This window comes from Rhinoderma darwinii, unplaced genomic scaffold (genome assembly GCF_050947455.1).
Source record: "Rhinoderma darwinii isolate aRhiDar2 unplaced genomic scaffold, aRhiDar2.hap1 Scaffold_711, whole genome shotgun sequence".
NCBI classification, from domain to species: domain Eukaryota; kingdom Metazoa; phylum Chordata; class Amphibia; order Anura; family Rhinodermatidae; genus Rhinoderma; species Rhinoderma darwinii.
This window is the reverse complement of record NW_027464272.1, coordinates 5,893-77,981: the sequence shown is the minus strand read 5'-3', so window position 1 is coordinate 77,981 and position 72,089 is coordinate 5,893.

Here is a 72,089-nt window from a genome sequence, read left to right as displayed (position 1 = left end):
AAACCGTTTTTAGAAAACAAGGGCCTTGGGCATATTTGAAAAGGGTCTGAAGTCTCACCATCATGAAGGTCACCACTGCTGTTGGGACCAGTGTCTTGTTGTCCTTCGCAGACCTGCTCTTCCAATGATCCTTCTTCCACCTTAGAACTCGCTGACACTCCAGTGTCATCCTCATCCATGTTGGAAGACTGTTTGCCTGGAGAGTCAATACTGACTGTAACATCCCCATAATCATTGGACTCAGACAAATCAGACCTCAAGGTAACAATACAGTTGGGTTCCTCAACCTCTTGGAAATCCTGGGGTGAAGGGAATGCAGGAAACACATTGCCAGGAGAAGCACAAACATCATTGCTCACTAGTGGGGCTGTATCATGTGACTTAACCTCAGTTGGGCTTTCAGAACTGGCACTGGTGATCTCAGTGCCAAAGATTTCAGGAGGTCTAGTGCTAGTTATATCGCCTGTGTCCTCATCATCCACACCAGTGCTAGTTATATCTCCTGTATCTTCATCATCCACACGAATGCTAGCCACATCTCCTGCATCTTCATCATCCACAGGACCCGTTTCTGCAGATACACTGACATTCTTTGTATGCACTCCTTCCGGTCCTGAATCAAGCCCAGAATCCTTTACTTCCTCCTGGTTCTCCCATGTCTTATGGTATAAGCTGCCCACAGACGTCACATCACTCACCTCAGGACACTCTGGAGCTTTCTCTGGAGATCTGTAGCGATCAGAGCCTGGAGCAGCAGCACAATCCTTATAACACTGTGCTGGCCGTTCACACCATGTTTGCGGCACCTCTCGCTCCGCTGTTGCCAGACACCAATTCCAGTCCCAGTCCCAGAACTTATCATCGTTGGAGGCCAAACATCCCAGAGCATCCATGGTCTCCTGGTGCAACTCCCGAGCTCGCACAAGAACTTGTTCCTTCCTTGCCATAGTCAGAGACTTATCCCAAGCCCAACATTCAATGTCTTCTGTAAACTTTGGTCCAAGGCAGTCCATTGCCTCCTGGTAAAACACAATTGCTCTCCTCACGATAGACATCCTGGTGTGCAGACCTCTGTCCATCTCTCCTGCACTCTGTTGATCCCACTTCTGACACCAGTTGTCATGGGGTTCGTTACATTAATACACGATCAACAGAGCCAGAGACGACAGGGCAACTCCAACAGGGTTTATTGCATCCAATGTTGACAGAACAAGTCACGTTCAATGCAGGAACAACACACAGTCCACAAAATAAGGTAGTCACAGGAACATCTTCAGAGTGCTGGCCTCAGCTTCAACTCTCCTTCAGGTCTAAATCCAGAAGATCTCCATCCTCCCCAAGACAAGCCCTTATATCTCGCCAGGGGGAGGAACATCTTTTCAGTTTCACGGTCTGTATTTGAGTTGTGGTCCTTTGTGCTATTATGTGGATTGACACAGCCAGGATGAGGACACAATGGGGAAGATAATTGGATCACCTTTGTTTGCTGGTCTGCACCTGAGCTGAATATAACTGTGGTGCCTCCTGATGACCCCCTGTGGGGACTGGACAATAACAACACTTTAGGTCTTGTGGACTTCATCTCTGACTCGTCTGATTGTCCATAGGCTGGAGACATGACATGTGGTACTTGATTAGAGAGTCATCCCTCTCTGCTGAGGACTCACAATAAACCACACATAATGCACCATCACACACACAGCATACAATCACCATACACACACACCATACAATCACCATAAACACAGCATGCAATCAACATACACACACACAACATACAATCAACATACATTCACCATACATTCACCATACACACCATACAATCACCATACACACCATACACAGCAAACATTCACCATACACACCATACAATCACCATACACACCATACACAGCAAACATTCACCATACACACCATACATTCACCATACACATCATACATTCCCCATACATAACATGCAATCAATATACATACCATACATAACATACTATCACCATATGCACCATACATTCACCATACAATCAACATACACACCATACAATCACAATACACACCATTCACCATACACGCAATCACCATACACACCATACATTCACCATACACATTATACAATCACCATATACATCATACAATTACCATACAACCACCATAAAAACCATACAATCACCATACACACCATACATTCACCATACACACCATGCATTCACCATACAATCACCATACACACATCATACAATCACCATACACCCGATACAATCACCATACACACCATACAATCATTATGCACACACACACACCATACAATCACCATAAACACCATTCACCATACAATCAATCATCGTGCACAACATACATTCACCATATACACCATGCAATTACCATACAACCACCATACAATCACCATACACACCATACAATCACCATGCAACCACCATACAATCACCATGCACACCATATAATCACCATAAAACCACCATACAATCACCATACACACCAAACACACCATACAATTACCATACAATCACCATATAATCACCATACACACCATACATTCACCATACAAACCATACATTCACCATACAATTACCATACAAACCATACATTCACCATACAATCACCATACACACAGCATGCAATCACCATACACACACCATGCAATCACCATACACACACACACACCATACAATCACCATACACACACACCATACAATCACCATACACACAGCATGCAATCAACATACACACACACAACATACAATCAACATACATTCACCATACATTCACCATACAATCACCATACACACCATACATCCACCATACAATCACCATACACACCATACATTCACCATACACAGCATGCATTCACCATACAATCACCATACACACATCATACAATCACCATACACACACACACACACACACACCATACAATCATCATACACACAGCATACAATCACCATACACACAGCATGCAATCAACATACACACACACAACATACAATCAACATACATTCACCATACATTCAACATACAATCACCATACATTCAACATACAATCACCATACACACACCATACAATCACCATACACACACACACAGCATACAATCATCATACACACAGCATACAATCACCATACACACACACCATACAATCACCATACACACAGCATGCAATCAACATACACACACACAACATACAATCAACATACATTCACCATACATTCACCATACAATCACCATACACACCATACATCCACCATACAATCACCATACACACCATACATTCACCATACACAGCATGCATTCACCATACAATCACCATACACACATCATACAATCACCATACACACACACACACACACACCATACAATCATCATACACACAGCATACAATCACCATACACACACCATACACACAGCATGCAATCAACATACACACACACAACATACAATCAACATACATTCACCATACATTCACCATACAATCACCATACACACAGCATGCAATCACCATACACACACCATACAATCACCATACACACACACCATACAATCATCATACACACAGCATACAATCACCATACACACACACACCATACAATCACCATACACACAGCATGCAATCAACATACACACACAACATACAATCAACATACATTCACCATACATTCACCATACAATCACCATACACACCATACATCCACCATACAATCACCATACACACCATACATTCACCATACACAGCATGCATTCACCTTACAATCACCATACACACATCATACAATCACCATACACACACACACACACACACACACCATACAATCATCATACACACAGCATACAATCACCATACACACACCATACACACAGCATGCAATCAACATACACACACAACATACAATCAACATACATTCACCATACATTCACCATACAATCACCATACACACCATACATCCACCATACAATGACCATACACACCATGCATTCACCATACACAGCATACATTCACCATACACACCATACATTCACCATACACATCATACATTCCCCATACACACCATACACACCATACATTCACCATACAATCACCATACACACCATACATTCACCATACACACCATGCATTCACTATACAAACACCATACAATCACCATACACACCATTCACCATACACGCAATCACCATATACACCATACAATTACCATACACCATAAAAACCATACAATCACCATACACACCATACAATTACCATACAATCAACATATAATCACCATACAATCACCATACACACAATACAATCACCATACACACCATACAATTACCATACAATCACCATATAAACCATACATTCCCCATACACACCATACATTCACCATAAAATCACCATACAAACCATACATTCACCATACAATCACCATACAAACCATACATTCACCATACAATCACCATACACACAGCATGCAATCACCATACACACACACACACACACACACACACACACACACCATACAATCACCATACACACACCATACAATCACCATACACACACCATACAATCACCATACACACACACCATACAATCTGTAATGACAGGGGGGTAGGGGAACAGACAGTGAGCCCTAATCTACCCACCACTCAGTCTCTGCCTACTTGCAACGACCCGCCCTAGGCGACGGGGAACAACTGGGCGACGGTCCCTACGCTCAGTAGGTGCACGACAGACAAACGGACAAGGGGACACAAGCAAAGGGAAATGGGGCAGTTGCCCACGGCAACACCGTGAGCAACAAGAGAGGTGAACGAGCCGAGTCAAACCAGGAATGTACGAGGTACCAAACGCAGAGCAGGAGAGTAGTCAGAAAGCCGGGGTCAGTATGAAGCAAGGTCAAATAGCTAAGAGCTGCAGCAAGGCCAGGAAACCACACGAGAAGAATCACAAGCAAAGGAGGAACAGGAAAGGCAGGTATAAATAGACAGAGGGCGGGAGCTAGCTCCGTCTGGCCAGGCTGCGATAGGCTCTCCCACTCCTAAGCCTGCCATCCTGAGTGGTGGAAGATGGAGTCAGTCTCAGAGACAAAGAACCAGGTGCAGACTGATTACCCATGGGCCTATACACAGAAGTGCCTGGCAGATCCTTTACACAATCATCATACACACAGCATACAATCACCATACACACACCATACAATCACCATACACACAGCATGCAATCAACATACACACACACAACATACAGTCAACATACATTCACCATACAATAACCATACACACCATACATCCACCATACAATCACCATACACAGCATACATTCACCATACACACCATACATTCATCATACACATCATACATTCCCCATACATAACATGCAATCAACATACATACCATACATAACATACTATCACCATACGCACCATACATTCACCATACAATCAACATACACACCATACAATCACAATACACACCATTTACCATACACGCAATCACCACACACACCATACATTCACCATACACATTATACAATCACCATATACACCATACAATTACCATACAACCACCATAAAAACCATACAATCACCATACACACCATACATTCACCATACACACCATGCATTCACCATACAATCACCATACACACATCATACAATCACCATACACCCGATACAATCACCATACACACCATACAATCATTATACACACACACACACACACACACACACACACACACACACACACACACACCATACAATCACCATAAACACCATTTACCATACAATCAATCATTGTGCACAACATACATTCACCATATACACCATGCAATTACCATACAACCACCATACAATCACCATACACACCATACAATCACCATACAACCACCATACAATCACTATACACACCATACAATCACCATATAATCACCATAAAACCACCATACATTCCCCATACACACCATACACACCATACAATTACCATACAATCACCATATAATCACCATACATTCCCCATACACACCATACATTCACCATACAATCACCATACAAACCATACATTCACCATACAATCACCATACAAACCATACATTCACCATACAATCACCATACACACAGCATGCAATCACCATACACACACCATACAATCATCATACACACACACACCATACAATCATCATACACACAGCATACAATCACCATACACACACCATACAATCACCATACACACAGCATGCAATCAACATACACACACACAACATACAATCAACATACATTCACCATACAATCACCATACACACCATACATCCACCATACAATCACCATACACACCATACATTCACCATACACAGCATACATTCACCATACACACCATACACATCATACAATCAACATACATACCATACATAACATACTATCACCATACACACCGTACATTCACCATACAATAAACATACACACCATACAATCACAATACACACCATTCACCAATCACGCAATCACCATACACACCATACATTCACCATACACATTATACAATCACCATATACACCATACAATTACCATACAACAACATAAAAAACCATACAATCACCATACACACCATACAATTACCATACAATCACCATATAATCACCATACACACCATACATTCCCCATACACACCATACATTGACCATACAATCACCATACAAACCATACATTCACCATACAATCACCATACAAACCATACATTCACCATACAATCACCATACACACAGCATGCAATCACCACACACACACACACACACACACACACACACACACATACAGACACCATACAATCACCATACACACACCATACAATCACCATACACACACCATACAATCACCATACACACACACAATACAATCTGTAATGACAGGGGGGTAGGGGAACAGACAGTGAGCCCTAATCTACCCACCACTCAGTCCCTGCCTACTTGCAACGACCCGCCCTAGGCGACGGGGTACAACTGGACGACGGTCCCTACGCTCAGTAGGTGCACGACAGACAAACGGACAAGGGGACACAAGCAAAGGGAAATGGGGCAGTTGCCCACGGCAACACCGTGAGCAACAAGAGAGGTGAACGAGCCGAGTCAAACCAGGAATGTACGAGGTACCAAACGCAGAGCAGGAGAGTAGTCAGAAAGCCGGGGTCAGTATGAAGCAAGGTCAAATAGCTAGGAGCTGCAGCAAGGCCAGGAAACCACACGAGAAGAATCACAAGCAAAGGAGGAACAGGAAAGGCAGGTATAAATAGACAGAGGGCGGGAGCTAGCTCCGTCTGGCAAGGCTGCGATAGGCTCTCCCACTCCTAAGCCTGCCATCCTGAGTGGTGGAAGATGGAGTCAGTCTCAGAGACATAGAACCAGGTGCAGACTGATTACCTATGGGCCTATACACAGAAGTGCCTGGCAGATCCTTTACACAATCATCATACACACAGCATACAATCACCATACACACACCATACAATCACCATACACACAGCATGCAATCAACATACATACACACAACATACAGTCAACATACATTCACCATACATTCACCATACAATTACCAAACACACCATACATCCACCATACAATCACCATACACACCATACATTCACCATACAGACCATGCATTCACCATACAATCACCATACACACACCATACAATCACCATACACACATCATACAATCACCATACACCCGATACAAACACCATACACACCCTACAATCATTATACACACACACACACACACCATACAATCACCATAAACACCATTCACCATACAATCAATCATCGTGCACAACATACATTCACCATATACACCATGCAATTACCATACAATCACCATACACACCATACAATCACCATACAACCACAATACAATCACCATACACACCATACAATTACCATACAATCACCATACAATCACCATAAAACCACCATACAATCACCATACACACCATACAATTACCATACAATCACCATATAATCCCCATACACAGCATACATTCCCCATACACACCATACATTCACCATACAATCACCATACAAACCATACATTCACCATACAATCACCATACAAACCATACATTCACCATACAATCACCATACACACAGCATGCAATCACCATACACGCACACCATACAATCACCATACACACACACACACACACACACACACCATACAATCATCATACACACAGCATACAATCACCATACACACACCATACAATCACCATACACACAGCATGCAATCAACATACACACACACACAACATACAATCAACATACATTCACCATACATTCACCATACAATCACCATACACACCATACATTCACCATACACAGCATATATTCACCATACACACCATACATTCACCATACACATCATACATTCCCCATACATAACATGCAATCAACATACATACCATACATAACATACTATCACCATACGCACCATACATTCACCATACAATCAACATACACACCATACAATCACAATACACACCATTCACCATACACGCAATCACCATACACACCATACATTCACCATACACATTATACAATCACCATATACACCATACAATTACCATACAACCACCATAAAAACCATACAATCACCATACACACCATACAATTACCATACAAGCAACATATAATCACCATACAACCACCATACAATCACCATACACACAATACAATCATCATACACAACATACACACCATACAATTACTATACAATCACCATATAATCACCATACACACCATACATTCCTCATACACACCATACATTCACCATACAATCACCATACAAACCATACATTCACCATACAATCACCATACAAACAATACATTCACCATACAATCACCATACACACAGCATGCAATCACCACACACACACACACACACCATACAATCACCATACACACACCATACAATCACCATACACACACCATACAATCACCATACACGCACACACCATACAATCATCATACACACAGCATACAATCACCATACACACACCATACAATCACCATACACACAGCATGCAATCAAATACACACACACAACATACAGTCAACATACATTCACCATATATTCACCATACAATCACCATACACACCATACACACCATACATCCACCATACAATCACCATAAACACCATTCACCATACAATCAATCATCGTGCACAACATACATTCACCATATACACCATACAATTACCATACAACCACCATACAATCACCATACACACCATACAATCACCATACAACCACCATACAATCACCATACAATTACCATACAATCATCATATCATCACCATACAACCACCATACAATTACCATACACACCATACACACCATACAATTACCATACAATCACCATATAATCACCATACACACCATACATTTCCCATACACACCATACATTGACAATTCAATCACCATACAATCACCATACATTCACCATACAATCACCATACAAACCATACATTCACCATACAATCACCATACACACAGCATGCAATCACCATACACACACCATACAATCACCATACACACACACCATACAATCACCATACACACACCATACAATCACCATACACACACACAACATACAATCAACATACATTCACCATACAATAACCATACACACCATACATCCACCATACAATCACCATACACACCATACATTCACCATACACACCATGCATTCACCATACAATCACTATACACACACACACACACCATGCAATCACCATACACACATCATACAATCACCATACACCTGATACAATCACCATACACACCATACAATCATTATACACACACACACACACACACACACAAACACACACACACAATCACCATAAACACCATTCACCATACAATCAATCATCGTGCACAACATACAATCACCATAAACACCATACAATCACCATACAAACCATACAATCATCATACACAACATACAATCACCATACACACCATAAATTCACCATACAATCCATCATTATACAAACCATACATTTACCATACACATGATACAATCACCATACACACCATACAATTGCCATACAATCACCATACACATTTTAAAATCACCATACAACCACCATACAATCACCATACACACCATACAATCACCATACAACCACCATACAATCACCATACACACTATGCAATTACCATACAATCACCATACAACCACCATACAATCACCATACAATCACCATACACACCATACAATTACCATATAATCACCATACGCACCATACATTCCCCATACACACCATACATTCACCATACAATCACAATACACACCATACACACACACACACACCATACAATCACCATACACACCATACATTTACCATACATTTACCATACACACTATAAATTCACCAAACAATCACCATACACACCATACACACACCATACAATCACCATACATTCACCATACATTCACCATACATTCACAATACAATCACCATACACACCACACAATCACAATACACACCATTCACCATACACGCAATCACCATACACACCATACATTCACCATACACATTATGCAATCACCATATACACCATACAATCACCATACACATCATACAATCACCATACAATCACCATACATACCATACAGTCACCCTGCACACTATATATTCACCATACATTCACCATACATTCACCATACAATCACCATACACACCATACAATCACAATGCACACCATTCACCATACACGCAATCACCATACACACCATACATTCACCATACACATTATGCAATCACCATATACACCATACAATCACCATACACATCATACAATCACCATACAATCACCATACATACCATACAGTCACCCTGCACACTATATATTCACCATACATTCACCATACATTCACCATACAATCACCATACACACCATACAATCACAATCCACACCATTCACCATACACGCAATCACCATACACACCATACATTCACCATACACATTATGCAATCACCATACACACCATACAATCACCATACATTCACCATACAATCAATCAACATACACACCATACATTCACCATACAATCACCATACACACCATACAATCACAATACACACCATTCACCATACACGCAATCACCATACACACCATACATTCACCATACACATTATGCAATCACCATACACACCATACAATCACCATACATTCACCATACAATCAATCAACATACACACCATACATTTACCATACAATCATCATACTCACCATACAATCCCCATACACACCATACATTCACCATACAATCAATCAACATACACACCATACATTCACCATGCAATCACCATACACACCATACATTCACCATACACACTACACATTCACCATACATTTACCATACACATCATACAATCCCCATACATGTCAGGGATTTTAGTAATTTTTATTTGTTTTTGTATTAATCAAGTATTTACAGAACCTGATAAGTGAGATTCTCACAGTGTTCTGGATTATCAGATGAGTGTGGAGAAGTGTATAACATTTGTTTTTATTTTTGAGAATGAAGACGCCCCCCTTTGAAATGTTCTATCTATATGTGACATGGGTTTTTAATGTCAATTTGTAATGTAGAAATACTTCATCATATACAGTATGTACAAGACAGGATACGAGGCACCAGGTAAATAATCCAGAAACCGCTCTCACCTTCTCATTCATCTCAAGGAGCAGAGCTGGAGGTGCTCGCTGAGGCTGTAACCTGGCACAAGGTAAGACAGCCGACATTTACACTGACTCTAGGTACGCTTTTGGCATCGCCCACAATTATGGGTCCATTGGTAGTAGGAACTTTATTGGATCATGGGGTAAGCCAATTGAGAACGTAAGAGAAGTCAGAACTGACAACAAGGGTATGTGCAGCCAGGTGTCAGTAAATTGGCTTGTCCCTGGTTACAATAATGCCACCGCTAGGTTTGTAGCAGCCGGCATGATGTGCGCACGGCATGACATAGGTAAAACAGCAAAGGTACCTGTGAAAAGTGCAGCCCGGCCAGATTACCCATCCCAGCGACTGCAGAACATACACCTACCCGAGGTAGAAGTGTATAACAATGTGCTCGCGTGAGTAGACCTGTTCTCAGGGTGGCCTGAAGCCCGGCCGGTATCTTTCCCACTGCAGAACATACACCTACCCGAGGTAGAAGTGTATAACAATGTGCTCGTGTGTGTAGCCCTGTTCTCAGGGTGGCCTGAAGCCCGGCCGGTATCTTTCCCACTGCAGAACATACAACTACCCGAGGTAGAAGTGTATAACAATGTGATCGTATGTGTAGACCTGTTCTCAGGGTGGCCTGAAGCCCGGCCGGTATCTTCCCCACTGCAGAACATACAACTACCCGAGGTAGAAGTGTATGACAATGTGCTCGTGTGTGTAGCCCTGTTCTCAGGGTGGCCTGAAGCCCGGCCGGTATCTTCCCCACTGCAGAACATACAACTACCCGAGGTAGAAGTGTATGACAATGTGCTCGTATGTGTAGACCTGTTCTCATGGTGGCCTGAAGCCCGGCCGGTATCTTCCCCACTGCAGAACATACAACTACCCGAGGTAGAAGTGTATGACAATGTGCTCGTATGTGTAGACCTGTTCTCAGGGTGGCCTGAAGCCCGGCCGGTATCTTCCCCACTGCAGAACATACAACTACCCGAGGTAGAAGTGTATGACAATGTGCTCGTGTGTGTAGCCCTGTTCTCAGGGTGGCCTGAAGCCCGGCCTGTATCTTCCCCACTGCAGAACATACAACTACCCGAGGTAGAAGTGTATGACAATGTGCTCGTGTGTGTAGACCTGTTCTCATGGTGGCCTGAAGCCCGGCCGGTATCTTCCCCACTGCAGAACATACAACTACCCGAGGTAGAAGTGTATGACAATGTGCTCGTATGTGTAGACCTGTTCTCAGGGTGGCCTGAAGCCCGGCCGGTATCTTCCCCACTGCAGAACATACAACTACCCGAGGTAGAAGTGTATGACAATGTGCTCGTGTGTGTAGCCCTGTTCTCAGGGTGGCCTGAAGCCCGGCCTGTATCTTCCCCACTGCAGAACATACAACTACCCGAGGTAGAAGTGTATGACAATGTGCTCGTGTGTGTAGCCCTGTTCTCAGGGTGGCCTGAAGCCCGGCCGGTATCTTTCCCACTGCAGAACATACAACTACCCGAGGTAGAAGTGTATAACAATGTGCTTGTATGTGTAGACCTGTTCTCAGGGTGGCCTGAAGCCCGGCTGGTATCTTCCCCGCTGCAGAACATACAACTACCCAAGGTAGAAGTGTATGACAATGTGCTCGTGTGTGTAGCCCTGTTCTCAGGGTGGCCTGAAGCCCGGCCTGTATTTTCCCCACTGCAGAACATACAACTACCCGAGGTAGAAGTGTATAACAATGTGCTTGTATGTGTAGACCTGTTCTCAGGGTGGCCTGAAGCCCGGCTGGTATCTTCCCCGCTGCAGAACATACAACTACCCAAGGTAGAAGTGTATGACAATGTGCTCGTGTGTGTAGACCTGTTCTCAGGGTGGCCTGAAGCCCGGCCGGTATCTTCCCCACTGCAGAACATACAACTACCCGAGGTAGAAGTGTATAACAATGTGCTCATATGTGTAGCCCTGTTCTCAGGGTGGCCTGAAGCTCGGCCGGTATCTTTCCCACTGCAGAACATACAACTACCCGAGTTAGAATAGTATAACAATGTGCTTGTATGTGTAGACCTGTTCTCAGGGTGGCCTGAAGCCCGGCTGGTATCTTCCCCGCTGCAGAACATACAACTACCCAAGGTAGAAGTGTATGACAATGTGCTCGTATGTGTAGACCTGTTCTCAGGGTGGCCTGAAGCCCGGCCGGTATCTTCCCCACTGCAGAACATACAACTACCCAAGGTAGAAGTGTATGACAATGTGCTCGTGTGTGTAGCCCTGTTCTCAGGGTGGCCTGAAGCCCGGCCTCTATCTTCCCCACTGCAGAACATACAACTACCCGAGGTAGAAGTGTATGACAATGTGCTCGTGTGTGCAGCCCTGTTCTCAGGGTGGCCTGAAGCCCGGCCTGTATCTTCCCCACTGCAGAACATACAACTACCCGAGGTAGAAGTGTATGACAATGTGCTCGTGTGTGCAGCCCTGTTCTCAGGGTGGCCTGAAGCCCGGCCTGTATCTTCCCCACTGCAGAACATACAACTACCCGAGGTAGAAGTGTATGACAATGTGCTCGTGTGTGTAGCCCTGTTCTCAGGGTGGCCTGAAGCCCAGCCGGTATCTTTCCCACTGCAGAACATACAACTACCCGAGGTAGAAGTGTATAACAATGTGCTTGTATGTGTAGACCTGTTCTCAGGGTGGCCTGAAGCCCGGCCGGTATCTTTCCCACTGCAGAACATACAACTACCCGAGGTAGAAGTGTATAACAATGTGCTCGTATGTGTAGACCTGTTCTCAGGGTGGCCTGAAGCCCGGCCGGTATCTTCCCCACTGCAGAACATACAACTACCCAAGGTAGAAGTGTATTACAATGTGCTCGTGTGTGTAGCCCTGTTCTCAGGGTGGCCTGAAGCCCGGCCTCTATCTTCCCCACTGCAGAACATACAACTACCCGAGGTAGAAGTGTATGACAATGTGCTCGTGTGTGCAGCCCTGTTCTCAGGGTGGCCTGAAGCCCGGCCTGTATCTTCCCCACTGCAGAACATACAACTACCCGAGGTAGAAGTGTATGACAATGTGCTCGTGTGTGTAGCCCTGTTCTCAGGGTGGCCTGAAGCCCAGCCGGTATCTTTCCCACTGCAGAACATACAACTACCCGAGGTAGAAGTGTATAACAATGTGCTCGTATGTGTAGACCTGTTCTCATGGTGGCCTGAAGCCCGGCCGGTATCTTCCCCACTGCAGAACATACAACTACCCGAGGTAGAAGTGTATAACAATGTGCTTGTGTGTGTAGACCTGTTCTCAGGGTGGCCTGAAGCCCGGCCGGTATCTTCCCCACTGCAGAACATACAACTACCCGAGGTAGAAGTGTATGACAATGTGCTCGTATGTAAGTTGCCCTGTTCTCAGGGTGGCCTGAAGCCCGGCCTGTATCTTCCCCACTGCAAAACATACAACTACCCGAGGTAGAAGTGTATGACAATGTGCTCGTGTGTGTAGACCTGTTCCCAGGGGGCCTGAAGCCCGGCCGGTATCTTCCCCACTGCAGAACATACAACTACCCGAGGTAGAAGTGTATGACAATGTGCTCGTGTGTGTAGCCCTGTTCTCAGGGTGGCCTGAAGCCCGGCCTGTATCTTCCCCACTGCAGAACATACAACTACCCGAGGTAGAAGTGTATGATAATGTGCTCGTGTGTGTAGACCTGTTCTTAGGTTGGCCTGAAGCCCGGCCGTTATCTTCCCCACTGCAGAACATACAACTACCCAAGGTAGAAGTGTATGACAATGTGCTCGTGTGTGTAGCCCTGTTCTCAGGGTGGCCTGAAGCCCAGCCGGTATCTTCCCCACTGCAGAACATACAACTACCCGAGGTAGAAGTGTATAACAATGTGCTCGTATGTGTAGACCTGTTCTCAGGGTGGCCTGAAGCCCGGCCGGTATCTTCCCCACTGCAGAACATACAACTACCCGAGGTAGAAGTGTATGACAATGTGCTCGTGTGTGCAGCCCTGTTCTCAGGGTGGCCTGAAGCCCGGCCGGTATCTTTGCCACTGCAGAACATACAACTACCCGAGGTAGAAGTGTATAACAATGTGCTTGTATGTGTAGCCCTGTTCTCAGGGTGGCCTGAAGCCCAGCCGGTATCTTCCCCACTGCAGAACATACAACTACCCGAGGTAGAAGTGTATAACAATGTGCTCGTATGTGTAGACCTGTTCTCAGGGTGGCCTGAAGCCCGGCCGGTATCTTCCCCACTGCAGAACATACAACTACCCGAGGTAGAAGTGTATGACAATGTGCTCGTGTGTGTAGCCCTGTTCTCAGGGTGGCCTGAAGCCCGGCCGGTATCTTTCCCACTGCAGAACATACAACTACCCGAGGTAGAAGTGTATAACAATGTGCTCGTATGTGTAGACCTGTTCTCAGGGTGGCCTGAAGCCCGGCCGGTATCTTCCCCACTGCAGAACATACAACTACCCAAGGTAGAAGTGTATGACAATGTGCTCGTGTGTGTAGCCCTGTTCTCAGGGTGGCCTGAAGCCCGGCCTCTATCTTCCCCACTGCAGAACATACAACTACCCGAGGTAGAAGTGTATGACAATGTGCTCGTGTGTGCAGCCCTGTTCTCAGGGTGGCCTGAAGCCCGGCCTGTATCTTCCCCACTGCAGAACATACAACTACCCGAGGTAGAAGTGTATGACAATGTGCTCGTGTGTGTAGCCCTGTTCTCAGGGTGGCCTGAAGCCCAGCCGGTATCTTTCCCACTGCAGAACATACAACTACCCGAGGTAGAAGTGTATAACAATGTGCTCGTATGTGTAGACCTGTTCTCATGGTGGCCTGAAGCCCGGCCAGTATCTTCCCCACTGCAGAACATACAACTACCCGAGGTAGAAGTGTATAACAATGTGCTTGTGTGTGTAGACCTGTTCTCAGGGTGGCCTGAAGCCCGGCCGGTATCTTCCCCACTGCAGAACATACAACTACCCGAGGTAGAAGTGTATGACAATGTGCTCGTGTGTAAGTTGCCCTGTTCTCAGGGTGGCCTGAAGCCCGGCCTGTATCTTCCCCACTGCAAAACATACAACTACCCGAGGTAGAAGTGTATGACAATGTGCTCGTGTGTGTAGACCTGTTCTCAGGGGGCCTGAAGCCCGGCCGGTATCTTCCCCACTGCAGAACATACAACTACCCGAGGTAGAAGTGTATGACAATGTGCTCGTGTGTGTAGCCCTGTTCTCAGGGTGGCCTGAAGCCCGGCCTGTATCTTCCCCACTGCAGAACATACAACTACCCGAGGTAGAAGTGTATGATAATGTGCTCGTGTGTGTAGACCTGTTCTTAGGTTGGCCTGAAGCCCGGCCGTTATCTTCCCCACTGCAGAACATACAACTACCCAAGGTAGAAGTGTATGACAATGTGCTCGTGTGTGTAGCCCTGTTCTCAGGGTGGCCTGAAGCCCAGCCGGTATCTTCCCCACTGCAGAACATACAACTACCCGAGGTAGAAGTGTATAACAATGTGCTCGTATGTGTAGACCTGTTCTCAGGGTGGCCTGAAGCCCGGCCGGTATCTTCCCCACTGCAGAACATACAACTACCCGAGGTAGAAGTGTATGACAATGTGCTCGTGTGTGCAGCCCTGTTCTCAGGGTGGCCTGAAGCCCGGCCGGTATCTTTGCCACTGCAGAACATACAACTACCCGAGGTAGAAGTGTATAACAATGTGCTTGTATGTGTAGCCCTGTTCTCAGGGTGGCCTGAAGCCCAGCCGGTATCTTCCCCACTGCAGAACATACAACTACCCGAGATAGAAGTGTATAACAATGTGCTCGTATGTGTAGACCTGTTCTCAGGGTGGCCTGAAGCCCGGCCGGTATCTTCCCCACTGCAGAACATACAACTACCCGAGGTAGAAGTGTATGACAATGTGCTCGTGTGTGTATCCCTGTTCTCAGGGTGGCCTGAAGCCCGGCCGGTATCTTCCCCACTGCAGAACATACAACTACCCAAGGTAGAAGTGTATGACAATGTGCTCGTGTGTGTAGCCCTGTTCTCAGGGTGGCCTGAAGCCCGGCCGGTATCTTTGCCACTGCAGAACATACAACTACCCGAGGTAGAAGTGTATAACAATGTGCTTGTATGTGTAGACCTGTTCTCAGGGTGGCCTGAAGCCCGGCCGGTATCTTCCCCACTGCAGTACATACAACTACCCGAGGTAGAAGTGTATGACAATGTGCTCGTGTGTGCAGCCCTGTTCTCAGGGTGGCCTGAAGCCCGGCCTGTATCTTCCCCACTGCAGAACATACAACTACCCGAGGTAGAAGTGTATGACAATGTGCTTGTGTGTGTTGCCCTGTTCTCAGGGTGGCCTGAAGCCCGGCCTGTATCTTCCCCGCTGCAGAACATACAACTACCCGAGGTAGAAGTGTATGACAATGTGCTCGTGTGTGTAGACCTGTTCTCAGGGTGGCCTGAAGCCCGCCCGGTATCTTCCCCGCTGCAGAACATACAACTACCCAAGGTAGAAGTGTATGACAATGTGCTCGTGTGTGTAGCCCTGTTCTCAGGGTGGCCTGAAGCCCGGCCTGTATCTTCCCCACTGCAGAACATACAACTACCCGAGGTAGAAGTGTATGACAATGTGCTCGTGTGTGTAGACCTGTTCTCAGGGTGGCCTGAAGCCCGGCCGGTATCTTTCCCACTGCAGAACATACAACTACCCGAGGTAGAAGTGTATAATAATGTGCTCGTATGTGTAGACCTGTTCTCAGGGTGGCCTAAAGCCCGGCCGGTATCTTCCCCACTGCAGAACATACAACTACCCAAGGTAGAAGTGTATGACAATGTGCTCGTGTGTGTAGCCCTGTTCTCAGGGTGGCCTGATGCCCGGCCTCTATCTTCCCCACTGCAGAACATACAACTACCCGAGGTAGAAGTGTATGACAATGTGCTTGTGTGTGTAGACCTGTTCTCAGGGTGGCCTGAAGCCCGGCCGGTATCTTTGCCACTGCAGAACATACAACTACCCGAGGTAGAAGTGTATAACAATGTGCTTGTATGTGTAGACCTGTTCTCAGGGTGGCCTGAAGCCCGGCTGGTATCTTCCCCACTGCAGAACATACAACTACCCGAGGTAGAAGTGTATGACAATGTGCTCGTGTGTGCAGCCCTGTTCTCAGGGTGGCCTGAAGCCCGGCCTGTATCTTCCCCACTGCAGAACATACAACTACCCGAGGTAGAAGTGTATGACAGTGTGCTCGTGTGTGTAGCCCTGTTCTCAGGGTGGCCTGAAGCCCGGCCGGTATCTTTCCCACTGCAGAACATACAACTACCCGAGGTAGAAGTGTATAACAATGTGCTCATATGTGTAGACCTGTTCTCAGGGTGGCCTGAAGCCCGGCCGGTATCTTTCCCACTGCAGAACATACAACTACCCGAGGTAGAAGTGTATAACAATGTGCTCATATGTGTAGACCTGTTCTCAGGGTGGCCTGAAGCCCGGCCGGTATCTTCCCCACTGCAGAACATACAACTACCCGAGGTAGAAGTGTATGACAATGTGCTCGTGTGTGCAGCCCTGTTCTCAGGGTGGCCTGAAGCCCGGCCTGTATCTTCCCCACTGCAGAACATACAACTACCCGAGGTAGAAGTGTATGACAATGTGCTCGTGTGTGTGTAGCCCTGTTCTCAGGGTGGCCTGAAGCCCGGCCGGTATCTTCCCCACTGCAGAACATACAACTACCTGAGGTAGAAGTGTATGACAATGTGCTCGTGTGTGTAGCCCTGTTCTCAGGGTGGCCTGAAGCCCGGCCTGTATCTTCCCCACTGCAGAACATACAACTACCCGAGGTAGAAGTGTATGACAATGTGCTCATGTGTGTGTAGCCCTGTTCTCAGGGTGGCCTGAAGCCCGGCCGTTATCTTCCCCACTTCAGAACATACAACTACCCGAGGTAGAAGTGTATGACAATGTGCTCGTGTGTGTAGCTCTGTTCTCAGGGTGGCCTGACGCCCGGCCTCTATCTTTCCCACTGAAGAACATACAACTACCCGAGGTAGAAGTGTATAACAATGTGCTTGTATGTGTAGACCTGTTCTCAGGGTGGCCTGAAGCCCGGCTGGTATCTTCCCCGCTGCAGAACATACAACTACCCAAGGTAGAAGTGTATGACAATGTGCTCGTGTGTGTAGCCCTGTTCTCAGGGTGGCCTGAAGCCCGGCCTGTATCTTCCCCACTGCAGAACATACAACTACCCGAGGTAGAAGTGTATGACAATGTGCTCGTGTGTGCAGCCCTGTTCTCAGGGTGGCCTGAAACCCGGTCTGTATCTTCCCCACTGCAGAACATACAACTACCCGAGGTAGAAGTGTATGACAATGTGCTTGTGTGTGTAGACCTGTTCTCAGGGTGGCCTGAAGCCCGGCCGGTATCTTTCCCACTGCAGAACATACAACTACCCGAGGTAGAAGTGTATAACAATGTGCTCGTATGTGTAGACCTGTTCTCAGGGTGGCCTGAAGCCCGGCCGGTATCTTCCCCACTGCAGAACATACAACTACCCGAGGTAGAAGTGTATGACAATGTGCTTGTATGTGTAGACCTGTTCTGAGGGGGTTCTGAAGCCCGGGCCTGTATCTTTCCCACTGCAAAACATACAACTACCCGAGGTAGAAGTGTATGACAATGTGCTCGTGTGTGTAGACCTTTTCTCAGGGGGTCTGAAGCCCAGCCGGTATCTTCCCCACTGCAGATGTTGTGTGTAGTGACAGGGGAACAGTGCTTATCCCAAGTATTGACCTGGTATTTGTACAATGATAAGATGTCAGCAGTTCTCCAGATGTTATTCCAAAGTTAGTTTGTTTAATAAGGATATTCAAAAAGTGTTGTGGGAATATTAAATACTCAGGTTAAGTTTTATGTAAAGTTCTTGATCAGCCTTAGCATTGGACTATTGGAGGCATGCGTAAGCATTATGTTTGTGTAATTGATAACTTCTCAGTGCAAGTAGATTCCCATTTGAAAATATTTTTGTTGTGAAAGTAAAATTTGAGAGCAGAGAATTCTGTGCAGTGTATATGTGTATGTATAGATATATATAAAGAGAAGAAGAATCAGTTTGTAGGTATCAGTTTTAGTTACTGCCCAGTGTGAATGTTTAAGATAAATCTGTCATTGTTAAGGTTTTTCTTCAAATTAATTATCTGATTAAGATCAATTACTGATTATGCAATGAAAAGCTTGTTCTTCACAGGAAGTGTCCAACTGGGAGCGAAAGGCGTGAGAACCAGAGTCTAACAGAATGTGGACGGATAAAGGAAGGTAAACCGGTAGCACCCAAGGCACTCTTGATGGCACTTGCATTGATGGTGTATGACCTCACATATGCCCCAAGACTGCAAGGATCGACGTGGTAAGATCTAATTGGTATGTCCCAGGCTTTACAGCTGTTGCTGCTAAATTCTGTTAGAGCTGTTTGATTTGCCTACAGAACAGTCCTGGCAGACCGGTGCCAACCTTATCATACCCGCCTCCCACGAAGAGAACAGACCTTAAGAGACCTTCCCAGGTAAAACAAACCAGAGTAGGGGGAGAAAAATTGGTTTGAGACACTTGTCAGATAAACATGTGGAATCTGTGTATATTTCTGTGAATAGGAGCTGTTCCAGGTAATCAGCTGAGAATAAGGTATAAATCCTGATGGAAAGTTTAATACCAAGTGCAAATACAATGTACCCAGTAACTACACATTGTCTAGGTGCCCAGTCCAGTGGAATAGATTCGTTTTTCTTACATAAAGGTGTTTGTTTGATGTCGTTTAAGGGCCTGTCATTATTATTGTATGTACTTAGAACAACGTTTATAGTGTATGCGGATGATGTTATCACCAGATTAGTATTTATTTTAACAATTGACAAGGGTTGGGGGTCTCCAGCAAGTGCCAGTAAACATGAACTAGAAAACTTTTAATATGAAGAACTCCATCACTGAGATGTGGCAGGCGCAGCCTGAGCCAGTACAACGCGTTTGTCATGAACTGACGGCAGTGTCACAATTCTAAGCTGCCGTGCAGACAAGTAACTTTCCAGAGAAGGAGGACAGATGCGGAGGGTTTGTGGTAGTCACAATAAAACTCCACTAATCCGCCTTCGTGGGAACTCACCCCGGGCTCACAGCATGAGGTGCTATGTACAGCCCGGTGACGTATACTAAAAGAGACAGTGTCTGACAGATGAGAAGGACCAAACCAAGTCCTGATGACATCAGCAAAGTAAAGTAAAGACCAAAGACCTGAGTGAATCCGTCAGCAGTATCAAGTGTTTTAATAAGTAAGTGACCAGGTGGAGGATAATAATAAATCCCCCACTGGACACCACTGTGCAGTCTGACTCCACAATTGTGTGGGTTACCCTGAGGGTGACAGTCAGTGAAAAGCAGAAGACAGAAGAAGAAGAGGATGATGATATACAGGACTTGTCAATGCACTGATGGGACCCATTCAGCAAATAACCCAAGCACTCAAACGTATGAATGAATAAGATTAGTTTAATTCTTGTATTATTTAATTTTCAGTTTATTCTTCACTGAAATAAATCTTCACAAAATTTCAGTAATTGCTAACAAGCAATTGTAATCTTCAGTAATTGCTGACAAGCGATTGTAAATTTGATGTTTCGGCCGACTCTGGCCTTTTTCAAAATCGCTTAAACTGAATGGAGCTGTGGAACTGTGTAATGAGGCGTCTACCAGACGCTCTGCATGTGTGTCTGCTCGGGTCGGCACATTTACAATCGCTTGTCAGCAATTACTGAAAATTTACAATCGCTTGTCAGCAATTACTGAAGATTACAATTGCTTGTTAGCAATTACTGAAATTTTGTGAAGATTTATTTCAGTGAAGAATAAACTGAAAATTAAATAATACAAGAATTAAACGAATCTTATTCATTCATACGTTTGAGTGCTTGAGTTATTTGCTGAATGACTATTGTGGGTTTGCCAAACCCGAACCCTCACAGCACCTCAACATCTCTACCAGGAGTGCTATCCAATTATTTTTTTTATATATATACTGATGGGACCCAAACCTGAGGGGTGATAGTATTATTTTCTTAGTTGAGACCCTATTGTCTGAGGTTTATAATTATAATGTGTGTAAACATGCCACGATATTGTGAATAACAACTTGAGGTGTTTTATATGGAGGTGTGAGGTGAAGGTCACTGGTTGTTGTCACTCATATCTAAGAAGCACATGGCAGCAATGACAGCCCGGAGGTTATGTTACCCAGGTGTCTTTCGGTTTGAGGAAGATGCTGCCCATGACCTGTTATATCTGCAGGGGTAAAAGTCCCATTAGGACAGTAAGTGACAGTGCGACAATTATTACCATTAATAAAAATGTAGACTGGATTAATTATATATATTACAACCAGCAGCGGTTTGTAGATTATACCAAGACAACCATCCTGTATCCTGAGGAGAATAGGGACAGTTAGGACCACTCCGAAACCTTGGAAGTCCAGGTACAAAGGGGGGTTACTCATAAGGAGTAGCTCGTCTCAAGCTGGTGAAGAAATCCAAAACCCCTACCCGCCTGGTTCGAGTGGTCAGTAGTAGGTTGCTAGGCAAGACTCAGGGATAGAGTAATAATGTTTTTAGGGGGGACTGTCAGGGATCATTACTATGTATATTGTTTGCAAAAACATCTTTGCTTTATATCAGTATATTCCACAAAGATTTGTAAATGAAACAAGATGGAGTCTGTATGAGAAACACGCCTATGGAGACACCGCCCCAGGAATGCAAGAGGAGTGTACAGAAGAACTTACAGCTGGGGAGCCAATGGGGCTTAAGCACGTCCCACATCTCTAGGGAGGATATTTTTGTGTTTCTTTGTTCAATAAAGTTTAGTCTTCACTTCCTACTTCACTGAGGGAGGATGTGTACCAACATTTGTCTGCCTGGTATATTTCTTACACGCATGCCCTCAGTTTCCAATTTACAGAGGTGGCTATTCAGGTGTAAAATAACAGGGAAAAGGAAGTATACCCTGACATACTGTACATACCATACAATCACCATACAATCACCATACACACCACACAATCACCATAAACACCATACTATCACTATACACTCACCATACAAAGCATACAATCACCATACAAACCATACAATCACCATACACATCATACAATCACCATACACACCATATATTCACCATACAATCACTATACACACACACACACACACACACACACACTCACACACACACACACCATACTATCACCATGCACGCTATACATTCACCATACAATCAATCACCATATTCACCATACATCCACCATACACATCATACAATCACCATATATACCATACAATCACCAAACACACCATACACACCATACATTCACCTTACAATCACCATACACACCATACAATCAACATACACACCATATATTCACCATACAATTACCATACACATCATACAATCACCATATTCACCATACATTTACCATACACACCATATAGTCATCATACAATCACCATACACACCATTCAATCACCATAAACACTATATATTCACCATTAAAGCACCATATATTCACCATAAAAGCACCATACAATCACCACACAAACCATATAATCACCATACACACCATACATTCACCATAAAATCACCATACAAACCACACAATCACAATACACATCAAGCAATCACCATACAGACCATACAATCACCATACACACCATATATTCACCATACACATCAAATAATCACCATACAATCACCACACAATCACCATACAGACCATACAATTCCAATACACATCATACAATCACCATACAAAATATACAATCACCATATACATCAGGGGTCTCAAGCACGCGGCCCGTGAGCCGCATGCGGCCCCTGGGGCTGTCATCTGCAGCCCGCGGGACACAGAGCCGCTAGTATCGGCTCTGCTCTGAGACCCTGGAATTCGCTGACATCGCTGTCCACATATGAACAGCGATGTCTGGGGCTTCCCCAGAGCCGGAGTCCCGGCCAGAGCGCTGGTGTCGGCTCTGCTCCGGGACTCTGTGGAATTCCCTGACATCGCTGCCCATATATGGACAGTGTGTCAGGGTCTTGCCCAGAGCGGAGCAGAGCGCTGGTGTCGGCTCTGCTCCTGGACTCTGTGGAATTCCCTGACATCGCTGTCCACATATGAACAGCGATGTCTGGGGCTTCCCCAAAGCCGGAGTCCCGAGCAGAGCACTGGTGTCGGCTCTGCTCCGGGTGTCTGTGGAATTCCCTGACATCGCTGTCCACATATGAACAGCGATGTCTGGGGCTTCCCCAGAGCCGGAGTCCCGGGCAGAGTGCTAGTACAGGCTCTGCTCCGGGACTCTGTGGAATTCCCTGACATCGCTGCCCATATGTGGACAGTGTGTCAGGGTCTTCCCCATAGCGGAGTCCCGGGCAGAGCGCTAGTATAGGCTCTGCTCCGGGACGCTGTGGAATTCCCTGACATCGCTGCCCATATATGGACAGTGTGTCAGGGTCTTCCCCAGAGCGGAGTCCCGGGCAGAGCGCTATTATCGGCTCTGCTCCGGGACTCTGGGGAAGCCTCTGACATCGCTGTTCATACATCGACAATGATGTCAGGGGCTTCCCCAGAGCAGGAGTCCCAGTGATGTCAGGAGCACAGCTGGAGTCCCAGGAAGAGCCTACTAGCGCTCTGCCTGGGACTCCAGCTCTGGGGTTGCTCCTGACATCTCTGTCCATATATGGACAGTGATGTCAGGAGCAGAGCTGGAATCCCAGGCAGAGTGCCAGAAGCGGCTCTGCTCCGGGACTCCAGCTCTGGGCAAGCCCCTGACATCACTGGGGCAGCCTCTACAGATTGCACTGTGGCATTATCTGAAGAGGACACTGGCATTATCTAGGGGTGTGTTGCATTATCTACAGAGGGCACTGTGGCCTTATCTACAGAGGGCACTGTGGCCTTATCTACAGAGGGCACTGTGGCCTTATCTACAGAGGGCACTGTGGCCTTATCTACAGAGGGCACTGTGGCCTTATCTACAGAGGGCACTGTGGCCTTATCTACAGAGGGCACTGTGGCCTTATCTACAGAGGGCACTGTGGCCTTATCTACAGAGGGCACTGTGGCCTTATCTACAGAGGGCACTGTGGCCTTATCAAGGGGTGTGTTGCATTATCCACAGAGGGCACTGCGGCAGCATCCACAGAGGGCACTGCGGCAGCATCCACAGAGGGCACTGCGGCAGCATCCACAGAGGGCACTGCGGCACTATCTAAAAAGGGGCTGCCCAATCTTGACATGTGTGCTAACTGAGCCTCCGGACTGCATTTAGCGACACTTAAACTGGAAAGCTGGATTGTTGAAATAAGCACGTGGAGAAATATCTCAAATTTTAAACCTAGCGCTATTATTCTAGTAATGTAGTGTTATTATTCTAGTAATATAGTGTTATAGTAGTTCAAATAACTAATTGATTAACAATAATTTTGTATTGTATCAAATTTGAAAGTAATGCGGCCCGTCAACTTCCCATTTTTTCTATATGCGGCCCACTTACCCGGCCGAGTTTGAGACCCCTGATGTACATCATAAATTCTCCATGCAATCTCCAAACACATCATACAATCACCGTACATACAATACATTCACCATACTATTACCATACACACCATACAATCTCCATACAATTACCATACACACCATAGAATCACCATACACACCATACATTCACCGTACAAACCAATCAATCACCATACACACCATACACACCATACATTCAGCATACAATCACCATACATTCACCATACACACTATACATTCACCAAACACACCATACATTCACTATAAAATCACCATACACATAATGCAATCACCATACACACCATTCATTCACCATACAATCACCATACACACACACACCATACAATCACCATACACACATCATACAATCAACATACACACACCATACAATCATCATACACACCATACGTACATTTACCATACACATCATACAATCACCATACACACCATTCATTCACCATACAATCACCATACAGACACACACCATACAATCATCATACACACAGCATACAATCACCATACACACACACACCATACAATCACCATACACACATCATACAATCAACATACACACACCATACAATCATCATACACACCATACGTACATTTACCATACACATCATACAATCACCATACATACCATAAAATCACTATACACCATACATTCACCATACACACCATACAATCACCGTACAATCACCAAACACACCATACAAACATCGTACACACCATACAAACACCGTACACATCATACAATCACTATACACACACCATACAATCACCACACACACCATACATCCAACATACAATCGCCATACATTCACCAGACACACTATACATTCACCATACACACCATACAATCACCATACACACCATATATTCACCATACAATCACCATAAATACCATATATTCACCATACATTCAACATACAATCAACATACAAACCATAAAATAACCTTACAGATCATACAATCACCATACACACCATATATTTACCATACAATTACTATACACACACACACCATACAATCACCATACATACCATAAAATCACTATACACACACCATACATTCACCATACACACCATACAATCACCGTACAATCACCATACACACAATACAATCACCATACAAACCATACAACCACCATATACATCAAGCAATCACCATACAGACCATACAATCAACAAAACACAACATATATTCACCATACAATCAATCACCATACACACCATACATTTACCATACACATCATACAATCAACATACAATCACCACACAATCATCATACACACCATACAATTACCATACACACCATACAATCACCATTCAAACTATACAATCACCATTCACATCATAAATTCATCATACAATCTCCATACACACCATACAATCACCATACATACCTTACATTCACCATACAATCGCAATACACACCATACAATCACCATACACACCATACATTCACCATACAATCACCATAAATACCATATATTCACCATACATTCAACATACAATCACCATACAAACCATAAAATAACCATACAGATCATACAATCACCATACACACCATATATTTACCATACAATCACTATACACACACACACACACACACACACACACACACACACACACCATACAATCACCATACATACCATAAAATCACTATACACACCATACATTCACCATACACACCATACAATCACCGTACACACAATACAATCACCATACAATCACCATACACACAATACATTCACTATACAATCACCATACACACAATAGAATCACCATACAAACCATACAACCACCATATACATCAAGCAATCACCATACAGACCATACAATCAACAAAACACAACATATATTCACCATACACTCAATCACCATACACACCATACAATCACCATACACACCATACAATCACCATTCAAACTATACAATCACCATTCACATCATAAATTCATCATACAATCGCCATACACACCATACAATCACCATACACACCATACATTCACCATACAATCACCATACAATTACTAAACACACCATACAAACACCGTACAAACCATATAAACACTGTACGCACAATACAAACACCGTACAACCCAAACACCATACACACTATATGATCACCATACACACAATACATCCACCATACATACTATAAAATTCACCATACACACCATACAATCACCATACACACCATACAATCACCATACACACCAGACATTCACTATACACACCATACATTCACCATACAATCACCATACACATCATATATTCACCATACAATCACTACACACACACACACACACACACACAACACACACTATACATTCACCATACAATCAATAACCATATTAACCATACACATCATACAATCACCATATACACCATACAATAACCATACACACCATACAATCACCATACAAGCCATACAATCACCATATGTTCACCATACAATCAGCATACACACCGTGCAACCACCATACAAAACATACAATTACCATACACATCATGCAATCACCATACACACCATTCACCATACAATCAATCACCATGCATGCCATACATTCACCATACACATCATACAATCAACATACACACAATACAATCACCATACAGACCATACCATCACTATAAAAACAACATACAATCACCATACACACCATATATTTACCATACAATCACTATACACACACACACACACACACACACACACACACACCATACAATCACCATATATACCATAAAATCACTATACACATTATACATTCACAATACACACCATACAATCACCGTACAATCACCATACACACAATACAATCACCATACAATCACCATACACAAAATACATTCACTGTACAATAACCATACACACAATACAATCACCATACAAACCATACAACCACCATATACATCAAGCAATCACCATACAATCACCATACAAACCATACAATCAACAAAACACACCATATATTCACCATACAATCAATCACCATACACACCATACATTTACCATACACATCATACAATCACCACACAATCACCATACAAACCATACAATCACCATACACACCATGCACTCACCACACAAACCATACAATCACCATACACATCATACATTCAACATGCAATCACCATACACACCATACATTCACAATACATTCACCATACAATCACCATACACATCATATATTCACCATACAATCACTACACACACACACACACACACACACACACACACACAACACACACTATACATTCACCATACAATCAATAACCATATTAACCATACACATCATACAATCACCATATACACCATACAATAACCATACACACATACAATCACCATACAAGCCATACAATCACCATATGTTCACCATACAATCAGCATACACACCGTGCAACCACCATACAAAACATACAATTACCATACACATCATGCAATCACCATACACACCATTCACCATACAATCAATCACCATGCATGCCATACATTCACCATACACATCATACAATCAACATACACACAATACAATCACCATACAGACCATACCATCACTATAAACACAACATACAATCACCATACACACCATATATTTACCATACAATCACTATACACACACACACACACACACACACACACCATACAATCACCATATATACCATAAAATCACTATACACATTATACATTCACAATACACACCATACAATCACCGTACAATCACCATACACACAATGCAATCACCATACAATCACCATACACAAAATACATTCACTGTACAATAACCATACACACAATACAATCACCATACAAACCATACAACCACCATATACATCAAGCAATCACCATACAATCACCATACAAACCATACAATCAACAAAACACACCATATATTCACCATACAATCAATCACCATACACACCATACATTTACCATACACATCATACAATCACCACACAATCACCATACAAACCATACAATCACCATACACACCATGCACTCACCACACAAACCATACAATCACCATACACATCATACATTCCACATGCAATCACCATACACACCATACATTCACAATACATTCACCATACAATCACCATACAATCACCAAACACACCATACAAACACTGTACCCACCATACAAAAACCGTATAAGCCAAACACCATACACACCATACATTCACCAGACACACAATAAAATTCACCTTACACACCATACAATCACCATACACACCATACAATCACCATACACACCATACAATCACCATACACACCAGACATTCACCAAACACACCATACATTCACCATACAATCACCATACACATCATATATTCGGCATACAATCACTATACACACACACACACACACACACACCATACACACTATACATTCACCATACAATCAATCACCATATTAACCATACACATCATACAATCACCATATACACCATACAATAACCATATACACCATACAGTCACCATACACACCATGCTATCACCATACACACCATGCAATTGCCATACACACCATAAAATCACCATACACCCTATACAATCACCATATGTTCACCATACAATCAGCATACACACTGTGCAACCACCATACAAAACATACAATCACCATACACATCATGCAATCACCATACACACCATTCACTATACAATCAATCACCATGCATAAAATACATTCACCATACACATCATACAATCAACATATACACAATACAATCACCGTACAAACCATACAATCACCATACACATCAAGCAATCACCATACAGACCATACAATCACCATACACACCATGTATTCACCATACCAGCACTATAAACACAACATACAATCACCATGCACACCATACATTCACCATACAATCAATCACCATACACACCATACATTTACCATACACATTATACAGTCACCACACAATCACCATACAAACCATACAGTCACCATACACACGATGCAATCACCACACAAACCATACAATCACCATACACATCATATATTTAACATGCAATCTCCAAACACACCATACAATCACCACACACAACATACATTCACCATACAATCACCATATACACCATACAATCGCAATATATACCATACAATCACCATACACACCATACATTCACCATACACACCATACAATCACCATACACACCATACAATCACCATACACACCATACAGTCACCATACACACCATACATTCACCAATCACCATACACACCATACAATCAGCATACACACCATACATTTACCATACACATCATACAATCCCCATACATTCCATACAATCACTATACACACACACACACACCATACAATCGCAATATATACCATACAATCACCATACACACCATACAATAAACATACACACCATACATTCACCATACACATCATACATTCACCATACATTCACCATACACATCATACATTCACCATACACACCATACAATCACCATTCAATCGCCAAACACACCGTACAATCACCATACTCACCATACAATCACAATATATACCATACAATCATCATAAACACCATACATTCACCATACACACTAAACAATCAACATACACACCATACAACAACCATACACACCATACCGTCACCATACACACTATACATACACCATACACACCATACATTTACCATGCAATCACCATATAAACCATACATTCACCATACGCACTATACATTCACCAAACAATCACCATACACACCATACATTTACCATACACATCATACAATCACCATGCACATCATACATATACCATACATATCATACAATCCCCATACATTCCATACAATCACTATACACACACACCATACAATCACAATATATACCATACAATCACCATACACACCATACATTTACCATACACTCTATACAATCACCATACACAGCATACAATAAACATACACACCATACATTCACCATACACATCATACATTCACCATACACACCATGAAATCACCATTCAAACACCATACACAACATACATTCACCATATAATCACCATACACACCATACAATCACCATACACACCATACATTCAACATACAGACCATACATTTACCATACACACCATATATTCACCATACATTCACCATACAATCACCATACACACCATACAATCGCAATATATACCATACAATCACCGTACACACCATACATTCACCATACACACTATACAATCACCGTACACACTATGAAATCACCATACACAACATTAATTTACCATACACACTATACATTCACCATACACACCCTACATTCACCATGCAATCACCATACACACCATACAATCACCATACACACCATACATTTACCATACATATCATACAATCACCATGCACACCATACATTTACCATACATTTCATACAATCCCCATACATACCATACAATCACTATACACACACTATACATTCACCATAAACACAATACATTCACCATACACACATTACATTCACCATACACACAGTACATTCACCATACACACCATATATTCACCATACATTCACCATACAATCACCAAACACACCATACAATCACTATACACACTATAAATTCACCATACAATCACCATACAGACCATACATTCACCATACACACCATATATTGACCATATAATCATCATACACACCATATGTTCACCATAAATACCATACAATCACCATACATTCACCATACAATCACCATACACACCATACAATCACCATGCACTCCATATAATCACTATACACACCATACATTCACCATACATTCACCATACACGCCATACATTCAACAAAAACACCATACACACCATACACACCACACACACCATACATTCACCATACACACCATACATTCACTATACACACACCATACAATCACCAAACATTCACCATACACACCATACATTCATCATACACACCATAAAATCACCATACATTCACTATACACAACATACAATCACCATACACACCATACAATCACCATACATATCATACAATCACAAAAAAAAAAAAGGAAAATAACCTCCTATTAAATTATTTCAATTGTCAGTTCTTGCCCAGGTGTACACAACCATTATGAATTATGAAAATTATGGGTATGGGAAAAGAAGAGAGAAGGGGCAAAAATAATGAATAAAAGGGTCACCTTCAATTATTATGTCGATTAATACCGATAAATATAGGGAAGGAAAATCCAGTGCAGTGTCCCCTATTTAAATTGTACTGGCAGAATAACTTTGTTTATGCTTTTTATTTTTGTTTTTTATTTTTATTAGTGTTACTATGTTATGTTTTTCTTATTTCAATTCCCATTGAGTTGAGACCCCGTCCTGTATGAATGGTTGTGCACACATAATACAGTAATACAGAGATCACATAATACAATCATACAGAGATCACATAATACAGTCATACAGAGATCACATAATACAGTCATACAGAGATCACATAATACTGTCATACAGAGATCACATAATACTGTCATACAGAGATCACATAATACTGTCATACAGAGATCACATAATACTGTCATACAGAGATCACATAATACAGTCACAAAGAGATTACATAATACTGTCATATAGAGATCACATAATACAGTCATACAGAGATCACATAATACTGTCATACAGAGATCACATAATACAGTCATACAGAGATCACATAATACTGTCATACAGAGATCACATAATACAGTCACAAAGAGATCACATAATACTGTCATATAGAGATCACATAATACAGTCACACAGAGATCACATAATACAATCATACAGAGATCACATAATACTGTCATACAGAGATCACATAATACTGTCATACAGAGATCACATAATACAGTCATACAGAGATCACATAATACAGTCATACAGAGATCACATAATACTGTCATACAGAGATCACATAATACAGTCACAAAGAGATTACATAATACTGTCATATAGAGATCACATAATACAGTCATACAGAGATCACATAATACTGTCATACAGAGATCACATAATACAGTCATACAGAGATCACATAATACTGTCATACAGAGATCACATAATACAGTCACAAAGAGATCACATAATACTGTCATATAGAGATCACATAATACAGTCACACAGAGATCACATAATACAATCATACAGAGATCACATAATACTGTCATACAGAGATCACATAATACTGTCATACAGAGATCACATAATACAGTCATACAGAGATCACATAATACAGTCATACAGAGATCACATAATACTGTCATACAGAGATCACATAATACAGTCATACAGAGATCACATAATACAGTCACACAGAGATCACATAATACTGTCATACAGAGATCACATAATACAGTCACACAGAGATCACATAATACTGTCATACAGAGATCACATAATACAGTCATACAGAGATCACATAATACAATCATACAGAGATCAAATAATACTGTCATACAGAGATCACATAATACTGTCATACAGAGATCACATAATACAGTCATACAGAGATCACATAATACAGTCATACAGAGATCACATAATACAGTAATACAGAGATCACATAATACAGAGATCACATAATACAGTCATACAGAGATCACATAATACAATCATACAGAGATCAAATAATACTGTCATACAGAGATCACATAATACTGTCATACAGAGATCACATAATACAGTCATACAGAGATCACATAATACAGTCATACAGAGATCACATAATACAGTCATACAGAGATCAAATAATACAGTCATACAGAGATCACATAATACTGTCATACAGAGATCACATAATACTGTCATACAGAGATCACATAATACAGTCAAACAGAGATCACATAATACTGTCATACAGAGATCACATAATACAGTCATACAGAGATCACATAATACAATCATACAGAGATCAAATAATACAGTAATACAGAGATCACATAATACAGTCACACAGAGATCACATAATACAGTCACACAGAGATCACATAATACAGTCATACAGAGATCACATAATACTGTCATACAGAGATCACATAATACAGTCATACAGAGATCACATAATACTGTCATACAGAGATCACATAATACAGTCATACAGAGATCACATAATACAGTCATACAGAGATCACATAATACAGTCATACAGAGATCACATAATACAGTCATACAGAGATCACATAATACAGTCATACAGAGATCACATAATACAGTCATACAGAGATCACATAATACTGTCATACAGAGATCACATAATACTGTCATACAGAGATCACATAATACTGTCATACAGAGATCACATAATACAGTCATACAGAGATCACATAATACTGTCATACAGAGATCACATAATACTGTCATACAGAGATCACATAATACAGTCATACAGAGATCACATAATACTGTCATACAGAGATCACATAATACAGTCATACAGAGATCACATAATACAGTCATACAGAGATCACATAATACAGTCATACAGAGATCACATAATACAGAGATCACATAATACAGTCATACAGAGATCACATAATACAGTCATACAGAGATCACATAATACTGTCATACAGAGATCACATAATACAGTCATACAGAGATCACATAATACAGTCATACAGAGATCACATAATACTGTCATACAGAGATCACATAATACAGTCACACAGAGATCACATAATACAGAGATCACATAATACAGTCATACAGAGATCACATAATACAGTCACACAGAGATCACATAATACAGTCATACAGAGATCACATAATACAGTCATACAGAGATCACATAATACAGTCATACAGAGATCACATAATACTGTCATACAGAGATCACATAATACTGTCATACAGAGATCACATAATACAGTCATACAGAGATCACATAATACTGTCATACAGAGATCACATAATACAGTCATACAGAGATCACATAATACTGTCATACAGAGATCACATAATACAGTCATACAGAGATCACATAATACTGTCATACAGAGATCACATAATACAGTCACACAGAGTTCACATAATACTGTCATACAGAGATCACATAATACTGTCATACAGAGATCACATAATACAGCCACACAGAGATCACATAATACTGTCATACAGAGATCACATAATACTGTCATACAGAGATCACATAATACTGTCATACAGAGATCACATAATACTGTCATACAGAGATCACATAATACTGTCATACAGAGATCACATAATACTGTCATACAGAGATCACATAATACTGTCATACAGAGATCACATAATACAGTCATACAGAGATCACATAATACTGTCATACAGAGATCACATAATACAGTCACACAGAGATCACATAATACTGTCATACAGAGATCACATAATACAGTCATACAGAGATCACATAATACAGAGATCACATAATACTGTCATACAGAGATCACATAATACAGTCACACAGAGATCACATAATACTGTCATACAGAGATCACATAATACAGTCATACAGAGATCACATAATACTGAGATCACATAATACAGTCATACAGAGATCACATAATACTGTCACACAGAGATCACATAATACAGTCACACAGAGATCACATAATACAGTCATACAGAGATCACATAATACTGTCATACAGAGATCACATAATACAGAGATCACATAATACAGTCATACAGAGATCACATAATACAGTCATACAGAGATCACATAACAGTCATACAGAGATCACATAATACTGTCATACAGAGATCACATAATACAGTCATACAGAGATCACATAATACTGTCATACAGAGATCACATAATACTGTCATACAGAGATCACATAATACAGTCATACAGAGATCACATAATACAATCATACAGAGATCACATAATACAGTCATACAGAGATCACATAATACAGTCATACAGAGATCACATAATACAGAGATCACATAATACTGTCATACAGAGATCACATAATACAGTCATACAGAGATCACATAATACTGTCATACAGAGAACACATAATACTGTCATACAGAGATCAAATAATACAGTCATACAGAGATCACATAATACAGTCATACAGAGATCACATAATACTGTCATACAGAGATCAAATAATACAGTCATATAGAGATCACATAATACTGTCATACAGAGATCACATAATACAGTCATACAGAGATCACATAATACAGTCATACAGAGATCACATAATACTGTCATACAGAGATCACATAATACAGAGATCACATAATACTGTCATACAGAGATCACATAATACAGTCATACAGAGATCACATAATACAGTCATACAGAGATCACATAATACTGTCATACAGAGATCACATAATACAGTCATACAGAGATCACATAATACTGTCATACAGAGATCACATAATACAGTCATACAGAGATCACATAATACTGTCATACAGAGATCACATAATACAGTCATACAGAGATCACATAATACAGTCATACAGAGATCACATAATACAGTCATACAGAGATCACATAATACAGAGATCACATAATACAGTCATACAGAGATCACATAATACTGTCATACAGAGATCACATAATACAGTCATACAGAGATCACATAATACTGTCATACAGAGATCACATAATACAGTCATACAGAGATCACATAATACAGTCACACAGAGATCACATAATACTGTCATACAGAGATCACATAATACAGTCACACAGAGATCACATAATACTGTCATACAGAGATCACATAATACAGTCATACAGAGATCACATAATACAATCATACAGAGATCAAATAATACTGTCATACAGAGATCACATAATACTGTCATACAGAGATCACATAATACAGTCATACAGAGATCACATAATACAGTCATACAGAGATCACATAATACAGTAATACAGAGATCACATAATACAGAGATCACATAATACAGTCATACAGAGATCACATAATACAATCATACAGAGATCAAATAATACTGTCATACAGAGATCACATAATACTGTCATACAGAGATCACATAATACAGTCATACAGAGATCACATAATACTGTCATACAGAGATCACATAATACAGTCACACAGAGATCACATAATACTGTCATACAGAGATCACATAATACTGTCATACAGAGATCACATAATACAGTCATACAGAGATCACATAATACAGTCATACAGAGATCACATAATACAGTCATACAGAGATCAAATAATACAGTCATACAGAGATCACATAATACTGTCATACAGAGATCACATAATACTGTCATACAGAGATCACATAATACAGTCAAACAGAGATCACATAATACTGTCATACAGAGATCACATAATACAGTCATACAGAGATCACATAATACAATCATACAGAGATCAAATAATACAGTAATACAGAGATCACATAATACAGTCACACAGAGATCACATAATACAGTCACACAGAGATCACATAATACAGTCATACAGAGATCACATAATACTGTCATACAGAGATCACATAATACAGTCATACAGAGATCACATAATACTGTCATACAGAGATCACATAATACAGTCATACAGAGATCACATAATACAGTCATACAGAGATCACATAATACAGTCATACAGAGATCACATAATACAGTCATACAGAGATCACATAATACAGTCATACAGAGATCACATAATACAGTCATACAGAGATCACATAATACTGTCATACAGAGATCACATAATACTGTCATACAGAGATCACATAATACTGTCATACAGAGATCACATAATACAGTCATACAGAGATCACATAATACTGTCATACAGAGATCACATAATACTGTCATACAGAGATCACATAATACAGTCATACAGAGATCACATAATACTGTCATACAGAGATCACATAATACAGTCATACAGAGATCACATAATACAGTCATACAGAGATCACATAATACAGTCATACAGAGATCACATAATACAGAGATCACATAATACAGTCATACAGAGATCACATAATACAGTCATACAGAGATCACATAATACTGTCATACAGAGATCACATAATACAGTCATACAGAGATCACATAATACAGTCATACAGAGATCACATAATACTGTCATACAGAGATCACATAATACAGTCACACAGAGATCACATAATACAGAGATCACATAATACAGTCATACAGAGATCACATAATACAGTCATACAGAGATCACATAATACTGTCATACAGAGATCACATAATACTGTCATACAGAGATCACATAATACAGTCACACAGAGATCACATAATACAGTCACACAGAGATCACATAATACAGTCATACAGAGATCACATAATACAGTCATACAGAGATCACATAATACAGTCATACAGAGATCACATAATACTGTCATACAGAGATCACATAATACTGTCATACAGAGATCACATAATACAGTCATACAGAGATCACATAATACTGTCATACAGAGATCACATAATACAGTCATACAGAGATCACATAATACTGTCATACAGAGATCACATAATACAGTCATACAGAGATCACATAATACTGTCATACAGAGATCACATAATACAGTCACACAGAGTTCACATAATACTGTCATACAGAGATCACATAATACTGTCATACAGAGATCACATAATACAGCCACACAGAGATCACATAATACTGTCATACAGAGATCACATAATACTGTCATACAGAGATCACATAATACTGTCATACAGAGATCACATAATACTGTCATACAGAGATCACATAATACTGTCATACAGAGATCACATAATACAGTCATACAGAGATCACATAATACTGTCATACAGAGATCACATAATACAGTCACACAGAGATCACATAATACTGTCATACAGAGATCACATAATACAGTCATACAGAGATCACATAATACAGAGATCACATAATACTGTCATACAGAGATCACATAATACAGTCACACAGAGATCACATAATACTGTCATACAGAGATCACATAATACAGTCATACAGAGATCACATAATACTGAGATCACATAATACAGTCATACAGAGATCACATAATACTGTCACACAGAGATCACATAATACAGTCACACAGAGATCACATAATACAGTCATACAGAGATCACATAATACTGTCATACAGAGATCACATAATACAGAGATCACATAATACAGTCATACAGAGATCACATAATACAGTCATACAGAGATCACATAACAGTCATACAGAGATCACATAATACTGTCATACAGAGATCACATAATACAGTCATACAGAGATCACATAATACTGTCATACAGAGATCACATAATACTGTCATACAGAGATCACATAATACTGTCATACAGAGATCACATAATACAGTCATACAGAGATCACATAATACAATCATACAGAGATCACATAATACAGTCATACAGAGATCACATAATACAGTCATACAGAGATCACATAATACAGAGATCACATAATACTGTCATACAGAGATCACATAATACAGTCATACAGAGATCACATAATACTGTCATACAGAGAACACATAATACTGTCATACAGAGATCAAATAATACAGTCATACAGAGATCACATAATACAGTCATACAGAGATCACATAATACTGTCATACAGAGATCAAATAATACAGTCATATAGAGATCACATAATACTGTCATACAGAGATCACATAATACAGTCATACAGAGATCACATAATACAGTCATACAGAGATCACATAATACTGTCATACAGAGATCACATAATACAGAGATCACATAATACTGTCATACAGAGATCACATAATACAGTCATACAGAGATCACATAATACAGTCATACAGAGATCACATAATACTGTCATACAGAGATCACATAATACAGTCATACAGAGATCACATAATACTGTCATACAGAGATCACATAATACAGTCATACAGAGATCACATAATACTGTCATACAGAGATCACATAATACAGTCATACAGAGATCACATAATACAGTCATACAGAGATCACATAATACAGTCATACAGAGATCACATAATACAGAGATCACATAATACAGTCATACAGAGATCACATAATACTGTCATACAGAGATCACATAATACAGTCATACAGAGATCACATAATACAGTCATACAGAGATCACATAATACTGTCATACAGAGATCACATAATACAGTCACACAGAGATCACATAATACTGTCATACAGAGATCACATAATACAGTCATACAGAGATCACATAATACTGAGATCACATAATACAGTCATACAGAGATCACATAATACTGTCACACAGAGATCACATAATACAGTCACACAGAGATCACATAATACAGTCATACAGAGATCACATAATACTGTCATACAGAGATCACATAATACAGAGATCACATAATACAGTCATACAGAGATCACATAATACAGTCATACAGAGATCACATAACAGTCATACAGAGATCACATAATACTGTCATACAGAGATCACATAATACAGTCATACAGAGATCACATAATACTGTCATACAGAGATCACATAATACTGTCATACAGAGATCACATAATACAGTCATACAGAGATCACATAATACAATCATACAGAGATCACATAATACAGTCATACAGAGATCACATAATACAGTCATACAGAGATCACATAATACAGAGATCACATAATACTGTCATACAGAGATCACATAATACAGTCATACAGAGATCACATAATACTGTCATACAGAGAACACATAATACTGTCATACAGAGATCAAATAATACAGTCATACAGAGATCACATAATACAGTCATACAGAGATCACATAATACTGTCATACAGAGATCAAATAATACAGTCATATAGAGATCACATAATACTGTCATACAGAGATCACATAATACAGTCATACAGAGATCACATAATACTGTCATACAGAGATCACATAATACAGTCATACAGAGATCACATAATACAGTCATACAGAGATCACATAATACAGTCATACAGAGATCACATAATACTGTCATACAGAGATCACATAATACAGTCATACAGAGATCACATAATACAGTCATACAGAGATCACATAATACAGTCATACAGAGATCACATAATACAGTCATACAGAGATCACATAATACTGTCATACAGAGATCACATAATACAGAGATCACATAATACTGTCATACAGAGATCACATAATACAGTCATACAGAGATCACATAATACAGTCATACAGAGATCACATAATACTGTCATACAGAGATCACATAATACAGTCATACAGAGATCACATAATACTGTCATACAGAGATCACATAATACAGTCATACAGAGATCACATAATACTGTCATACAGAGATCACACAATACAGTCATACAGAGATCACATAATACAGTCATACAGAGATCACATAATACAGTCATACAGAGATCACATAATACAGAGATCACATAATACAGTCATACAGAGATCACATAATACTGTCATAAAGAGATCACATAATACAGTCATACAGAGATCACATAATACAGTCATACAGAGATCACATAATACTGTCATACAGAGATCACATAATACAGTCACACAGAGATCACATAATACAGAGATCACATAATACAGTCATACAGAGATCACATAATACAGTCATACAGAGATCACATAATACTGTCATACAGAGATCACATAATACAGTCATACAGAGATCACATAATACAGTCATACAGAGATCACATAATACTGTCATACAGAGATCACATAATACAGTCACACAGAGATCACATAATACAGTCACACAGAGATCACATAATACAGTCATACAGAGATCACATAATACAGAGATCACATAATACAGTCATACAGAGATCACATAATACAGTCACACAGAGATCACATAATACAGTCATACAGAGATCACATAATACAGTCATACAGAGATCACATAATACAGAGATCACATAATACAGTCATACAGAGATCACATAATACAGTCATACAGAGATCACATAATACTGTCATACAGAGATCACATAATACAGTCATACAGAGATCACATAATACAGTCATACAGAGATCACATAATACTGTCATACAGAGATCACATAATACAGTCACACAGAGATCACATAATACAGAGATCACATAATACAGTCATACAGAGATCACATAATACAGTCATACAGAGATCACATAATACAGTCATACAGAGATCACATAATACTGTCATACAGAGATCACATAATGCTGTCATACAGAGATCACATAATACAGTCATACAGAGATCACATAATACAGTCATACAGAGATCACATAATACAGTCATACAGAGATCACATAATACAGTCATACAAAGATCACATAATACTGTCATACAGAGATCCCATAATACTGTCATACAGAGATCACATAATACAGTCATACAGAGATCACATAATACTGTCATACAGAGATCACATAATACAGTCATACAGAGATCACATAATACTGTCATACAGAGATCACATAATACTGTCATACAGAGATCACATAATACAGTCATACAGAGATCACATAATACTGTCATACAGAGATCACATAATACAGTCATACAGAGATCACATAATACTGTCATACAGAGATCACATAATACAGTCATACAGAGATCACATAATACAGTCATACAGAGATCACATAATACTGTCATACAGAGATCACATAATACAGAGATCACATAATACTGTCATAAAGAGATCACATAATACAGTCATACAGAGATCACATAATACAGTCATACAGAGATCACATAATACTGTCATACAGAGATCACATAATACAGTCATACAGAGATCACATAATACTGTCATACAGAGATCACATAATACAGTCATACAGAGATCACATAATACTGTCATACAGAGATCACATAATACAGTCATACAGAGATCACATAATACAGTCATACAGAGATCACATAATACAGTCATACAGAGATCACATAATACAGAGATCACATAATACAGTCATACAGAGATCACATAATACTGTCATACAGAGATCACATAATACAGTCATACAGAGATCACATAATACAGTCATACAGAGATCACATAATACTGTCATACAGAGATCACATAATACAGTCACACAGAGATCACATAATACTGTCATACAGAGATCACATAATACAGTCATACAGAGATCACATAATACTGAGATCACATAATACAGTCATACAGAGATCACATAATACTGTCACACAGAGATCACATAATACAGTCACACAGAGATCACATAATACAGTCATACAGAGATCACATAATACTGTCATACAGAGATCACATAATACAGAGATCACATAATACAGTCATACAGAGATCACATAATACAGTCATACAGAGATCACATAACAGTCATACAGAGATCACATAATACTGTCATACAGAGATCACATAATACAGTCATACAGAGATCACATAATACTGTCATACAGAGATCACATAATACTGTCATACAGAGATCACATAATACAGTCATACAGAGATCACATAATACAATCATACAGAGATCACATAATACAGTCATACAGAGATCACATAATACAGTCATACAGAGATCACATAATACAGAGATCACATAATACTGTCATACAGAGATCACATAATACAGTCATACAGAGATCACATAATACTGTCATACAGAGAACACATAATACTGTCATACAGAGATCAAATAATACAGTCATACAGAGATCACATAATACAGTCATACAGAGATCACATAATACTGTCATACAGAGATCAAATAATACAGTCATATAGAGATCACATAATACTGTCATACAGAGATCACATAATACAGTCATACAGAGATCACATAATACAGTCATACAGAGATCACATAATACTGTCATACAGAGATCACATAATACAGAGATCACATAATACTGTCATACAGAGATCACATAATACAGTCATACAGAGATCACATAATACAGTCATACAGAGATCACATAATACTGTCATACAGAGATCACATAATACAGTCATACAGAGATCACATAATACTGTCATACAGAGATCACATAATACAGTCATACAGAGATCACATAATACTGTCATACAGAGATCACATAATACAGTCATACAGAGATCACATAATACAGTCATACAGAGATCACATAATACAGTCATACAGAGATCACATAATACAGTCATACAGAGATCACATAATACTGTCATACAGAGATCACATAATACAGTCATACAGAGATCACATAATACAGTCATACAGAGATCACATAATACTGTCATACAGAGATCACATAATACAGTCACACAGAGATCACATAATACAGAGATCACATAATACAGTCATACAGAGATCACATAATACAGTCATACAGAGATCACATAATACAGTCATACAGAGATCACATAATACTGTCATACAGAGATCACATAATACTGTCATACAGAGATCACATAATACAGTCATACAGAGATCACATAATACAGTCATACAGAGATCACATAATACAGTCATACAGAGATCACATAATACAGTCATACAGAGATCACATAATACTGTCATACAGAGATCACATAATACTGTCATACAGAGATCACATAATACAGTCATACAGAGATCACATAATACTGTCATACAGAGATCACATAATACAGTCATACAGAGATCACATAATACTGTCATACAGAGATCACATAATACTGTCATACAGAGATCACATAATACAGTCATACAGAGATCACATAATACTGTCATACAGAGATCACATAATACAGTCATACAGAGATCACATAATACTGTCATACAGAGATCACATAATACAGTCATACAGAGATCACATAATACTGTCATACAGAGATCACATAATACAGTCACACAGAGTTCACATAATACTGTCATACAGAGATCACATAATACAGCCACACAGAGATCACATAATACTGTCATACAGAGATCACATAATACTGTCATACAGAGATCACATAATACTGTCATACAGAGATCACATAATACTGTCATACAGAGATCACATAATACTGTCATACAGAGATCACATAATACTGTCATACAGAGATCACATAATACTGTCATACAGAGATCACATAATACAGTCATACAGAGATCACATAATACTGTCATACAGAGATCACATAATACAGTCACACAGAGATCACATAATACTGTCATACAGAGATCACATAATACAGTCATACAGAGATCACATAATACAGAGATCACATAATACTGTCATACAGAGATCACATAATACAGTCACACAGAGATCACATAATACTGTCATACAGAGATCACATAATACAGTCATACAGAGATCACATAATACTGAGATCACATAATACAGTCATACAGAGATCACATAATACTGTCACACAGAGATCACATAATACAGTCATACAGAGATCACATAATACTGTCATACAGAGATCACATAATACAGTCATACAGAGATCACATAATACTGTCATACAGAGATCACATAATACTGTCACACAGAGATCACATAATACAGTCATACAGAGATCACATAATACAGTCATACAGAGATCACATAATACTGTCATACAGAGATCACATAATACTGTCATACAGAGATCACATAATACAGAGATCACATAATACAGTCATACAGAGATCACATAATACAGTCATACAGAGATCACATAACAGTCATACAGAGATCACATAATACTGTCATACAGAGATCACATAATACAGTCATACAGAGATCACATAATACTGTCATACAGAGATCACATAATACTGTCATACAGAGATCACATAATACAGTCATACAGAGATCACATAATACAGTCATACAGAGATCACATAATACAGTCATACAGAGATCACATAATACAGTCATACAGAGATCACATAATACAATCATACAGAGATCACATAATACAGTCATACAGAGATCACATAATACAGTCATACAGAGATCACATAATACAGAGATCACATAATACTGTCATACAGAGATCACATAATACAGTCATACAGAGATCACATAATACTGTCATACAGAGAACACATAATACTGTCATACAGAGATCAAATAATACAGTCATACAGAGATCACATAATACTGTCATACAGAGATCAAATAATACAGTCATATAGAGATCACATAATACTGTCATACAGAGATCACATAATACAGTCATACAGAGATCACATAATACAGTCATACAGAGATCACATAATACTGTCATACAGAGATCACATAATACAGAGATCACATAATACTGTCATACAGAGATCACATAATACAGTCATACAGAGATCACATAATACAGTCATACAGAGATCACATAATACAGTCATACAGAGATCACATAATACTGTCATACAGAGATCACATAATACAGTCATACAGAGATCACATAATACTGTCATACAGAGATCACATAATACAGTCATACAGAGATCACATAATACTGTCATACAGAGATCACATAATACAGTCATACAGAGATCACATAATACAGTCATACAGAGATCACATAATACAGTCATACAGAGATCACATAATACAGAGATCACATAATACAGTCATACAGAGATCACATAATACTGTCATACAGAGATCACATAATACAGTCATACAGAGATCACATAATACAGTCATACAGAGATCACATAATACTGTCATACAGAGATCACATAATACAGTCACACAGAGATCACATAATACTGTCATACAGAGATCACATAATACAGTCATACAGAGATCACATAATACTGAGATCACATAATACAGTCATACAGAGATCACATAATACTGTCACACAGAGATCACATAATACAGTCACACAGAGATCACATAATACAGTCATACAGAGATCACATAATACTGTCATACAGAGATCACATAATACAGAGATCACATAATACAGTCATACAGAGATCACATAATACAGTCATACAGAGATCACATAACAGTCATACAGAGATCACATAATACTGTCATACAGAGATCACATAATACAGTCATACAGAGATCACATAATACTGTCATACAGAGATCACATAATACTGTCATACAGAGATCACATAATACAGTCATACAGAGATCACATAATACAATCATACAGAGATCACATAATACAGTCATACAGAGATCACATAATACAGTCATACAGAGATCACATAATACAGAGATCACATAATACTGTCATACAGAGATCACATAATACAGTCATACAGAGATCACATAATACTGTCATACAGAGAACACATAATACTGTCATACAGAGATCAAATAATACAGTCATACAGAGATCACATAATACAGTCATACAGAGATCACATAATACTGTCATACAGAGATCAAATAATACAGTCATATAGAGATCACATAATACTGTCATACAGAGATCACATAATACAGTCATACAGAGATCACATAATACAGTCATACAGAGATCACATAATACTGTCATACAGAGATCACATAATACAGAGATCACATAATACTGTCATACAGAGATCACATAATACAGTCATACAGAGATCACATAATACAGTCATACAGAGATCACATAATACTGTCATACAGAGATCACATAATACAGTCATACAGAGATCACATAATACTGTCATACAGAGATCACATAATACAGTCATACAGAGATCACATAATACTGTCATACAGAGATCACATAATACAGTCATACAGAGATCACATAATACAGTCATACAGAGATCACATAATACAGTCATACAGAGATCACATAATACTGTCATACAGAGATCACATAATACAGTCATACAGAGATCACATAATACTGTCATACAGAGATCACATAATACTGTCATACAGAGATCACATAATACTGTCATACAGAGATCACATAATACTGTCATACAGAGATCACATAATACTGTCATACAGAGATCACATAATACTGTCATACAGAGATCACATAATACAGTCATACAGAGATCACATAATACTGTCATACAGAGATCACATAATACAGTCACACAGAGATCACATAATACTGTCATACAGAGATCACATAATACAGTCATACAGAGATCACATAATACAGAGATCACATAATACAGTCATACAGAGATCACATAATACTGTCATACAGAGATCACATAATACAGTCATACAGAGATCACATAATACAGTCATACAGAGATCACATAATACTGTCATACAGAGATCACATAATACAGTCACACAGAGATCACATAATACAGAGATCACATAATACAGTCATACAGAGATCACATAATACAGTCATACAGAGATCACATAATACTGTCATACAGAGATCACATAATACAGTCATACAGAGATCACATAATACAGTCATACAGAGATCACATAATACTGTCATACAGAGATCACATAATACAGTCACACAGAGATCACATAATACAGTCACACAGAGATCACATAATACAGTCATACAGAGATCACATAATACAGAGATCACATAATACAGTCATACAGAGATCACATAATACAGTCACACAGAGATCACATAATACAGTCATACAGAGATTACATAATACAGTCATACAGAGATCACATAATACAGAGATCACATAATACAGTCATACAGAGATCACATAATACAGTCATACAGAGATCACATAATACTGTCATACAGAGATCACATAATACAGTCATACAGAGATCACATAATACAGTCATACAGAGATCACATAATACTGTCATACAGAGATCACATAATACAGTCACACAGAGATCACATAATACAGAGATCACATAATACAGTCATACAGAGATCACATAATACAGTCATACAGAGATCACATAATACAGTCATACAGAGATCACATAATACTGTCATACAGAGATCACATAATACTGTCATACAGAGATCACATAATACAGTCATACAGAGATCACATAATACAGTCATACAGAGATCACATAATACAGTCATACAGAGATCACATAATACAGTCATACAGAGATCACATAATACTGTCATACAGAGATCACATAATACTGTCATACAGAGATCACATAATACAGTCATACAGAGATCACATAATACTGTCATACAGAGATCACATAATACAGTCATACAGAGATCACATAATACTGTCATACAGAGATCACATAATACTGTCATACAGAGATCACATAATACAGTCATACAGAGATCACATAATACTGTCATACAGAGATCACATAATACAGTCATACAGAGATCACATAATACTGTCATACAGAGATCACATAATACAGTCATACAGAGATCACATAATACTGTCATACAGAGATCACATAATACAGTCACACAGAGTTCACATAATACTGTCATACAGAGATCACATAATACAGCCACACAGAGATCACATAATACTGTCATACAGAGATCACATAATACTGTCATACAGAGATCACATAATACTGTCATACAGAGATCACATAATACTGTCATACAGAGATCACATAATACTGTCATACAGAGATCACATAATACTGTCATACAGAGATCACATAATACTGTCATACAGAGATCACATAATACAGTCATACAGAGATCACATAATACTGTCATACAGAGATCACATAATACAGTCACACAGAGATCACATAATACTGTCATACAGAGATCACATAATACAGTCATACAGAGATCACATAATACAGAGATCACATAATACTGTCATACAGAGATCACATAATACAGTCACACAGAGATCACATAATACTGTCATACAGAGATCACATAATACAGTCATACAGAGATCACATAATACTGAGATCACATAATACAGTCATACAGAGATCACATAATACTGTCACACAGAGATCACATAATACAGTCACACAGAGATCACATAATACAGTCATACAGAGATCACATAATACTGTCATACAGAGATCACATAATACAGAGATCACATAATACAGTCATACAGAGATCACATAATACAGTCATACAGAGATCACATAACAGTCATACAGAGATCACATAATACTGTCATACAGAGATCACATAATACAGTCATACAGAGATCACATAATACAGTCATACAGAGACCACATAATACTGTCATACAGAGATCACATAATACAGTCATACAGAGATCACATAATACAATCATACAGAGATCACATAATACTGTCATACAGAGATCACATAATACTGTCATACAGAGATCACATAATACTGTCATACAGAGATCACATAATACTGTCATACAGAGATCACATAATACAGTCATACAGAGATCACATAATACAGTCACACAGAGATCACATAATACTGTCACACAGAGATCACATAATACAATCATACAGAGATCACATAATACAGTCATACAGAGATCACATAATACAGTCATACAGAGATCACATAATACAGTCATACAGAGATCACATAATACAGTCATACAGAGATCACATAATACAATCATACAGAGATCACATAATACAGTCATACAGAGATCACATAATACAGTCATACAGAGATCACATAATACAGAGATCACATAATACTGTCATACAGAGATCACATAATACAGTCATACAGAGATCACATAATACTGTCATACAGAGAACACATAATACTGTCATACAGAGATCAAATAATACAGTCATACAGAGATCACATAATACAGTCATACAGAGATCACATAATACTGTCATACAGAGATCAAATAATACAGTCATATAGAGATCACATAATACTGTCATACAGAGATCACATAATACAGTCATACAGAGATCACATAATACAGTCATACAGAGATCACATAATACTGTCATACAGAGATCACATAATACAGAGATCACATAATACTGTCATACAGAGATCACATAATACAGTCATACAGAGATCACATAATACAGTCATACAGAGATCACATAATACTGTCATACAGAGATCACATAATACAGTCATACAGAGATCACATAATACTGTCATACAGAGATCACATAATACAGTCATACAGAGATCACATAATACTGTCATACAGAGATCACATAATACAGTCATACAGAGATCACATAATACAGTCATACAGAGATCACATAATACAGTCATACAGAGATCACATAATACAGAGATCACATAATACAGTCATACAGAGATCACATAATACAGTCATACAGAGATCACATAATACTGTCATACAGAGATCACATAATACAGTCATACAGAGATCACATAATACAGTCATACAGAGATCACATAATACTGTCATACAGAGATCACATAATACAGTCACACAGAGATCACATAATACAGAGATCACATAATACAGTCATACAGAGATCACATAATACTGTCATACAGAGATCACATAATACAGTCATACAGAGATCACATAATACAGTCATACAGAGATCACATAATACTGTCATACAGAGATCACATAATACAGTCACACAGAGATCACATAATACAGTCATACAGAGATCACATAATACAGTCATACAGAGATCACATAATACAATCATACAGAGATCACATAATACAGTCATACAGAGATCACATAATACTGTCATACAGAGATCACATAATACAGTCATACAGAGATCACATAATACAGAGATCACATAATACTGTCATACAGAGATCACATAATACTGTCACACAGAGATCACATAATACTGTCATACAGAGATCACATAATACAGTCATACAGAGATCACATAATACTGAGATCACATAATACAGTCAAACAGAGATCACATAATACTGTCACACAGAGATCACATAATACAGTCACACAGAGATCACATAATACAGTCATACAGAGATCACATAATACTGTCATACAGAGATCACATAATACAGAGATCACATAATACAGTCATACAGAGATCACATAATACAGTCATACAGAGATCACATAACAGTCATACAGAGATCACATAATACTGTCATACAGAGATCACATAATACAGTCATACAGAGATAACATAATACTGTCATACAGAGATCACATAATACTGTCATACAGAGATCACATAATACAGTCATACAGAGATCACATAATACAGTCATACAGAGATCACATAATACAGTCATACAGAGATCACATAATACAGTCATACAGAGATCACATAATACTGTCATACAAGAGATCACATATACAGTCATACAGAGATCACATAATACAGTCATACAGAGATCACATAATACAGTCATACAGAGATCACATAATACAGTCATACAGAGATCACATAATACAGTCATACAGAGATCACATAATACAGTCATACAGAGATCACATAATACTGTCATACAGAGATCACATAATACAGTCATACAGAGATCACATAATACAGTCATACAGAGATCACATAATACAGTCATACAGAGATCACATAATACATCATACAGAGATCACATAATACTGTCATACAGAGATCACATAATACAGTCATACAGAGATCACATAATTACTGTCATACAGAGATCACATAATACTGTCATACAGAGATCACATAATACAGTCATACAGAGATCACATAATACAGTCATACAGAGATCACATAATACAGTCATACAGAGATACCATAATACTGTCATACAGAGATCACATAATACTGTCATACAGAGATCACATAATACAGTCATACAGAGATCACATAATACAGTCATACAGAGATCACATAATACAGTCATACAGAGATCACCATAATAACAGTCATACAGAGATCACATAATACTGTCATACAGAGATCACATAATACTGTCATAAGAGATCACATAATACAGTCATACAGAGAACACATAATACAGATACAGAGATCACATAATACTGTCATACAGAGATCACATAATACAGTCATACAGATCAAATAATACAGTCATATAGAGATCACATAATACTGTCATACAGAGATCACATAATACAGTCATACAGAGATCACATAATACAGTCATACAGAGATCACATAATTACAGTCATACAGAGATCACATAATACAGTCATACAGAGATCACATAATACAGTCATACAGAGATCACATAATACAGTCATACAGAGATCACATAATACTGTCATACAGAGATCACTATAAGTATACAGAGATCACATAATACAGTCATACAGAGATCACATAATACAGTCATACAGAGATCACATAATACAGTCATACAGAGATCACATAATACTGTCATACAGAGATCACATAATACAGTCATACAGAGATCACATAATACAGTCATACAGAGATCACATAATACTGTCATACAGAGATCACATAATACAGACAGAGATCACATAATACTGTCATACAGAGATCACATAATACAGTATACGAGATCACATAATACAGTCATACAGAGATCACATAATACTGTCATACAGAGATCACATAATACAGTCACACAGAGATCAACATAATACTGTCATACAGAGATCACATAATACTGTCATACAGAGATCACATAATACAGTCATACAGAGATCACATAATACAGTCATACAGAGATCACATAATAGAGTATACAGAGATCACATAATACTGTCATACAGAGATCACATAATACAGTCACACAGAGATCACATAAATGTACACAGAGATCACATAATACAGTCAAACAGAGATCACATAATACTGTCATACAGAGATCACATAATACTGTCATACAGAGATCACATAATACAGTCATACAGAGATCACATAATCCTGTCATACAGAGATCACATAATACAGTCATACAGAGATCACATAATACTGTCATACAGAATCACATAATACAGTCATACAGAGATCACATAATACTGTCATACAGAGATACATAATACAGTCATACAGAGATCACATAATACTGTCATACAGAGATCACATAATACTGTCATACAGAGATCACATAATACTGTCATACAGAGATCACATAATACAGTCATACAGAGATCACATAATACAGTCATACAGAGATCACATAATACAGTCATACAGAGATCACATAATACAGTCATACAGAGATCACATAATACAGTCATACAGAGATCACATAATACAGTCATACAGAGATCACATAATACTGTCATACAGAGATCACATAATACAGTCACACAGAGATCACATAATACAGTCATACAGAGATCACATAATACAGTCATACAGAGATCACATAATACAGAGATCACATAATACTGTCATACAGAGATCACATAATACAGTCATACAGAGATCACATAATACAGTCATACAGAGATCACATAATACAGTCATACAGAGAATCACATAATACAGTCATACAGAGATCACATAATACAGTCATACAGAGATCACATAATACAGTCATACAGAGATCACATAATACGGTCCATACAGAGACTCACATAATACAGTCATACAGAGATCACATAATACTGTCATACAGAGATCTCATAATACAGTCATACAGAGATCACATAATACTGTCAACCAGAGATCACATAATACAGTCATACAGAGATCACATAATACTGTCATACAGAGATCTCATAATACAGTCATACAGAGATCACATAATACTGTCATACAGAGATCACATTATGCTACAGAGATCACATAATATGTCATACAGAGATCACATAATACAGTCATACAGAGACACATAATACAGTCATACAGAGATCACATAATACTGTCATACAGAGATCACATAATACATACAGACGATCACATAATACAGTCATACAGAGATCACATAATACAGTCATACAGAGATCACATAATACAGTCATACAGAGATCACATAATACTGTCATACAGAGATCACATAATACAGAGATCACATATACAGTCATACAGAGATCACATAATACAGTCATACAGAGATCACATAATACAGTCATACAGAGATCACATAATACAGTCATACAGAGATCACATAATACAGTCATACAGAGATCACATAATACAGTCATACAGAGATCACATAATACTGTCATACAGAGATCACATAATACTGTCATACAGAGATCACATAATACAGTCATACAGAGATCACATAATACTGTCATACAGAGATCACATAATACAGTCATACAGAGATCACATAATACAGTCATACAGAGATCACATAATACTGTCATACAGAGATCACATAATACTGTCATACAGAGATCACATATACTGTCATACAGAGATCAATAATACTGTCATACAGATCACATAATACTGTCATACAGGAGATCACATAATACAGTCATACAGTGATCACATAATACTGTCATACAGAGATCACATAATACAGTCATACAGAGATCACATAATACAGTCATACAGAGATCACATAATACAGTCATACAGAGATCACATAATACAGTCATACAGAGATCACATAATACAGTCATACAGAGATCACATAATACAGTCATACAGAGATCACATAATACAGTCATACAGAGATCACATAATACAGTCCATACAGAGATCCACATAATACAGTCACACAGAGATCACATAATACAGTCATACAGAGATCACATAAATACAGTCATACAGAGATCACATATACTGTCATACAGAGATCACATAATACAGTCACACAGAGATCACATAATACAGTCACACAGAGATCACATAATACTGTCATACAGAGATCACATAATACAGTAATCACACATAATATGTCATACAGAGATCACATAATACAGTCATACAGAGATCACATAATACTGTCATACAGAGATCACATAATACTGTCATACAGAGATCACATAATACAGTCATACAGAGATCACATAATACTGTCATACAGATATCACATAAAGAGTATACAGAATACATGTCATACAGAGATCACATAATACTGTCATACAGAGATCACATAATACAGTCATACAGAGATCACATAATACTGTCATACAGAGATCACATAATACAGAGATCACATAATACTGTCATACAGAGATCACATAATACAGTCATACAGAGATCACATAATACAGTCATACAGAGATCACATAATACAGTCATACAGAGATCACATAATACTGTCATACAGAGATCACATAATACAGAGATCACATAATACTGTCATACAGAGATCACATAATACAGTCATACAGAGATCACATAATACAGTCATACAGAGATCACATAATACAGTCATACAGAGATCACATAATACTGTCATACAGAGATCACATAATACAGAGATCACATAATACTGTCATACAGAGATCACATAATACAGTCATACAGAGATCACATAATACAGTCATACAGAGATCACATAATACTGTCATACAGAGATCACATAATACAGTCATACAGAGATCACATAATACTGTCATACAGAGATCACATAATACAGTCATACAGAGATCACATAATACTGTCATACAGAGATCACATAATACAGTCATACAGAGATCACATAATACTGTCATACAGAGATCACATAATACAGTCATACAGAGATCACATAATACTGTCATACAGAGATCACATAATACAGTCATACAGAGATCACATAATACTGTCATACAGAGATCACATAATACTGTCATACAGAGATCACATAATACTGTCATACAGAGATCACATAATACAGTCATACAGAGATCACATAATACTGTCATACAGAGATCACATAATAAGTCATACAGAGATCACATAATACTGTCATACAGAGATCACATAATACAGTCATACAGAGATCACATAATACTGTCATACAGAGATCCATATAATACAGTCATCACAGAGATCACATAATACTGTCATACAGAGATCACATAATACAGTCATACAGAGATCACATAATACAGAGATCACATAAACAGTCATACAGAGATCACATAATACTGTCATACAGAGATCACATAATACAGTCATACAGAGATCACATAATACAGTCATACAGAGATCACATAATACTGTCATACAGAGATCACATAATACAGTCACACAGAGATCACATAATACAGAGATCACATAATACAGTCATACAGAGATCACATAATACAGTCATACAGAGATCACATAATACTGTCATACAGAGATCACATAATACAGTCATACTGAGATCACATAATACAGTCATACAGAGATCACATAATACAGTCATACAGAGATCACATAATACAGTCATACAGAGATCACATAATACAGTCATACAGAGATCACATAATACAGTCATACAGAGATCACATAATACTGTCATACAGAGATCACATAATACAGAGATCACATAATACAGTCACAAGAGATCACATAATACAGTCATACAGAGATCACATAATACAGTCATACAGAGATCACATAATACAGAGATCACATAATACTGTCATACAGAGATCACATAATACAGTCATACAGAGATCACATAATACAGTCATACAGAGATCACATAATACAGTCATACAGAGATCACATAATACAGTCATACAGAGATCACATAATACTGTCATACAGAGATCACATAATACTGTCATACAGAGATCACATAATACGGTCACAAAGAGACCTCATAATACAGTCATACAGAGATCACATAATACTGTCATACAGAGATCACATAATACAGTCATACAGAGATCACATAATACAGAGATCACATAATACAGTCATACAGAGATCACATAATACTGTCATACAGAGATCACATAATACAGAGATCATATAATACAGTCATACAGAGATCACATAATACTGTCATACAGAGATCACATAATACAGTCACACAGAGATCACATAATACTGTCATACAGAGATCACATAATACTGTCACACAGAGATCACATATTACAGTCACACAGAGATCACATAATACAGTCACACAGAGATCACATAATACAGTCATACAGAGATCACATAATACAGTCATACAGAGATCACATAATACTGTCATACAGAGATCACATAATACTGTCATACAGAGATCACATAATACTGTCATACAGAGATCACATAATACAGTCATACAGAGATCACATAATACAGTCATACAGAGATCACATAATACAGTCATACAGAGATCACATAATACTGTCATACAGAGATCACATAATACTGTCATACAGAGATCACATATACAGTCATACAGAGATCACATAATACAGTCATACAGAGATCACATAATACTGTCATACAGAGATCACATAATACAGTCATACAGAGATCACATAATACTGTCATACAGAGATCACATAATACTGTCACACAGAGATCACATAATACAGTCATACAGAGATCACATAATACAGTCATACAGAGATCACATAATACTGTCATACAGAGATCACATAATACTGTCATACAGAGATCACATAATACAGAGATCACATAATACTGTCATACAGAGATCACATTATACAGTCATACAGAGATCACATAATACAGTCATACAGAGATCACATAATACAGTCATACAGAGATCACATAATACAGTCATACAGAGATCACATAATACTGTCATACAGAGATCACATAATACTGTCATACAGAGATCACATAATACAGTCATACAGAGATCACATAATACTGTCATACAGAGATCACATAATACAGTCATACAGAGATCACATAATACAGTCATACAGAGATCACATAATACAGTCATACAGAGATCACATAATACAGTCATACAGAGATCACATAATACTGTCATACAGAGATCAGATAATACAGTCATACAGAGATCACATAATACAGTCATACAGAGATCACATAATACTGTCATACAGAGATCACATAATACAGTCATACAGAGATCACATAATACAGTCATACAGAGATCACATAATACAGTCATACAGAGATCACATAATACAGTCATACAGAGATCACATAATACAGTCATACAGAGATCACATAATACTGTCATACAGAGATCACATAATACAGTCATACAGAGATCACATAATACAGTCATACAGAGATCACATAATACAGTCACACAGAGATCACATAATACTGTCATACAGAGATCACATAATACTGTCATACAGAGATCACATAATACTGTCATACAGAGATCACATAATACTGTCATACAGAGATCACATAATACAGTCATACAGAGATCACATAATACAGTCATACAGAGATCACATAATACTGTCATGCAGAGATCACATAATACTGTCATACAGAGATCACATAATACAGTCATACAGAGATCACATAATACAGTCATACAGAGATCACATAATACTGTCATACAGAGATCACATAATACAGTCATACAGAGATCACATAATACTGTCATGCAGAGATCACATAATACTGTCATACAGAGATTACATAATACTGTCATACAGAGATCACATAATACTGTCATACAGAGATCACATAATACAGTCATACAGAGATCACATAATACTGTCATGCAGAGATCACATAATACTGTCATACAGAGATCACATAATACAGTCATACAGAGATCACATAATACAGTCATACAGAGATCACATAATACAGTCATACAGAGATCACATAATACTGTCATACAGAGATCACATAATACTGTCATACAGAGATCACATAATACAGTCATACAGAGATCACATAATACTGTCATACAGAGATCACATAATACTGTCATACAGAGATCACATAATACTGTCATACAGAGATCACATAATACAGTCATACAGAGATCACATAATACAGTCACACAGAGATCACATAATACTGTCATACAGAGATCACATAATACTGTCATACAGAGATCACATAATACAGTCATACAGAGATCACATAATACAATCATACAGAGATCACATAATACAGTCATACAGAGATCACATAATACTGTCATACAGAGATCACATAATACTGTCATACAGAGATCACATAATACAGTCATACAGAGATCACATAATACAATCATACAGAGATCACATAATACAGTCATACAGAGATCACATAATACTGTCATACAGAGATCACATAATACTGTCATACAGAGATCACATAATACAGTCATACAGAGATCACATAATACTGTCATACAGAGATCACATAATACAGTCATACAGAGATCACATAATACTGTCATACAGAGATCACATAATACAGTCATACAGAGATCACATAATACTGTCATACAGAGATCACATAATACAGTCATACAGAGATCACATAATACAGTCATACAGAGATCACATAATACTGTCATACAGAGATCACATAATACTGTCATACAGAGATCACATAATACAGTCATACAGAGATCACATAATACAGTCATACAGAGATCACATAATACAGTCACACAGAGATCACATAATACTGTCATACAGAGATCACATAATACTGTCATACAGAGATCACATAATACAGTCATACAGAGATCGCATAATACAATCATACAGAGATCACATAATACAGTCATACAGAGATCACATAATACTGCCATACAGAGATCACATAATACTGTCATACAGAGATCACATAATACAGTCATACAGAGATCACATAATACAATCATACAGAGATCACATAATACAGTCATACAGAGATCACATAATACTGTCATACAGAGATCACATAATACTGTCATACAGAGATCACATAATACAGTCATACAGAGATCACATAATACTGTCATACAGAGATCACATAATACTGTCATACAGAGATCACATAATACAGTCATACAGAGATCACATAATACAGTCATACAGAGATCACATAATACAGTCATACAGAGATCACATAATACTGTCATACAGAGATCACATAATACAGTCATACAGAGATCACATAATACTGTCATACAGAGATCACATAATACAGTCATACAGAGATCACATAATACTGTCATACAGAGATCACATAATACAGTCATACAGAGATCACATAATACTGTCATACAGAGATCACATAATACAGTCATACAGAGATCACATAATACAGTCATACAGAGATCACATAATACTGTCATACAGAGATCACATAATACTGTCATACAGAGATCACATAATACAGTCATACAGAGATCACATAATACTGTCATACAGAGATCACATAATACAGTCATACAGAGATCACATAATACTGTCATACAGAGATCACATAATACAGTCATACAGAGATCACATAATACTGTCATACAGAGATCACATAATACAGTCATACAGAGATCACATAATACAGTCATACAGAGATCACATAATACTGTCATACAGAGATCACATAATACTGTCATACAGAGATCACATAATACAGTCATACAGAGATCACATAATACAGTCATACAGAGATCACATAATACAGTCATACAGAGATCACATAATACTGTCATACAGAGATCACATAATACAGTCACACAGAGATCACATAATACAGTCATACAGAGATCACATAATACTGTCATACAGAGATCACATAATACTGTCATACAGAGATCACATAATACAGTCATACAGAGATCACATAATACAGTCATACAGAGATCACATAATACTGTCATACAGAGATCACATAATACTGTCACACAGAGATCACATAATACAGTCATACAGAGATCACATAATACAGTCATACAGAGATCACATAATACAGTCATACAGAGATCACATAATACAGTCATACAGAGATCACATAATACAGTCATACAGAGATCACATAATACAGTCATACAGAGATCACATAATACAGTCATACAGAGATCACATAATACAGTCATACAGAGATCACATAATACAGTCATACAGAGATCACATAATACAGTCATACAGAGATCACATAATACAGTCACACAGAGATCACATAATACTGTCATACAGAGATCACATAATACAGTCATACAGAGATCACATAATACTGTCATACAGAGATCACATAATACAGTCATACAGAGATCACATAATACTGTCACACAGAGATCACATAATACTGTCATACAGAGATCACATAATACTGTCACACAGATATCACATAATAGAGTCATACAGAGATCACATAATACAGTCATACAGAGATCACATAATACAGTCATACAGAGATCACATAATACTGTCATACAGAGATCACATAATACTGTCACACAGAGATCACATAATACAGTCATACAGAGATCACATAATACAGTCATACAGAGATCACATAATACTGTCATACAGAGATCACATAATACTGTCATACAGAGATCACATAATACAGAGATCACATAATACTGTCATACAGAGATCACATAATACAGTCATACAGAGATCACATAATACAGTCATACAGAGATCACATAATACAGTCATACAGAGATCACATAATACAGTCATACAGAGATCACATAATACTGTCATACAGAGATCACATAATACTGTCATACAGAGATCACATAATACAGTCATACAGAGATCACATAATACTGTCATACAGAGATCACATAATACAGTCATACAGAGATCACATAATACAGTCATACAGAGATCACATAATACAGTCATACAGAGATCACATAATACAGTCATACAGAGATCACATAATACTGTCATACAGAGATCAGATAATACAGAGATCACATAATACTGTCATACAGAGATCACATAATACAGTCATACAGAGATCACATAATACTGTCATACAGAGATCACATAATACAGTCATACAGAGATCACATAATACAGTCATACAGAGATCACATAATACTGTCATACAGAGATCACATAATACAGTCATACAGAGATCACATAATACAGTCATACAGAGATCACATAATACAGAGATCACATAATACAGTCATACAGAGATCACATAATACAGTCATACAGAGATCACATAATACAGTCATACAGAGATCACATAATACTGTCATACAGAGATCAGATAATACAGAGATCACATAATACAGTCATACAGAGATCACATAATACAGAGATCACATAATACAGTCATACAGAGATCACATAATACAGTCATACAGAGATCACATAATACAGTCATACAGAGATCACATAATACTGTCATACAGAGATCAGATAATACAGAGATCACATAATACTGTCATACAGAGATCACATAATACAGTCATACAGAGATCACATAATACTGTCATACAGAGATCACATAATACAGTCATACAGAGATCACATAATACAGTCATACAGAGATCACATAATACTGTCATACAGAGATCACATAATACAGTCATACAGAGATCACATAATACAGTCATACAGAGATCACATAATACAGAGATCACATAATACAGTCATACAGAGATCACATAATACAGTCATACAGAGATCACATAATACAGTCATACAGAGATCACATAATACAGTCATACAGAGATCACATAATACTGTCATACAGAGATCAGATAATACAGAGATCACATAATACTGTCATACAGAGATCACATAATACAGTCATACAGAGATCACATAATACTGTCATACAGAGATCACATAATACAGTCATACAGAGATCACATAATACAGTCATACAGAGATCACATAATACTGTCATACAGAGATCACATAATACAGTCATACAGAGATCACATAATACAGTCATACAGAGATCACATAATACAGTCATACAGAGATCACATAATACAGTCATACAGAGATCACATAATACTGTCATACAGAGATCACATAATACAGAGATCACATAATACTGTCATACAGAGATCACATAATACAGTCATACAGAGATCACATAATACAGTCATACAGAGATCACATAATACAGTCATACAGAGATCACATAATACAGTCATACAGAGATCACATAATACTGTCATACAGAGATCACATAATACTGTCATACAGAGATCACATAATACAGTCATACAGAGATCACATAATACTGTCATACAGAGATCACATAATACAGTCATACAGAGATCACATAATACAGTCATACAGAGATCACATAATACAGTCATACAGAGATCACATAATACAGTCATACAGAGATCACATAATACTGTCATACAGAGATCAGATAATACAGTCATACAGAGATCACATAATACAGTCATACAGAGATCACATAATACTGTCATACAGAGATCACATAATACAGTCATACAGAGATCACATAATACAGTCATACAGAGATCACATAATACAGTCATACAGAGATCACATAATACAGTCATACAGAGATCACATAATACAGTCATACAGAGATCACATAATACTGTCATACAGAGATCACATAATACAGTCATACAGAGATCACATAATACAGTCATACAGAGATCACATAATACAGTCACACAGAGATCACATAATACTGTCATACAGAGATCACATAATACTGTCATACAGAGATCACATAATACTGTCATACAGAGATCACATAATACTGTCATACAGAGATCACATAATACAGTCATACAGAGATCACATAATACAGTCATACAGAGATCACATAATACTGTCATGCAGAGATCACATAATACTGTCATACAGAGATCACATAATACAGTCATACAGAGATCACATAATACAGTCATACAGAGATCACATAATACTGTCATGCAGAGATCACATAATACTGTCATACAGAGATTACATAATACTGTCATACAGAGATCACATAATACTGTCATACAGAGATCACATAATACAGTCATACAGAGATCACATAATACTGTCATGCAGAGATCACATAATACTGTCATACAGAGATCACATAATACAGTCATACAGAGATCACATAATACAGTCATACAGAGATCACATAATACAGTCATACAGAGATCACATAATACTGTCATACAGAGATCACATAATACTGTCATACAGAGATCACATAATACAGTCATACAGAGATCACATAATACTGTCATACAGAGATCACATAATACTGTCATACAGAGATCACATAATACTGTCATACAGAGATCACATAATACAGTCATACAGAGATCACATAATACAGTCACACAGAGATCACATAATACTGTCATACAGAGATCACATAATACTGTCATACAGAGATCACATAATACAGTCATACAGAGATCACATAATACAATCATACAGAGATCACATAATACAGTCATACAGAGATCACATAATACTGTCATACAGAGATCACATAATACTGTCATACAGAGATCACATAATACAGTCATACAGAGATCACATAATACAATCATACAGAGATCACATAATACAGTCATACAGAGATCACATAATACTGTCATACAGAGATCACATAATACTGTCATACAGAGATCACATAATACAGTCATACAGAGATCACATAATACTGTCATACAGAGATCACATAATACAGTCATACAGAGATCACATAATACTGTCATACAGAGATCACATAATACAGTCATACAGAGATCACATAATACTGTCATACAGAGATCACATAATACAGTCATACAGAGATCACATAATACAGTCATACAGAGATCACATAATACTGTCATACAGAGATCACATAATACTGTCATACAGAGATCACATAATACAGTCATACAGAGATCACATAATACAGTCATACAGAGATCACATAATACAGTCACACAGAGATCACATAATACTGTCATACAGAGATCACATAATACTGTCATACAGAGATCACATAATACAGTCATACAGAGATCGCATAATACAATCATACAGAGATCACATAATACAGTCATACAGAGATCACATAATACTGTCATACAGAGATCACATAATACTGTCATACAGAGATCACATAATACAGTCATACAGAGATCACATAATACAATCATACAGAGATCACATAATACAGTCATACAGAGATCACATAATACTGTCATACAGAGATCACATAATACTGTCATACAGAGATCACATAATACAGTCATACAGAGATCACATAATACTGTCATACAGAGATCACATAATACTGTCATACAGAGATCACATAATACAGTCATACAGAGATCACATAATACAGTCATACAGAGATCACATAATACAGTCATACAGAGATCACATAATACTGTCATACAGAGATCACATAATACAGTCATACAGAGATCACATAATACTGTCATACAGAGATCACATAATACAGTCATACAGAGATCACATAATACTGTCATACAGAGATCACATAATACAGTCATACAGAGATCACATAATACTGTCATACAGAGATCACATAATACAGTCATACAGAGATCACATAATACAGTCATACAGAGATCACATAATACTGTCATACAGAGATCACATAATACTGTCATACAGAGATCACATAATACAGTCATACAGAGATCACATAATACAATCATACAGAGATCACATAATACAGTCATACAGAGATCACATAATACTGTCATACAGAGATCACATAATACTGTCATACAGAGATCACATAATACAGTCATACAGAGATCACATAATACTGTCATACAGAGATCACATAATACTGTCATACAGAGATCACATAATACAGTCATACAGAGATCACATAATACAGTCATACAGAGATCACATAATACAGTCATACAGAGATCACATAATACTGTCATACAGAGATCACATAATACAGTCATACAGAGATCACATAATACTGTCATACAGAGATCACATAATACAGTCATACAGAGATCACATAATACTGTCATACAGAGATCACATAATACAGTCATACAGAGATCACATAATACTGTCATACAGAGATCACATAATACAGTCATACAGAGATCACATAATACAGTCATACAGAGATCACATAATACTGTCATACAGAGATCACATAATACTGTCATACAGAGATCACATAATACAGTCATACAGAGATCACATAATACTGTCATACAGAGATCACATAATACAGTCATACAGAGATCACATAATACTGTCATACAGAGATCACATAATACAGTCATACAGAGATCACATAATACTGTCATACAGAGATCACATAATACAGTCATACAGAGATCACATAATACAGTCATACAGAGATCACATAATACTGTCATACAGAGATCACATAATACAGTCATACAGAGATCACATAATACAGTCATACAGAGATCACATAATACAGTCATACAGAGATCACATAATACTGTCATACAGAGATCACATAATACAGTCACACAGAGATCACATAATACAGTCATACAGAGATCACATAATACTGTCATACAGAGATCACATAATACTGTCATACAGAGATCACATAATACAGTCATACAGAGATCACATAATACAGTCATACAGAGATCACATAATACTGTCATACAGAGATCACATAATACTGTCATACAGAGATCACATAATACAGTCATACAGAGATCACATAATACAGTCATACAGAGATCACATAATACAGTCATACAGAGATCACATAATACAGTCATACAGAGATCACATAATACAGTCATACAGAGATCACATAATACAGTCATACAGAGATCACATAATACAGTCATACAGAGATCACATAATACAGTCATACAGAGATCACATAATACTGTCACACAGAGATCACATAATACTGTCATACAGAGATCACATAATACAGTCATACAGAGATCACATAATACTGTCATACAGAGATCACATAATACAGTCATACAGAGATCACATAATACTGTCACACAGAGATCACATAATACTGTCATACAGAGATCACATAATACTGTCATACAGATATCACATAATAGAGTCATACAGAGATCACATAATACAGTCATACAGAGATCACATAATACAGTCATACAGAGATCACATAATACTGTCATACAGAGATCACATAATACTGTCACACAGAGATCACATAATACAGTCATACAGAGATCACATAATACAGTCATACAGAGATCACATAATACTGTCATACAGAGATCACATAATACTGTCATACAGAGATCACATAATACAGAGATCACATAATACTGTCATACAGAGATCACATAATACAGTCATACAGAGATCACATAATACTGTCATACAGAGATCACATAATACAGTCATACAGAGATCACATAATACTGTCACACAGAGATCACATAATACTGTCATACAGAGATCACATAATACTGTCATACAGATATCACATAATAGAGTCATACAGAGATCACATAATACAGTCATACAGAGATCACATAATACAGTCATACAGAGATCACATAATACTGTCATACAGAGATCACATAATACAGTCATACAGAGATCACATAATACAGTCATACAGAGATCACATAATACAGTCATACAGAGATCACATAATACAGTCATACAGAGATCACATAATACTGTCATACAGAGATCAGATAATACAGTCATACAGAGATCACATAATACAGTCATACAGAGATCACATAATACTGTCATACAGAGATCACATAATACAGTCATACAGAGATCACATAATACAGTCATACAGAGATCACATAATACAGTCATACAGAGATCACATAATACAGTCATACAGAGATCACATAATACAGTCATACAGAGATCACATAATACTGTCATACAGAGATCACATAATACAGTCATACAGAGATCACATAATACAGTCATACAGAGATCACATAATACAGTCACACAGAGATCACATAATACTGTCATACAGAGATCACATAATACTGTCATACAGAGATCACATAATACTGTCATACAGAGATCACATAATACTGTCATACAGAGATCACATAATACAGTCATACAGAGATCACATAATACAGTCATACAGAGATCACATAATACTGTCATGCAGAGATCACATAATACTGTCATACAGAGATCACATAATACAGTCATACAGAGATCACATAATACAGTCATACAGAGATCACATAATACTGTCATGCAGAGATCACATAATACTGTCATACAGAGATTACATAATACTGTCATACAGAGATCACATAATACTGTCATACAGAGATCACATAATACAGTCATACAGAGATCACATAATACTGTCATGCAGAGATCACATAATACTGTCATACAGAGATCACATAATACAGTCATACAGAGATCACATAATACAGTCATACAGAGATCACATAATACAGTCATACAGAGATCACATAATACTGTCATACAGAGATCACATAATACTGTCATACAGAGATCACATAATACAGTCATACAGAGATCACATAATACTGTCATACAGAGATCACATAATACTGTCATACAGAGATCACATAATACTGTCATACAGAGATCACATAATACAGTCATACAGAGATCACATAATACAGTCACACAGAGATCACATAATACTGTCATACAGAGATCACATAATACTGTCATACAGAGATCACATAATACAGTCATACAGAGATCACATAATACAATCATACAGAGATCACATAATACAGTCATACAGAGATCACATAATACTGTCATACAGAGATCACATAATACTGTCATACAGAGATCACATAATACAGTCATACAGAGATCACATAATACAATCATACAGAGATCACATAATACAGTCATACAGAGATCACATAATACTGTCATACAGAGATCACATAATACTGTCATACAGAGATCACATAATACAGTCATACAGAGATCACATAATACTGTCATACAGAGATCACATAATACAGTCATACAGAGATCACATAATACTGTCATACAGAGATCACATAATACAGTCATACAGAGATCACATAATACTGTCATACAGAGATCACATAATACAGTCATACAGAGATCACATAATACAGTCATACAGAGATCACATAATACTGTCATACAGAGATCACATAATACTGTCATACAGAGATCACATAATACAGTCATACAGAGATCACATAATACAGTCATACAGAGATCACATAATACAGTCACACAGAGATCACATAATACTGTCATACAGAGATCACATAATACTGTCATACAGAGATCACATAATACAGTCATACAGAGATCGCATAATACAATCATACAGAGATCACATAATACAGTCATACAGAGATCACATAATACTGTCATACAGAGATCACATAATACTGTCATACAGAGATCACATAATACAGTCATACAGAGATCACATAATACAATCATACAGAGATCACATAATACAGTCATACAGAGATCACATAATACTGTCATACAGAGATCACATAATACTGTCATACAGAGATCACATAATACAGTCATACAGAGATCACATAATACTGTCATACAGAGATCACATAATACTGTCATACAGAGATCACATAATACAGTCATACAGAGATCACATAATACAGAGATCACATAATACAGTCATACAGAGATCACATAATACTGTCATACAGAGATCACATAATACAGTCATACAGAGATCACATAATACTGTCATACAGAGATCACATAATACAGTCATACAGAGATCACATAATACTGTCATACAGAGATCACATAATACAGTCATACAGAGATCACATAATACAGAGAAATTACATAATACAGTCATACAGAGATCACATAATACTGTCATACAGAGATCACATAATACAGTCATACAGAGATCACATAATACTGTCACACAGAGATCACATAATACTGTCATACAATGTCCAAATAATACTGTCATACAGTGCCAACATAATACTGTCATACAATGTCCAAATAATACTGCCATACAGTGCCAACATAATACTGTCATACAGTGCCCACATAATACTGTCATACAGTGCCAACATAATACTGTCATACAGTGCCAACATAATACTGTCATACAGAGATCACATAATACAGTCATACAGAGATCACATAATACTGTCATACAGTGCCCACATAATAATGTCATACAATGTCCACATGATACTGGTATACAGTGCCCACATCATACTGTCATACTATGTCCAAATAACACTGTCATACAGTGCCCACATATACATACAGTGCCCACAAAATACATACAGTGCCCGCATAATA